The sequence below is a fragment of the Oncorhynchus mykiss genome, chromosome 24 (assembly GCF_013265735.2).
Source record: "Oncorhynchus mykiss isolate Arlee chromosome 24, USDA_OmykA_1.1, whole genome shotgun sequence".
Classification (NCBI taxonomy): Eukaryota; Metazoa; Chordata; class Actinopteri; order Salmoniformes; family Salmonidae; genus Oncorhynchus; species Oncorhynchus mykiss.
In genome coordinates, this window is record NC_048588.1 from 36,169,864 (window position 1) to 36,241,952 (window position 72,089).

General features: G+C 45.6%; 3 protein-coding genes across 8 annotated transcripts in view; 1 reads left to right on the top strand and 2 right to left on the bottom strand.

Annotated features, from left to right (window-relative positions):
• Positions 1 to 5,392, bottom strand: part of LOC110503251 (signal recognition particle receptor subunit beta) — a 6,059-nt gene extending 667 nt beyond the window's left edge. The window contains exons 1-8 of one of the 3 annotated variants that reach the window (XM_036961637.1): positions 5,172 to 5,392; positions 4,696 to 4,790; positions 4,524 to 4,601; positions 4,298 to 4,380; positions 2,056 to 2,192; positions 1,877 to 1,931; positions 375 to 615; positions 1 to 291 (exon numbers count right to left, since the gene is read on the bottom strand). The exon at positions 1 to 291 is cut by the window's left edge and continues 667 nt beyond it. In XM_036961637.1, the coding sequence (XP_036817532.1) occupies positions 405 to 615; positions 1,877 to 1,931; positions 2,056 to 2,192; positions 4,298 to 4,380; positions 4,524 to 4,601; positions 4,696 to 4,790; positions 5,172 to 5,331 (819 nt within the window). In that variant the 5' untranslated portion in view covers positions 5,332 to 5,392 and the 3' untranslated portion in view covers positions 1 to 291; positions 375 to 404. Of the gene's footprint in view, positions 616 to 1,876; positions 1,932 to 2,055; positions 2,193 to 4,297; positions 4,381 to 4,523; positions 4,602 to 4,695; positions 4,791 to 5,171 lie in introns of all 3 variants that reach the window. The other 2 variants (XM_036961638.1, XM_036961636.1) reach the window with 2 other exon arrangements.
• Positions 5,393 to 10,695: 5,303 nt separating this feature from the next.
• Positions 10,696 to 48,467, top strand: LOC110503252 (collagen alpha-1(XXVI) chain). Of its 4 annotated transcripts, none has more exons than XM_036961993.1 (14): positions 10,696 to 11,153; positions 11,476 to 11,598; positions 11,705 to 11,808; positions 33,609 to 33,670; positions 33,832 to 33,958; positions 34,639 to 34,728; positions 34,935 to 35,063; positions 38,704 to 38,781; positions 38,991 to 39,043; positions 42,151 to 42,213; positions 44,422 to 44,457; positions 47,151 to 47,195; positions 47,592 to 47,682; positions 48,155 to 48,467. In XM_036961993.1, the coding sequence occupies exons 1-14, from the start codon at positions 10,981 to 10,983 to the stop codon at positions 48,340 to 48,342; spliced, it is 1,362 nt and encodes a 453-aa protein (XP_036817888.1). In that variant the 5' UTR covers positions 10,696 to 10,980; the 3' UTR covers positions 48,343 to 48,467. The 4 variants fall into 4 exon arrangements, with proteins under 4 accessions (XP_036817888.1, XP_036817890.1, XP_036817891.1 ...); XM_036961995.1 differs by having other exon boundaries at positions 11,012 to 11,153; positions 11,705 to 11,804; XM_036961996.1 differs by lacking the exon at positions 10,696 to 11,153 and adding an exon at positions 11,171 to 11,300 and having other exon boundaries at positions 11,705 to 11,804.
• Positions 48,468 to 69,200: 20,733 nt separating this feature from the next.
• LOC110507285 (alpha-(1,3)-fucosyltransferase 4-like) overlaps positions 69,201 to 72,089 on the bottom strand; it is a 3,435-nt gene continuing 546 nt past the window's right edge. Inside the window, exon 1 of the mRNA XM_021587168.2 lies at positions 69,201 to 72,089. This exon is cut by the window's right edge and continues 546 nt beyond it. Within this exon, the coding sequence (XP_021442843.2) occupies positions 70,596 to 71,735 (1,140 nt within the window). The 5' untranslated portion in view covers positions 71,736 to 72,089 and the 3' untranslated portion in view covers positions 69,201 to 70,595.

Sequence of the window (72,089 nt, forward strand, 5' to 3'; positions counted from 1 at the left end):
GTGAGACTATCCCCTATGAAAAGGACGGGTCGTTTCCTAGACACAGAGTAACACCTGCTAGAGACGAGCAAAGCAACACATTTTTTGTTGTTGTTGAAATGATCAGAATTAGCATTCACTACCATCAAGTACCACTGCTGACCTTGTGATGTCAACACAACTCACTTCCATAGTGCAGTTGTGTCGAGTCTAGAGTTCTGAGGACCGACGAAGATACCTGATATGCTGAGAGACCTTAGACTAATTCCCCATAATGCACCCCACTCAAGAGCTCTTGGCCAAAGTAGTGACCTATGGGAACTAAATGGCTCTTGGCCAAAGTAGTGACCTATGGGAACTAAATGGCTCTTGGCCAAAGTAGTGACCTATGGGAACTACATGGTCAATAATGAGCCCCAGTCATCTCACAGCAGGGCCAGGCTCTTCTCGAGGCTGGCGATGTCCGCCTCCCCGTCCTCCCCCTTGCTGCCTCGGGCGCTGCACTCCAGGAACTCCACCTTCATGGGCAGCTGGCTGAACTCAAAGTCCTTGCCTTTCTTTCCCAGGTGCACGCTGGCCCCCGCTGACCCGTCCTGGGCGCTCAGAGCCGCAGACCGAGTCACTCTCAGTGTGTTCCTGAGGGGAAACGGGAAAGGTTAGGATCAATTCATTCTGTAGAATCACACTTCCATTTAAAAAAAAATTATGTCTGACTTTTAACGATAAGAAAATCTTTTTTATGGCAAAAAAACGAACGATTCGGCCCTTAAACTAGCTGTATGTAAAATATTGTGCTACAGCTTGGAACATAAATACATGTCACTCTGGAGGACAACAGTAATGTTTGTTTCCAACATTAGGACGGTTCTCCTAAAGAAGTTAAATCCGCTTCGTTTTTTGTTTCCTTGCCATGGTACTAACGAGTGTCGTGATACTGGTATCACCCCCGGGTCCTGGTGTTGGCAAAACACTGGTATCACCCCCGGTCCTAGTGTTGGTGTTGGCAGAACACTGGTATCACCCCCGGTCCTGGTGTTGGTGTTGGCAGAACACAGGTATCACCCCCGGTCCTAGTGTTGGTGTTGGCAAAACACTGGTATCACCCCCGGTCCTAGTGTTGGTGTTGGCAGAACACTGGTATCACCCCCGGTCCTGGTGTTGGTGTTGGCAGAACACAGGTATCACCCCCGGTCCTGGTGTTGGTGTTGGCAGAACACAGGTATCACCCCCGGTCCTGGTGTTGGTGTTGGCAGAACACAGGTATCACCCCCGGTTCTGGTGTTGGTGTTGGCAGAACACTGGTATCACCCCCAGGTCCTGGTGTGGATGTTGGCAGAACGCTGGTATCACCCCCGGTCCTGGTGTTGATGTTGGCAGAACTGTGAACCCTGTCCAACTTTTTAAGAGTACCAGACGCACGCGGTAAATTGGAGATTTAAATCGCAAATCTTTTTTAGAAGCAATGCCTCTATAGCTGATACCAGGCACTCATTCATTCTTCATCGGGCAGTCTTCTATACTCCCGACTCCATTTAATGCCAAGATGTTTATATTTATTTTTTTATTATACTTTTGTAATGTGTTTTTTTTTTTGATGTGGATCATAGTTACAGTCTGTCAGGTTGCGTGATCCTCGTAATGTTACGTGAAAAATACAACTAATGGGATGCGGAATTAAATGCAGATCACATAACTCGCACAAAAAAATATGACCAGTTCATTTTTGTTATTTGCATTTCATTTCTATCACGAGTAAAACGCGAGTGAACTGTTGAACACTTTAGAGCCCACTGAATGTCCGTCTTCTGTTCCCCGAACGTTAGCTTTAAACTAAGAAGTGTTTCCCTTTCCACAACACACACGGAGTCGACAAGGGACTCGTAACACGATTCCTTACATCTCTTTCTCCAGCTGCTGACGAATCAGCTTAGCAGATTTTGCCATGGTGATATCTAGAGAGACGGAAAATGTATGAAGTAACACTCTTTTCAAAATCATTAACACACACACACACAATGTCATCCTGGGGAGTTTTTTTTTGTAGAGGGTGGAGGGGGTTGACATGTGATGTGTCACCTTGCTTGTTGCAGGCCACTATCAGAGAGGGGACATTCCTGGACACTACACTGTCAGTCAACAGGAAGTACAGGAACTCAGCCACGTCTCTCACTTCCTTCTGGAAGATGGCACTGTCCACCACAAACACCATGGCTCTGCAGTCAGCGAGAGGAGAGAACAAAAGACAAAGTGAGAGGGCGTCTCTCTGGATCTTCATCTTAGGTCAAGCACTGCATGTTATTCACATTATAGACCTCCCCCGAACACCTGAAATACACCACATTATAGACCTCCCCCGAACACCTGAAATACACCACATTATAGACCTCCCCTGAACACCTGAAATACACCACATTATAGACCTCCCCCGAACACCTGAAATACAAGCACCACATTATAGACCTCCCCCGAACACCTGAAATACACCACATTATAGACCTCCCCCGAACACCTGAAATACACCACATTATAGACCTCCCCTGAACACCTGAAATACAAGCACCACATTATAGACCTCCCCTGAACACCTGAAATACAAGCACCACATTATAGACCTCCCCTGAACACCTGAAATACAAGCACCACATTATAGACCTCCCCCGAACACCTGAAATACAAGCACCACATTATAGACCTCCCCTGAACACCTGAAATACACCACATTATAGACCTCCCCCAAACACCTGAAATACAAGCACCACATTATAGACCTCCCCTGAACACCTGAAATACACCACATTATAGACCTCCCCTGAACACCTGAAATACAAGCACCACATTATAGACCTCCCCTGAACACCTGAAATACAAGCACCACATTATAGACCTCCCGTGAACACCTGAAATACAAGCACCACATTATAGACCTCCCCCGAACACCTGAAATAAACCACATTATAGACCTCCCCTGAACACCTGAAATACAAGCACCACATTCCCTGAACACCTGAAATACAAGCACCACATTATAGACCTCCCCTGAACACCTGAAATACAAGCACCACATTATAGACCTCCCCTGAACACCTGAAATACACCACATTATAGACCTCCCCTGAACACCTGAAATACACCACATTATAGACCTCCCCTGAACACCTGAAATACACCACATTATAGACCTCCCCTGAACACCTGAAATACAAGCACCACATTATAGACCTCCCCCGAACACCTGAAATACAAGCACCACATTATAGACCTCCCCTGAACACCTGAAATACAAGCACCACATTATAGACCTCCCCTGAACACCTCACATCTAAAACACAAACACAGTATTATTTATATTCATTATGGATCCCCATTACGTCGGCCAAACCCAGACGACGCTGGGTCAATTTGTGCGCCGCCCTATGGGACTCCCAATCGCGGCCGGTTGTGGTACAGTCTGGAATTGAACCAGGGTGTCTGTAGTGACACCTCGAGCACTGAGATGTTATTATGTGTGTGTACAGCATCTCTTCACAGTCCCCGCTGTTCCATCAGGTGCATTTCTAGCCATTAGAAGAATTTAAAAAATCTGATTTCATGAGTTACTTGATGTGGAATAGAATTCCATGTAGTCATGGCTCTATGTAGTACTGTGGAATAGAATTCCATGTAGTCATGGCTCTATGTAGTACTGTGGAATAGAGTTCCATGTAGTACTGTGGAATAGAGTTCCATGTAGTCATGGCTCTATGTAGTACTGTGGAATAGAGTTCCATGTAGTCATGGCTCTATGTAGTACTGTGGAATAGAGTTCCATGTAGTCATGGCTCTATGTAGTACTGTGGAATAGAGTTCCATGTAGTCATGGCTCTATGTAGTACTGTGGAATAGAGTTCCATGTAGTCATGGCTCTATGTAGTACAGTGGAATAGAGTTCCATGTAGTCATGGCTCTATGTAGTACTGTGGAATAGAGTTCCATGTGGTCATGGCTCTATGTAGTACTGTGGAATAGAGTTCCATGTAGTCATGGCTCTATGTAGTACTGTGGAATAGAGTTCCATGTAGTCATGGCTCTATGTAGTACTGTGGAATAGAGTTCCATGTAGTCATGGCTCTATGTAGTACTGTGGAATAGAGTTCCATGTAGTCATGGCTCTATGTACTGCACACCTCCCATAATATGTTCTGGACTTGGAGACTGTAAAGAGACCTCTGGTGGCATGTCTTAGATAAGGTATTCATTGGAGGTTTATAACTTACACCTGAAATACAAGCACCATTTTATAAATCTCCCCTGAATAGAAACACCTTTCATCTTTACTGACCTGGCAGCGGACTTGAATTTCTCCACATACTGAGGCCGAAGACTGTCATGTCCAGGTAGGTCGATCAGGATCCAGCTGCTGCCCTGCCACACCGTAGTACAGGGAACGGTCAAGCCAGTGTGTGACACATTTTGACAAAATGCATTTATCTTTATCATGCAAAGTTCTAGATCAATTTCTTAACCTTCCAACTCACACCCCTCACCACAGCCCGTTTCCTCCTTACCCTCTCGTTCTTGGCTTTGTAAGGGGCACTGCTGTCCGTGATGGAGGTCTGGGTTTTCTTGAACTTTCCTGACAACAACTGCAAACAACGACCATCCATCAGTGTCATACAACTTCTGCCGTCTGTAAATAGTTGGATTGGACATGCTCATATGTTGCACGGATATACTCACTCGACTAAAGAGGAGGGTCTTTCCAGAATCGCAGAGACCGACCAGCAACACAGCACTTTGGACAGTTTTTCTGCTTAGTAAGTACTTCAAAAACACTGAAATGTAAACCAAAATCATAGCAGGTTCGGTTTTAGCTGCCATCATAGCAGACGAGCGCCTGACAAATCAGACAGATCGCTAGTGACCACTACTAGCAAGTTAACTAGCGAACCTTTGATAGTAGACTTGATAAAAGACAACAAAAAAAGTTTGTTTGAAAATCGTATAGCATAGAAAGCCAACAGGCTGATGCTAGGCTAACTAGCTAACACAGTGGTTCCAAACTCCGGTCCTCCCCCACACTACACGTGTTTATTGTAGCCCCGGAAAAGCACACCGGATTCAACTTGTCAACTAATCATCAGGCCCCCAATGAGTTGAATGAGGTCTGTTTGTCCGGGGCCTAGAACAAAACGGGGTGCTTAACCTAAACTTACCAACAGTGATGACAACAACAGCCAAAGAAACAACAATTCCGATCATAAATATGGGGTCTTGGTCTTCTAACACCTTCTTTAAAGCGTCTAAATAAGGTTCAAAAGGATTTTCTCTCGCGTCTATTTTCGCCTCCATATTGATGCCGGGCTCTGTAGCCATATCTGCTACTGCCACTTCACTCAGGACACGTCTACATTCTTCTTCTTGCTCTTCTTCTTCTTCTTCGGGATTAGGTTGGCGAATTGCGTCCACCGTCTAAGGTGTATACACTGCCACCTACTGGACTGGAGTGTGAGGCCAGTCACAGCATACCTAAAGTAAATTATCTTCATTAGTCCTGTTCCTTTAAGAAATTGAAATAGAGCCCTAAACACCACATTCACGACACCACCCAAACCCCGTCCAGCCTCTCTCACCCTCTAGAGCTCTAGACACCACTTTCCTCCCACCACTACACCACCCAAACCCCGTCCAGCCTCTCTCATCCTCTAGAGCCCTAGACACCACTTTCCTCCCACCACTACACCACCCAAACCCCGTCCAGCCTCTCTCACCCTCTAGAGCCCTAGACACCACTTTCCTCTACTCTTCTCACTGTCTCTAGAGAGGAGACATGCTGGACAGTCCTTATTCTAACCACCTCCAGAGAGGAGACATGTTGGACAGTCCTTATTCTAACCACCTCCAGAGAAGAGACATGTTGGACAGTCCTTATTCTAACCACCTCCAGAGAAGAGACATGTTGGACAGTCCTTATTCTAACCACCTCCAGAGAGGAGACATGTTGGACAGTCCTTATTCTAACCACCTCCAGAGAGAAGACATGATGGACAGTCCTTATTCTAACCACCTCCAGAGAGGAGACATGCTGGACAGTCCTTATTCTAACGTGAATGTGGTGTTTAGGGCTCTATTTCAATTTCTTAAAGGAACAGGACTAATGAAGATAATTTACTTTAGGTATGCTGTGACTGGCCTCACACTCCAGTCCAGTAGGTGGCAGTGTATACACCTTAGACGGTGGACGCAATTCGCCAACCTAATCCCGAAGAAGACCACCTCCAGAGAGGAGACATGATGGACAGTCCTTATTCTAACCACCTCCAGAGAGAAGACATGATGGACAGTCCTTATTCTAACCACCTCGGTCTCCTTCAGCCTAACAGGACACTTCAGAAATGTACGTGCATGTTCACCACCACCATTTCACCATTTGTGCTCAGCTGGGATACACCTCTTTTTCGGTGGCAATTGACAAAACTTATAACTGCCTAAATAAACCCAGAAAAAAACTAGAAACCAAAATTTATTTTTCATTTCAGTTGACTAAAACAAGACAAAATTATCTCTGTGACTTAAATCTGACTACTATGTGGACTGGACAAGAGTTTTTGGAGAGATTGAGAGCTTTTCAGTGAAAAGCACAATTAATAGGACTCGCCACACACGGCACACACCACACACAGCACACACAGCCTAGCCTAAATCAGCTGGTGAACTGCAGGGGGAGCAGGCAATGGGGTGAGGGCAGACAAGCAGACACATCTCGCTTGGTTAGCTAACCAGTCACCACCAGCCTTCTAGTTAGAAACCCCTTTTGACTGGTTAAGAAACGCAAGCTGTTTTACTAAACTAAAAACAACATTAAGTTTCAATAGTAAAACAACAGTGTAGCTATGGTTTTTTATTACACCCTCACTGTCTCTCAAACCTTGCACTTTTCTCAACTATTTTTCTTAGCCAGGTTCTGTAGCCAACGTAGTAGCCAAGTCTTCCTGTTTTCCTCAGAGAAAACATCTTGATTTTATCCCTAACCATTCAAAAGATATCACCCGTAATATTTTTTTTTACATTTAATTAGTCAAGTCAGTTAAGAACAAATTCTTATTGACAATGATGACCTACCGGGGAACAGTGGGTTTAACTGCCTTGTTCAGGGACAGAGCAACATATTTTTACCTTGTCAGCTTGGGGATTTGATCTAGCAACCTTTGAGAAGTTTAGATAGCTGGCTAGATTAACTAACTATCAAAACATTTCTAGCTGACATGGCTAATTGAGTGACCGACATAAAAAGGAAAAACTGCTGATGCCCAATAATTTTCTTGAAATTTCACCTGGTGTATTCTATTACTCTTACTCTCAATATTAAATTGAGATCTCCCGACTGAGTTCCAAAAATAACTGTCTATGGCTGGAGCCGGCCCTGAGAGGCCAGCAGCCTGGGAGAGAAGAGTGCAACTGCAGCCCGCAATTCGGGGCGTTCCTGCATGTGGGCATTCCTGCATCTGCAGGAACCCCTCTTTATACTTCTATTGGTCAATTATTAAGCTAGAACAGGTGGGAGGCGGGGCCGCTCCGGAACAGGTGGGAGGCGGGGCCGCTCCGGAACAGCTGGGAGGCGGGGCCGCTCCGGAACAGGTGGGAGGCGGGGCCGCTCCGGAACAGGTGGGAGGCGGGGCCGCTCCGGAACAGGTGGGAGGCGGGGCCGCTCCGGAACAGGTGGGAGGCGGGGCCGCTCCGGAACGGTAGGTGACAGCAATGCACCGTGACGTTGGATGCCAACCCACAATTAACCCCACAGATGAAGAAGAGGCGGGGGTACAACGGTAGCTAACTATAGCTAGTACACACCGGTAGAAAAGATTTGTAGAACTAACCCGGAAGTGTCCTTCGCCCCCGCCTGTCAGGCACTGTTTTTCACTGTTTTCCCCAGTTCTGTTAACGATGGTGAGGGCAGGTGCTTGGCAAGCGGGAGCGAAGGACAGTGTCTACCCGGCACATGCTAACTAGCGAAGAGGACTCCGGCACATGCTAACTAGCGAAGAGGACTCCGGCACATGCTAACTAGCGAAGAGGACTCCGGCACATGCTAACTAGCGAAGAGGACTCCGGCACATGCTAACTAGCGAAGAGGACTCCGGCACATGCTAACTAGCGAAGAGGACTCCGGCACATGGGAGGAGGGGGGACGAAACAACTCAGATAATACTTTTATTTCCCATTTTGACCCACATTCATGATGATGTCGCGCTAGAGAGGTGGTGTTCATGAAGGAACCAATGGGATGCTGGAGGGGTGGGGGGGGGGGGGGGGGGGGGGGTTGATGAAGGAATGACGAACTGTGGGCTGCAGTTGCACACTATTGGAGAGTTATTCCTGGGAGGACAGGGGCATGCTATTCCTGGGAGGACGGGGGGGAGTTATTCCTGGGAGGACGGGGGGAGTTATTCCTGGGATTACGGGGGTAGTTATTCCTGGGAGGACAGGGGGAGTTATTCCTGGGAGTACGGGGGGGGGGGGGGGGGAATTATTATTCCTGGGAGGACAGGGGGAGGCATTTCAGGGAGGACGGGGGTAGGCATTTCAGGGAGGACGGGGGGAGGCATTTCAGGGAGGACAGGGGGAGGCATTTCAGGGAGGACAGGGGGAGGCATTTCAGGGAGGACAGGGGGAGGCATTTCAGGGAGGACGGGGGGAGGCATTTCAGGGAGGACAGGGGGAGGCATTTCAGGGAGGACAGGGGGAGGCATTTCAGGGAGGACAGGGGGAGGCATTTCAGGGAGGACAGGGGAGCCATTCCTGCAGGATGGGACCTGTGTACTTTAGATACAACAGACACGGTCGTCGTATAGAGGAGACCAAGGCACAGCGTGATATGAATACATTCTTCTTTTAATAAAGAAAGACCACTAAACAAACGTTCCACTATATAGACCGAGTGCTGACATCCTACTACACATAGACAATAAGCCACAAAACCAAAATGGAAAATGGCAACCTAAATAGGATCCCCAATCAGAGACAACGATAAACAGCTGCCTCTGATTGGGAACCAATTCAGGCCACCATAGACCTACATTACCTAGACATAGAAAAACCCCAAAGATATACAAAAACCCTAGACAGGAGAAAACACACATACCCACCCTCGTCACACCCTGATCTGACCAAAATAACAGATAAAACATAGATCAGGGCGTGACGGACACGCTCGGTAGTAACTGATTTTAGATTATGTCAGTTGGGGGCGATCTAATCAGAACAATAACGATGCACTGTGTCACACCCTGATCTGTTTCACCTGTCCTCGTTATTGTCTCCACCCCCTCCAGGTGTCGCTTGTTTTCCCCAGTGTATTTATCCCTGTGTTTCCTGTCTCTCTGGGCCAGTGTATGTATTCCTGTGTTTCCTGTCTCTCTGTGACAGTGTATTTATCCCTGTGTTTCCTGTCTCTCTGGGCCAGTGTATGTATTCCTGTGTTTCCTGTCTCTCCTGGCCAGTGTATGTATCCCTGTGTTTCCTGTCTCTCTGGGTCAGTGTATGTATCCCTGTGTTTCCTGTCTCTCTGGGTCAGTGTATGTATCCCTGTGTTTCCTGTTTCTCTGTACCAGTGTATGTATCCCTGTGTTTCCTGTCTCTCTGGGCCAGTGTATGTATCCCTGTGTTTCCTGTCTCTCTGTACCAGTGTATTTATCCCTGTGTTTCCTGTCTCTCTGGGCCAGTGTATGTATCCCTGTGTTTCCTGTCTCTCTGTACCAGTATGTATCCCTGTGTTTCCTGTCTCTCTGGGCCAGTGTATGTATCCCTGTGTTTCCTATCTCTCTGTACCAGTGTATTTATCCCTGTGTTTCCTATCTCTCTGGGCCAGTGTATTTATCCCTGTGTTTCCTATCTCTCTGGGCCAGTGTATGTATCCCTGTGTTTCCTATCTCTCTGTACCAGTGTATTTATCCCTGTGTTTCCTATCTCTCTGGGCCAGTGTATTTATCCCTGTGTTTCCTATCTCTCTGGGCCAGTGTATGTATCCCTGTGTTTCCTATCTCTCTGGGCCAGTTTGTCTTGTATGTCCAAGCCTACCAGCGGTTTCCCCGGTTTCCTGCTTTGCCGTTTCTCCTTTTGCAAGTCCTCCCGGTTCTGACCCTTGCTTGTTTTCTGGACTCCATGCCTGCCCTTCGGTACCTCCTGAACTGGTTGGGACCTTTTGCCTGTCCACGACCATTCTCTTGCCTATTCCCTTTGGATCTATTAAACATCTTAAACTCCAACCATCTGCCTCCTGTGTCTGCATCTGGGTCTCGCCTTGTGTCATGATAGCAATGTGTCTATGTCGTCGAGATATTAGCAAAGATACCTCAAATGTTTAGGCAGACATTTTTAATTCCAAAATTCACTGGAATGCATTCTGCTTTAAGCTAGATATTCATACAATTATTTTTTAATGTTTTAAACATAATTAAAGAGTTTTTGCTACCAAATATGATAACTGTTCTGCAAATTTAGGCTAAAAAAGAGCACATAAACCTATTAAAAATGGCCCATGTGGATAAAACAGGCTCTGCAAGCCCTTATAATCCATAGGATTAAGTGGAATTGTTTAAAAATCCTTAAACATAAACATGAGAAGCAGCGGCTTTGCTTCCCAAGCGCTCTCCTCTTGATAGGGAGACGGTGCTCAGTTGTGATGTTCTACCTCACTTCTGCACGCTTTTTACGCGCACGGTGGGAAGCTAATTAAAGTGGATATCGGACTCCTTCATCCTCGCAGGGGGCCACACGTCAGAGTAACGTTTAAAACGCAGATATCTTTCATGTGCATGATGGTGTGATTCATTTCACTTGAGTTGTTGGGTTAATAAAGCACTCTGTCTTGAAGTCACTCTGCACCATGACGAACTCATGAGCGCTTAGTGTACAGTGGATTTTTGGAAAGCAGTCCCCCCCCCCATCTGGAAAAGAAAGGTTTCAAACGCACATTTTCAAAACTCAACGAAAGCCCTTCAACTAGCACTTTTGAACTCTGTCGAGATGGCAATGGCATCGCTCCCGTGCGCTCTCTGCATAATATGGATATTTCTGATCTGTCATTCGACGGGAACGAGATATATATACCAGTTTCCCGGCGTAACTGATCAACGTGTCAGCTCGGAGCGGAGCGCGAGTACCGGTTCACCTCTCAGCGGATCAAACACCCAGCCCAGGTGAGCGCATTACGGACGGATAGGATCTTTTGCGGGGATGGTCAGGGTTAGCCAAGTAACATCATTTATTTACAATGTCACCATAGGAAGAGTGATGTCAAAATGTTTGACTATTGATAATCAGACCGACGCGGAAACGGGCAAGAGGTGACCCTTTCTATTATCGTATGATCGACATCTATAGTGGGTAAAAATACAGATTAATGGGATTAGGGAGAAGGTTTTGGAGTGTTTGAGAACCTTACTAAAAGGGTAGTAGTCAGTGTGACCTGTGATAGATGTTTAAGATAACAAGTCCGATATGATCTGTCTGTAATTACAGGAACTGGTGCCAGTTCACAGTGTCGAGGACGGTGACATGCCAGGTGCGCAATGGGACAGAGACCACAGTGCAGAGAGTGTTCCAAGGCTGCCGCTGGCCAGGACCCTGCTCCAAACTCATCAGGTAGGACTGGATGGACCAGACGACCCCAGAGTCCTGTTTTTGATATAAATACGGTATTTTATACTGTATATAGTAGTACTCGTCCAAATGATGACTTTCCTGTCAGCTACAGGACCGTGGTCAGGCCGTCTTACAAAGTGGCCTATCGGCAGGTCACTGCTCTGGAGTGGAGGTGCTGTCCTGGGTTTGCAGGAGATCAATGTCAAGTAGGTAAGCATCCACACTTATAATCATGCTCTCTATCTTACCTCGTCCTAATGAAAACCCATATAACCCTGTATCTTACCTCACCCGAATGTAAACCTATGTAACCCTGTATCTTACCTCACCCTAATGTTAACCCATGGGGCGGCAGGGTATCCTAGTGGTTAGAGCGTTGGACTAGTAACCAAAAGTTTGCAAGTTCAAACCCCCGAGCTGACAAGGTTTAAATCTGTCGTTCTAGCCCCTGAACAGGCAGTTAACCCACTGTTCCTTGGCCATCATTGAAAATAAGAATTTGTTCTTAACTGACTTGCCTAGTTAAATAAAGGTAAAATTTAAAAAAATAACCCTGTGTCTTTCTTCACCCTAATGTAAACCTATATAACCCTGTATCCTCACCCAAATGTAAACCTATATACCCTGTATCTTCACCCTAATGTAAACCCATATAACCCTGTATCTTCACCCTAATGTAAACCTATATAACCCTGTATCTTCACCCTAATGTAAACCTATATAACCCTGTATCTTCACCCTAATGTAAACCTGTGTGATCAGTGATGTAGTGGTGAAGATGTGGTATAATGTGATCAGTGATGTGGTATAATGTGATCAGTGATGTAGTGGTGAAGATGTGGTATAATGTGATCAGTGATGTAGTGGTGAAGATGTGGTATAAGGTGATCAGTGATGTAGTGGTAAAGATGTAGTATAATGTGATCAGTGATGTAGATGTAAGGATGTGGTATAATGTGATCAGTGATGTGGTATAATGTGATCAGTGATGTAGTGGTGAAGATGTGGTATAATGTGATCAGTGATGTAGTATAATGTGATCAGTGATGTAGTGGTGAAGATGTGGTATAATGTGATCAGTGATGTAGTGGTGAAGATGTGGTATAATGTGATCAGTGATGTAGTGGTGAAGATGTGGTATAATGTGATCAGTGATGTAGTGGTGAAGATGTGGTATAATGTGATCAGTGATGTAGTGGTAAATAGAAAGATGTGGTATAATGTGATCAGTGATGTAGTGGTAAAGATGTGGTATAATGTGATCAGTGATGTAGTGGTGAAGATGTGGTATAATGTGATCAGTGATGTAGTGGTAAAGATGTGGTATAATGTGATCAGTGATGTAGTGGTGAAGATGTGGTATAATGTGATCAGTGATGTAGTGGTGAAGATGTGGTATAATGTGATCAGTGATGTAGTGGTAAGGATGTGGTATAATGTGATCAGTGATGTAGTGGTAAGGATGTGGTATAATGTGATCAGTGATGTAGTATAATGTGATCAGTGATGTAGTGGTGAAGATGTGGTATAATGTGATCAGTGATGTAGTGGTGAAGATGTGGTATAATGTGATCAGTGATGTAGTGGTGAAGATGTGGTATAATGTGATCAGTGATGTAGTGGTGAAGATGTGGTATAATGTGATCAGTGATGTAGTGGTGAAGATGTGGTATAATGTGATCAGTGAAGATGTGGTATAATGTGATCAGTGATGTAGTGGTGAAGATGTGGTATAATGTGATCAGTGATGTAGTGGTGAAGATGTGGTATAATGTGATGTAGTGGTGAAGATGTGGTATAATGTGATCAGTGATGTAGTGGTAAAAAAGTCTCTTTGTGAAAAGTAACGCTCCCTTATACTTTCAATGCATTTTTGGATAAACTGTTTTTACTCGCATCTACCCTCCACGGGTTACAACCCTCTGCCTTAATCCTTTACCTCAGTAATCTCAGTCATCTCAGTCATCTTAGTTCAGCAAAGTACTGTATGTACTCTATGTGATCAGGGTTTTAAAGGTGTTGGCCAGTTGCTGTTGTATGGGACTGTAACAGACTCGACATTAGTATGGCACATCTGAGGTAAAAGTACAGAGTTTGTGAGATAGCCGTTTCCTGGCACACGAGGGAGAAAAGTAATAGTGTGAAGAATTGAAGCTACTGCATGATATACTGCTGGTTGGTATACTGCTACAGTACTGTAGCTGTGATATACTGCTGGTTGGTATACTGCTACAGTACTGTAGTTGTGATATACTGCTGGATGGTATACTGCTAGCTATGATATACTGCTGGTTGGTATACTGCTAGGTATGATATACTGCTGGTTGGTATACTGCTACAGTACTGTAGCTGTGATATGCTGCTGGTTGGTATACTGCTACAGTACTGTAGCTGTGATATACTGCTGGATGGTATACTGCTAGCTATGATATACTGCTGGTTGGTATACTGCTAGGTATGATATACTGCTGGTTGGTATACTGCTACAGTACTGTAGCTGTGATATACTGCTGGTTGGTATACTGCTGCAGTACTGTAGCTGTGATATACTGCTGGTTGGTATACTGCTGCAGTACTGTAGCTATGATATACTGCTGGTTGGTATACTGCTACAGTACTGTAGCTGTGATATACTGCTGGTTGGTATACTGCTACAGTACTGTAGCTGTGATATACTGCTGGTTGGTATACTGCTGGTTGGTATACTGTTGTAGTACTGTAGCTGTGATATACTGCTAGTTGGTATACTGCTACAGTACTGTATCTGTGATATACTGCTGGTTGGTATACTGCTACAGTACTGTAGCTATGATATACTGCTGGTTGGCATACTGCTACAGTACTGTAGCTGTGATATACTGCTGGTTGGTATACTGCTACAGTACTGTAGCTGTGATATACTGCTGGTTGGTATACTGCTACAGTACTGTAGCTGTGATATACTGCTGGTTGGTATACTGCTACAGTACTGTAGCTGTGATATACTGCTGGTTGGTATACTGCTACAGTACTGTAGCTGTGATATACTGCTGGTTGATATACTGCTACAGTACTGTAGCTGTGATATACTGCTGGTTGGTATACTGCTGGTTGGTATACTGCTACAGTACTGTAGCTATGATATACTGCTGGTTGGCATACTGCTGGTTGGTATACTGCTACAGTACTGTAGCTATGATATACTACTGGTTGGTATACTGCTACAGTACTGTAGCTGTGATATACTGCTGGTTGGTATACTGCTACAGTACTGTAGCTGTGATATACTGCTGGTTGGTATACTGCTGCAGTACTGTAGCTGTGATATACTGCTGGTTGGCATACTGCTACATTACTGTAGCTGTGATATACTGCTGGTTGGTATACTGCTACAGTACTGTAGCTGTGACATACTGCTGGTTGGTATACTGCTACAGTACTGTAGCTGTGATATACTGCTGGTTGGCATACTGCTACAGTACTGTAGCTGTGATATACTGCTGGTTGGTATACTGCTACAGTACTGTAGCTGTGATATACTGCTGGTTGGTATACTGCTACAGTACTGTAGCTGTGATATACTGCTGGTTGGTATACTGCTACAGTACTGTAGCTGTGATATACTGCTGGTTGGTATACTGCTACAGTACTGTAGCTGTGATATACTGCTGGTTGGTATACTGCTACAGTACTGTAGCTGTGATATACTGCTGGTTGGTATACTGCTACAGTACTGTAGCTGTGATATACTGCTGGTTGGTATACTGCTACAGTACTGTAGCTGTGATATACTGCTGGTTGGTATACTGCTACAGTACTGTAGCTATTTTAGTTTGGGACATGTGAGCCTTTTTTTTAATTACATTTAGGAACATATTCCACAATAAAAGTAAGATGAAAGGGATGCTGTGGTTAAGTGGTTGTGTACCTGCTCATCAGGCCTTTAATCAACTCTATGAAACAAATAACAGCAGTGTAGAGATTCTTGTAAAGCGGTCGGGAGGCAGCCTAGTAAAGAGAGAGGTTAGACTGGGGGGTGGGGACCACTAGACTCCCAGCCTAGTAAAGAGAGAGGTTAGACTGGGGGGGAGGGCACTAGACTCCCAGCCTAATAAAGAGAGAGGTTAGACTGGGGGGGGGGGCACTAGACTCCCAGCCTAGTAAAGATAGAGATTAGACTGGGGGGGACCACTAGACTCCCAGCCTAGTAAAGAGAGAGGTTAGACTGGGGGGGACCACTAGACTCCCAGCCTAGTAAAGAGAGAGGTTAGACTGGGGGGGACCACTAGACTCCCAGCCTAGTAAAGAGAGAGGTTAGACTGGGGGAGGAACACTAGACTCCCAGCCTAGTAAAGAGAGAGGTTAGACTGGGAGGGACCACTAGACTCCCAGCCTAGTAAAGAGAGAGGTTAGACTGGGGGGGACCACTAGACTCCCAGCCTAGTAAAGAGAGAGGTTAGACTGGGGGGGACCACTAGACTCCCAGCCTAGTAAAGAGAGAGGTTAGACTGGGGGGGGACCACTAGACTCCCAGCCTAGTAAAGAGAGAGGTTAGACTGGGGGGGACCACTAGACTCCCAGCCTAGTAAAGAGAGAGGTTAGACTGGGGGGGGACCACTAGACTCCCAGCCTAGTAAAGAGAGAGGTTAGACTGGGGGGGACCACTAGACTCCCAGCCTAGTAAAGAGAGAGGTTATACTGGGGGGGGGCACTAGACTCCCAGCCTAGTAAAGAGAGAGGTTAGACTGGGGGGGGACCACTAGACTCCCAGCCTAATAAAGAGAGAGGTTAGACTGGGGGGGGGGGACACTAGACTCCCAGCCTAGTAAAGAGAGAGGTTAGACTGGGGGGGAACACTAGACTCCCAGCCTAGTAAAGAGAGAGGTTAGACTGGGGGGGGACCACTAGACTCCCAGCCTAGTAAAGAGAGAGGTTAGACTGGGGGGGGGGGGAACACTAGACTCCCAGCCTAGTAAATAGAGAGGTTAGACTGGGGGGGGGGGGACACTAGACTCCCAGCCTAGTAAAGAGAGAGGTTAGACTGGGGGGGGACCACTAGACTCCCAGCCTAGTAAAGAGAGAGGTTAGACTGGGGGGGGACCACTAGACTCCCAGCCTAGTAAAGAGAGAGGTTAGACTGGGGGGGGGGGGGGGACACTAGACTCCCAGCCTAGTAAAGAGAGAGGTTAGACTGGGGGAGGGGGCACTAGACTCCCAGCCTAGTAAAGAGAGAGGTTAGACTGGGGGGGACCACTAGACTCCCAGCCTAGTAAAGAGAGAGGTTAGACTGGGGGGGAACACTAGACTCCCAGCCTAGTAAAGGGAGAGGTTAGACTGGGGGGGGACCACTAGACTCCCAGCCTAGTAAAGAGAGAGGTTAGACTGGGGGGGGGGGGACACTAGACTCCCAGCCTAGTAAAGAGAGAGGTTAGACTGGGGGAGGGGGCACTAGACTCCCAGCCTAGTAAAGAGAGAGGTTAGACTGGGGGGGACCACTAGACTCCCAGCCTAGTAAAGAGAGAGGTTAGACTGGGGGGGGGCACTAGACTCCCAGCCTAGTAAAGAGAGAGGTTAGACTGGGGGGGGACCACTAGACTCCCAGCCTAATAAAGAGAGAGGTTAGACTGGGGGGGGGGGGCACTAGACTCCCAGCCTAGTAAAGAGAGAGGTTAGACTGGGGGGGAACACTAGACTCCCAGCCTAGTAAAGAGAGAGGTTAGACTGGGGGGGGACCACTAGACTCCCAGCCTAGTAAAGAGAGAGGTTAGACTGGGGGGGGGGAACACTAGACTCCCAGCCTAGTAAATAGAGAGGTTAGACTGGGGGGGGGGGACACTAGACTCCCAGCCTAGTAAAGAGAGAGGTTAGACTGGGGGGGGGACCACTAGACTCCCAGCCTAGTAAAGAGAGAGGTTAGACTGGGGGGGGACCACTAGACTCCCAGCCTAGTAAAGAGAGAGGTTAGACTGGGGGGGGGGGGGGGGGGAACACTAGACTCCCAGCCTAGTAAAGAGAGAGGTTAGACTGGGGGGGAGGGCACTAGACTCCCAGCCTAGTAAAGAGAGAGGTTAGACTGGGGGGGGACCACTAGACTCCCAGCCTTGTAAAGAGAGAGGTTAGACTGGGGGAGGGGCACTAGACTCCCAGCCTAGTAAAGAGAGAGGTTAGACTGGGGGAGGGGGCACTAGACTCCCAGCCTAGTAAAGAGAGAGGTTAGACTGGGGGGGACCACTAGACTCCCAGCCTAGTAAAGAGAGAGGTTAGACTGGGGGGGAACACTAGACTCCCAGCCTAGTAAAGAGAGAGGTTAGACTGGGGGGGGGGGACACTAGACTCCCAGCCTAGTAAAGAGAGAGGTTAGACTGGGGGAGGGGGCACTAGACTCCCAGCCTAGTAAAGAGAGAGGTTAGACTGGGGGGGACCACTAGACTCCCAGCCTAGTAAAGAGAGAGGTTAGACTGGGGGGGAGGGGCACTAGACTCCCAGCCTAGTAAAGAGAGAGGTTAGACTGGGGGGGGAGGGGCACTAGACTCCCAGCCTAGTAAAGAGAGAGGTTAGACTGGGGGGGGGGGCACTAGACTCCCAGCCTAGTAAAGAGAGAGGTTAGACTGGGGGGGGGGCACTAGACTCACAGCCTAGTATAGAGAGAGGTTAGACTGGGGGAGGGGGCACTAGACTCCCAGCCTAGTAAAGAGAGAGGTTAGACTGGGGGGGGGCACTAGACTCACAGCCTAGTAAAGAGAGAGGTTAGACTGGGGGGGGACCACTAGACTCCCAGCCTAGTAAAGAGAGAGGTTAGACTGAGGGGGGGGGACCACTAGACTCCCAGCCTAGTAAAGAGAGAGGTTAGACTGGGGGGGACCACTAGACTCCCAGCCTAGTAAAGAGAGAGGTTAGACTGGGGGGGACCACTAGACTCCCAGCCTAGTAAAGAGAGAGGTTAGACTGGGGGGGGGCACTAGACTCACAGCCTAGTATAGAGAGAGGTTAGACTGGGGGGGGCACTAGACTCACAGCCTAGTAAAGAGCGAGGTTAGACTGGGGGGGGGGGGCACTAGACTCTCAGCCTAATAAAGAGAGATGTTAGACTGGGGGGGCCACTAGTCTCCCAGCCCAGTAAAGAGAGAGGTTAGACTGGGGGGGCCACTAGACTCACAGCCTAGTAAAGAGCGAGGTTAGACTGGGGGGGACAACTAGACTCCCAGCCTAGTAAAGAGAGATGTTAGACTGGGGGGGCTACTAGACTCCCAGCCTAGTAAAGAGAGAGGTTAGACTGGGGGGGCCACTAGTCTCCCAGCCTAGTAAAGATAGAGGTTAGACTGGGGGGGGGCACTAGTCTCCCAGCCCAGTAAAGAGAGAGGTTAGACTGGGGGGGCCACTAGACTCCCAGCCTAGTAAAGAGAGAGGTTAGACTGGGGGGGCCACTAGTCTCCCAGCCTAGTAAAGATAGAGGTTAGACTGGGGGGGGCCACTAGTCTCCCAGCCCAGTAAAGAGAGAGGTTAGACTGGGGGGGCCACTAGACTCCCAGCCTAGTAAAGATAGGGGTTAGACTGGGGGGACCACTAGTCTCTCAGCCCAGTAAAGAGAGAAGTTGGACTGGGGGGAACAGGCCAATAATCTTTGTGAGATGAGGTGTAGACCTGCCAGACTGAGGGAGTGATGTCACTAACAGTCTGCTCCACTTTCAGGAGTGTGGGGTGTGATGGAGAGATGTAGGGAGACTGATTAAAGAGAGAGTTTGAGGAGAGGGTTGATAGAGAAAGACAACGGTGTCAGACAGAGAGAGAGACAGAGAGAGAGAAATATTTGAGAGAAAAGGCAAGAAGGGCCTTCTATGCCATCAATATGAACATACAATTCGACATACCAATTAGGATCTGTCTAAAAAATACTTTAATCAGTCATAGAGCCCATTGCCCTTTATGGTTGTGAGGTCTGGGGTCCAGCTCACCAACCAAGAATTCACAAAATCGGACAAACATGAAATTGAGACTCTGCATGCAGAATTCTGCAAAAATGTGGCTCTTTGGCTCTGTTCACAAACACAAACACACCAAATCATGAGAAAACAAAAGATAATTACTTGACACATTGGAAATAATTAACAAAAAAACAGAGCAAACTAGAATGCTATTTGGCCCTAAACAGAGAGTACACAGCGGCAGAATACCTGACTACTGTGACTGACCCAAACTTAAGGAAAGCTTTGACTATGTACAGACTCAGTGAGCATAGCCTTGCTATTGAGAAAGGCCGCCGTAGGCAGACCTGGCTCTCAAGAGAAGACAGGCTATGTGCACACTGCCCACAAAATGAGGTGGAAACTGAGCTGCACTTCCTAACCTCCGGCCAAATGTATGACCATATTAGAGACACATATTTCCCTCAGATTACACAGATCCACAAATAATTCCAAAACAAACCCAATTTTGATAAACTCCCATATCTACTGGGTGAAATACCACAGTGTGCCATCACAGCAGCAAGATGTGTGACCTGTTGCCACAAGAAAAGGGCAACCAGTGAAGAACAAACACCATTGTTAATACAGCCATTTTTATTGTTTACTTCACTTTTGTAGATCTTCTACTGCACTTGCTTTGGCAATGTTAACATATGTTTCCCATGCCAATAAAGCCCCTTGAATTGAATTGAGAGAGAGAACGAGGGAGAGAGAGAGATGCCAGTCCTGCCCCTTACATACTGTATATCCCAGAGGGCTCCATGGTGTTGCCCCAAGCTGCCCAAGCAACACTCGTTTTGTGGGAAAGTGACCCTACTGGAGCTGATAAGTGTGACGTGCTGTAGCCGGGCCTCAATAACGAACTGACTATCCATGGTATCAACATGATAGTTTTGAGGACTGACTATTCATGATATCAACATTATAGTTTTGAGGACTGACTATCCATGATATCAACATGATAGTTTTGAGGACTGACTATCCATGGTATCAACATGATAGTTTTGAGGACTGACTATCCATGGTATCAACATGATAGTTTTGAGGACTGACTATCCATGGTATCAACATGATAGTTTTGAGGACTGACTATCCATGATATCAACATGATAGTTTTGAGGACTGACTATCCATGATATCAACATTATAGTTTTGAGGACTGACTATCCATGGTATCAACATGATAGTTTTGAGGACTGACTATCCATGATATCAACATGATAGTTTTGAGGACTGACTATCCATGATATCAACATTATAGTTTTGAGGACTGACTATCCATGATATCAACATGATAGTTTTGAGGACTGACTCTCCATGATATCAACATGATAGTTTTGAGGACTGACTATCCATGATATCAACATGATAGTTTTGAGGACTGACTCTCCATGATATCAACATGATAGTTTTAACCATGTTTTTACATATACTTGTTAACAAACATTGGCTTAAAACAAGCTTCCCACTGGGCACAGATGGCAATTTTTAATTGAAATGACTAGGAAACAATGTTGATTCAACCAATATGTGCCCATTGTGTCTATTCTTCAAGAATTAAGGAGTACATATCATGAATTTATACGTCCAAAATTAGAGTCAATCTTCCATATCTCCCCTCTAATGGTCATGGGAAGGTTTTGGGAAGGTAAGGTGATCTTAGATCCAAAATTAGAGTCAATCTTCCATATCTCCCCTCTAATGGTCATGGGAAGGTTTTGGGAAGGTAAGGTGATCTTAGATCCAAAATTAGAGTCAATCTTCCATATCTCCCCTCTAATGGTCATGGGAAGGTTTTGGGAAGGTAAGGTGATCTTAGATCACTGCCATCGGTGAGACACCTTCTGTTTATGCCCACTAATCAACTTTGAAGGCCAAAGTCCCATAGGGCGGCTCACAATCGGCCCAATGTCGTCCGGGGTTTGGCAGGTGTAGGCCGTCATTGTAAATAAGAATTTGTTCTTAACTGACTTGCCTAGGTAAATAAAGGTTCAATTTTTAATACATTTTTTTTAAATACGTTGTTTTCTCAGCCCTGTCTGTGTGTCCTCTGGCAGCTGGGTCATGTTGGATATTTCAGAAGACTGGCTGATACATCAATCAAACTGCTCGCTTGTTGTCCTCTCTCCTCTTCTTCTCCTCTTCTCCTCCTCTTCTCCTCCTCTCTCCTCTTCTCTTCTCTCCTCTTCTCCTCTTCTCTCTTCTCTCCTCTTCTCTCCTCCTCTCCTCCTCTCTCCTCTTCCCCTCTCCTCCTCTCTCCTCTTCACTCCTCCTCTCATCCTCTCTCCTCTTCTCTCCTCCTCTCTCCTCTTCTCCTCCTCTTCTCCTCCTCTCTCCTCTTCTCTTCTCTCCTCTTCTCTCTTCTCTCTTCTCTCCTCTTCTCTCCTCCTCTCCTCCTCTCTCCTCTTCTCCTCTCCTCCTCTCTCCTCTTCACTCCTCTTCTCCTCTCCTCCTCTCTCCTCTTCTCTCCTCTTCTCCTCTTCTCTCCTCTTCTCCTCTTCTCCTCTTCACTCCTCTTCTCCTCTCCTCTTCTCTCCTCTCCTCTTCTCTCCTCTTCTCTCCTCTTCTCTCCTCTTCCCTTCTGTTCTCTTCTCTCCTCTCCTCCTCTCTCTTCTCTCCTTCCTCTCTTCTTCTCTTATTTTAGCCTTATTTTCTCTACTCTCATCTTCCCTTCTATAAAATACACCACCATTGATCATTTTGTTCTCAATCAATGTTTCCATAATGGATTCTTGCTGAGGCGGGAAAAATGTATGTGTATGCTTCCTGCCCCTGTGTGCTTCCTGCTTGTGCGTACATGGGTCAGTGTGTGTGTAGTGTAGAAATATTATGGCATGGGAAACATTTGGGAGAAATGTGGAAGTAATTTAGCTGCCGTTGGCCCCTGGCCCCTCTCCACTCTTTCTTAGCAGCACCTTGATGCCTATCTCCACACATTAACAAGGTAATGGGGCTGTGTGAGGAGGAAGCTCTTTAGAGGCAATACCAGGACCTTCCCTGGAGTCGCTTTGCTTTACTGGCAAGACAAGACAACTTCCACATAGTGCACTTCACCAACACTTACTGAATAGACAAGCTCTCAACATCCTGCATACATAACCACAACCTTACTGAGTAGATCTTTCTACTCCCAGCGCGATTAGTTAATATATTCCCATGTGCTAACCTGAATCCTTTTAACAGTTGAACGCCCAGGAGGAGCTTCGTGAAAATGAGGGAGGATTTTAAAGAATATTAACATCCATTTAGGAGGAATTATTCAGCTGTCAATCAAGTATTACTTATTACGTTATAGGTTATCCTTGCTAAGAGTTTTGTAGGGTTTAGTATCAACAGTTCCATTATTCAACACCTCTCCTATCTAGCTCTCATCGCCTCTCCTTCCCCCTCAGCTCTCTCTTCCTCTCCTCCTCCCTCAGCTCTCCCTTCCTCCCTCAGCTCTCCCTTCCTCTCTTCCTACCTCAGCTCTCCCTTCCTCTCTTCCTACCTCAGCTCTCCCTTCCTCTCTTCCTACCTCAGCTCTCCCTTCCTCCCTCAGCTCTCCCTTCTTGTCTTCCTCCCTCAGCTCTCCCTTCCTGTCTTCCTCCCTCAGCTCTCCCTTCCTCTCCTCCTCCCTCAGCTCTCCCTTCCTCTCCTCCTCCCTCAGCTCTCCCTTCCTTTCCTCCTCCCTCAGCTCTCCCTTCCTCTCTTCCCACCTCAGCTCTCCCTTCCCCTCCTCCTCCCCCAGCTCTCCCTTCCTCTCCTCCTCCCTCAGCTCTCCCTTCCTCTCCTCCTCCCTCAGCTCTCCCTTCCTCTCCTCCTCCCTAAGCTCTCCCTTCCTCTCCTCCTCCCTCAGCTCTCCCTTCCTCTCCTCCTCCCTCAGCTCTCCCTTCCTCTCCTCCTCTCTAAGCTCTCCCTTCCTCTCCTCCTCTCTAAGCTCTCGCTTTCTCTCCTTCCCTGGGTTCTCCTTTCCATTTCTCTCTCTCTGTCCTTCTCTACCAACCCTCTCTCCCTCTCTCCTCCAATCTGTATTTCCTCTCTTCTCAGTTGAAGTGATAAAACAGCACCATATCCCCCATGTGGTGTAATGTTTGACTCTTACAGTGAGAGGGAACGATGAGTAATGTGACTGCCTATGGCTGTTCTGAGAGCAGACGGAAGCCAGACAGTCACCATTGACCCCTAGGCGGTTCGGGAGATCCGTACCTGATCCTGGACCTGTCAGTTTGTCTGTTTCCTAAGGGCATCTATCTGAACAGTCTGTAGTTGTCGTGTCCTGATGATGTGTGGAACAACAGTCTGTAGTTGTCGTGTCCTGATGATGTGTGGAACAACAGTCTGTAGTTGTCGTGTCCTTGGCCAGATGATGTGTGGATCAACAGTCTGTAGTTGTGTCCTGGTGATGTGTGGAACAACAGTCTGTAGTTGTCGTGTCCTGATGATGTGTGGATCAACAGTCTGTAGTCGTTGTGTCCTGATGATGTGTGGATCAACAGTCTGTAGTTGTCGTGTCCTGATGATGTGTGGATCAACGGTCTGTAGTTGTGTCCTGATGATGTGTGGAACAACAGTCTGTAGTTGTCGTGTCCTGATGATGTGTGGAACAACAGTCTGTAGTTGTGTCCTGATGATGTGTGGAACAACAGTCTGTAGTTGTCGTGTCCTGATGATGTGTGGATCAACAGTCTGTAGTTGTCGTGTCCTGATGATGTGTGGATCAACAGTCTGTAGTTGTCGTGTCCTGATGATGTGTGGATCAACAGTCTGTAGTTGTCGTGTCCTGATGATGTGTGGATCAACAGTCTGTAGTTGTCGTGTCCTGATGATGTGTGGATCAACAGTCTGTAGTTGTTGTGTCCTGATGTGTAGATCAACAGTCTGTAGTTGTCGTGTCCTGATGATGTGTGGATCAACGGTCTGTAGTTGTCGTGTCCTGATGATGTGTGGAACAACAGTCTGTAGTTGTCGTGTCCTGATGATGTGTGGAACAACAGTCTGTAGTTGTCATGTCCTGATGATGTGTGGATCAACAGTCTGTAGTTGTCGTGTCCTGATGATGTGTGGAACAACAGTCTGTAGTTGTGTCCTGGTGATGTGTGGAACAACAGTCTGTAGTTGTTGTGTCCTGATGATGTGTGGAACAACAGTCTGTAGTTGTGTCCTGGTGATGTGTGGAACAACAGTCTGTAGTTGTGTCCTGATGATGTGTGGATCAACAGTCTGTAGTTGTCGTGTCCTGATGATGTGTGGAACAACAGTCTGTAGTTGTGTCCTGGTGATGTGTGGAACAACAGTCTGTAGTTGTTGTGTCCTGATGATGTGTGGAACAACAGTCTGTAGTCGTTGTGTCCTGATGATGTGTGGATCAACAGTCTGTAGTCGTTGTGTCCTGATGATGTGTGGAACAACAGTCTGTAGTTGTCGTGTCCTGATGATGTGTGGAACAACAGTCTGTAGTCGTTGTGTCCTGATGATGTGTAGATCAACAGTCTGTAGTTGTCGTGTCCTGATGATGTGTGGATCAACGGTCTGTAGTTGTGTCCTGATGATGTGTAGATCAACAGTCTGTAGTTGTGTCCTGATGATGTGTGGAACAACAGTCTGTAGTTGTTGTGTCCTGATGATGTGTAGATCAACAGTCTGTAGTTGTCGTGTCCTGATGATGTGTGGAACAACAGTCTGTAGTTGTCGTGTCCTGATGATGTGTGGAACAACAGTCTGTAGTTGTTGTGTCCTGATGATGTGTGGATCAACAGTCTGTAGTTGTCGTGTCCTGATGATGTGTGGATCAACAGTCTGTAGTCGTTGTGTCCTGATGATGTGTGGAACAACAGTCTGTAGTTGTCGTGTCCTGGGCCAGATGATGTGTGGAACAACAGTCTGTAGTTGTTGTGTCCTGATGATGTGTGGAACAACAGTCTGTAGTTGTCGTGTCCTGATGATGTGTGGATCAACAGTCTGTAGTCGTTGTGTCCTGATGATGTGTGGAACAACAGTCTGTAGTTGTCGTGTCCTGATGATGTGTGGATCAACAGTCTGTAGTTGTCGTGTCCTGATGATGTGTGGAACAACAGTCTGTAGTTGTCGTGTCCTGATGATGTGTGGATCAACAGTCTGTAGTTGTCGTGTCCTGATGATGTGTGGATCAACAGTCTGTAGTTGTCGTGTCCTGATGATGTGTGGATCAACAGTCTGTAGTTGTCGTGTCCTGATGATGTGTGGAACAACAGTCTGTAGTTGTCGTGTCCTGATGATGTGTGGATCAACAGTCTGTAGTTGTCGTGTCCTGATGATGTGTGGATGTTTTGTCTGTGAAGCAGTCTGGATTGTAAACTGATGAACCGTTGCATTCTGAGAGTATGAGAGAATGACAGAGTGTGTGTGTGTGTGCGAGCGAGCGAGAGAGAGAGCATGAGAGAAGGAACGTCCAAGTCTCATTGGCCCTGTTATGACAGCCCCTGGCTTGCTGAGCTGGTAATGTCATGTGACTGGATGGGTCCCTTCTAATGACTCCATAGATATTATGATGAAGTCAGTCATCCAGTCAGTCACTACAGAGCCTGCCCACTGGGCACAGACGTCGTTTCAACGTCTAGTTTTGATTTACATTTGGTTGAGTTGTCAACTAGCATGAATTCAACGTAAAATCAACCAAAAATCTCACCAAGTCTTTGGATCTAGGTTAAAAGTGAGGCGAAAAAATACACAAGTCCCTTATGTAGATGACTTTTTGCAAATCCAATAGTTTTCCACGTTGATTCAACGTCATCACATTACATTTATTGGTTGAAATGATATGGCAAACAACGTTGGGTCAACCAGTTTTTGCCCAGCGGGGGTGGCTTTGGTCCTGGGCATGCTTTAGATGCATCCTCTATAATAACATCCTCTATAATATAATACCGTGCTACTAACCTCTAAGTTCTGGGTTCATACGCGTTAAGACGAAGAGATGAGCTCCACCCTCTTTCTTTGCATGTTACGGGCAAGTCTATTGGCCAAACGTCCCCTCCCCTTACGAAATATGAAAGATGCAAAATCGTCATTGGTCCAAATAACCAGTGATGAAAAGCCCAAGCACCAGAACTATTGTCGCTTGTTAGCTATGTTGCCCATAGTATAGATATATATAACCATAGTGTAGATCTATGGTTCTCTGATCTCTGCTCTAGCAACTTTTCGGTTACTGGCCCAACGCTCTAATCACTAGGCTACCTGCCTCCTCTACACTCTAACCACTAGGCTACCTGCCTCCTCTACATTCTAACCACTAGGCTACCTGCCTCCTCTACACTCTAACCACTAGGCTACCTGCCTCCTCTACACTCTAACCACTAGGCTACCTGCCTCCTCTACACTCTAACCACTAGGCTACCTGCCTCCTCTACACTCTAACCACTAGGCTACCTGCCTCCTCTACGCTCTAACCACTAGGCTAACTGCCTCCTCTACACTCTAACCACTAGGCTACCTGCCTCCTCTACACTCTAACCACTAGGCTACCTGCCTCCCCATTTTATGCAGAAATCCAGGTAATTCCAAAGGGTTCACAAACTTTTTCTTGCCGCTATATTATAACCATAGTCCTGATCTATGGTGCCGAATTTCTGCCCGCGAGCGATTACCGTAGTACTAGCACACTTGGAAAACCAATCAAGCACTTGGAGATCAACTGATTCATTGAATTATCTTTGTTAATATTGGGCTGTAACAAAAGCCTGCACATCTTGTGAGACATCAGGACTAGAATTGCAGAACACTGTTTTGGAGTCTAGGTTTGGTTGTGAGTGGTCAGTAGGCTGGCATGTGGATGAGAAATTCCGTATGGTCTCGCTGTGGAGAGCTGGGCATCCTTGGCATCCTGGTTTGGGCACAGAGCGTTCAGCGCCTCCCGCTCCTGTTGCCAGCGATTGCCGACCACATGCTGGTCCTGGGCAGACACAGCACAGACTGCTGGGATACGGCCAGCCCTGGGAGGCTGTCTATGACATGACACCCTACCAGATAGACACGCATAATGTACACTCGCTGACACTGCCCACCCCTCTGTGTATCTTGGGGAAGTGACAGCATTCTCTTTCCTGTGTCTGTCTCTCTTGTGGGCTGCGTGCCTTAGCAAAGAGGATGGTCCAATGCGCGCACACACACACACACGCACGCACGCACGCACACACACTCACACACACGCACACGCACCGCACACTGCGCGTGCTCCATGAACCTCAAGCATCTTCAATAGAGCTCAGCGGCTGCTTTATCCAATAGTATTAATGAATATAGAGCTTGTTGGCTGTTTTATCCAATAGTATTAATGAATGTAGAGCTCGGCGGCTGCTTTATCCAATAGTATTGAATGAATCAATGCATAGATAATACATAGTTGAAACATTAAATTAAAACATGCTGAATTATTCACAACCAGGTCAGCAACAGGAGAAACGTTGTACTATAACACACAGGGGTTTATCTTTACACTACACACATCTTGCCCTCCAGCTAACTCTGCTGTGTATAACACATTGAGATGTTGTACTATAACACACAGGGGTTTATCTTGGAAGAGAGGATGGGAAATTCAATAAGTAATAAAATATGTGATTTATATTTAGTTAAGAGATGGCTGTAGAACTATGTTATAGTGATTTATATTTAGTCAAGAGATGGCTGTATAACTACACTGTAGTGATTTATATTTAGTCAAGAGATGGCTGTATAACTACACTGTAGTGATTTATATTTAGTCAAGAGATGGCTGTAGAACTACACTATAGTGATGTGTATTTAGTCCAGAGATGGCTGTATAACTACACTGTAGTGATTTATATTTAGTCAAGAGATGGCTGTAGAACTACACTATAGTGATTTAAATTTCGTTAAGAGATGGCTGTAGAACTACACTATAGTGATGTGTATTTAGTCCAGAGATGGCTGTAGAACTACACTGTAGTGTATGTTATGATTGTGGATATTACTTAGAGGACCCGTTGTATCTGATAAGTGATGCGGGTGAGGTTATGACGTCATTAGGACATACCTCCTATTGCCACAGCCTGTTTCTCTATTCCTACTTCTATAGTTAGGTATCTGTAATACATGATCTGTAATACATTATCCGTAATACATGATCTGTAATACATTATCTGTAATACATTATCTGTAATACATTATCCGTAAGACACATGATGCACAACAGGAACCTACAGTATTTATGCAACAAGAAATATTAATGGAAAAATACTTTCCACAGCTGTGTGTGTGTGTGTGTGTGTGTGTGTGTGTGTGTGTGTGTGTGTGTGTGTGTGTGTGTGTGTGTGTGTGTGTGTGTGTGTGTGTGTGTGTGTGTGTGTGTGTGTGTGTGTGTGTGAACTTCTATATATTCTCTCTGTTGTTTGACTCAACCGTCTGAGGATCTATGGTGATCAGATTACTGTCTGTCTGTCTGTCTGTCTGTCTGTCTGTGTGAACTTCTATATATTCTCTCTGTTGTTTGACTCAACCGTCTGAGGATCTATGGTGATCAGGTTACAGTCTGTCTTCAGAGACTCATTTACATAATAATTTACATAATCATATAGTGCCTGTTACATCCTGGTTCATATTCAGTAATTATATACAGATGTAGGATTTTAATTTGAGCCTGTTTGCTACAGCAGGAAAATAATCCTGCAGCAACAGTAAATGTGAATTATTATGTGGATTATAAGTAATGGACATTTGTAAGGGTTGAAGACTGAAATGTAAATGTGGAAATGACAAAAAAATCAGAATCCTTTTTTCAAAACCCAAATACAATACAAGTTATGCCGCAACAGGGTGATCAAATTAAGATCCTACATCTGCAGTGGATCATAGTGCAGGATCTTCACATGGTACCAAATTAACGCTCATTCTCTTGATGTTAAACACACAAACCTTGTATAAAATATGTTGAATTTGTACCTTTTTAATAAAACAACGTCAGATCTTCAACATTATAGCCACTATCAGAAGAAGAAAAACAACAGGCTGGGCAGCACCTCCTACTGGAGAATGTATCTATCTACAGATACTCTTTGGTCTCCCATCGAGTGATTTAACCAAGCCCTTGCCCTGCCCTCCTTAGCGATGATATTTGTCACTGACAACTACAAATGTACTATTGTGAGAATGATTGTTGAGAGATCTCCACTTTAAAAAAAAAAACTAAATAGATTTATTGTTGCTGTCAAGGTCATTCTAAAGGGTAGGTTTAACAGAGCAAATGAAATGTCACCATAGTTTTACCAGTTTAGTATCATCACTAATATTATTTATGCCTGTATAACATTTACAAAGTCATCAACAGCCGTTGTTTCAATTCAGCCCAGGGTTCAAGTTTAAGATGGTCTTCAAGGAAGTAGGGTTTCAGATGTTTTCTGAAAGATGGGCAGGGACTTCCGCTGTCCTGACTTTAGGGGGAAGCTTGTTCCCCCGTTGGGGTGCCCGGACAAAGAGCTTTGACTGGGCTGATCGGGAACTGCCCTCCTGTAAGGGTGGGAGGGCCAAGAGACCAAAGGTGGCGGAACAGAGTGCTCGGGTTGGGGTGTAGAGTTTGACCTCAGGCTAGGGTGTAGGGTTTGACCTCAAGCTAGGGTGTAGGGTTTGACCTCAGGCTAGGGTGTAGGGTTTGACCATAACCTGATTTTTTTTCCTTTAACTTAGATTCTTGGTTGAGATGGAGATGTGAATCCATCTCCTTCAAATGTTGATATTTGGTTGCGTTGACAACCAAACACAATTCATCATCCCTTTTGAAATACACTAAATGACCCATTAACTTGTTGACAAAGTATTTGTTGGGATTCACGTCTCCAACTCATCCAAAACTAAAAGTTAAATAATGGGATTTAGCCAGTGGCTCAGATGGAACTATCCAAGCAGTAGATATACATGTCCTTTAAAATGTTGATATCTGGTTGTGGTGTCAACTTAACACATTTCAATATTACTTTAAACACAGTAAATAGCCTAAAGTTAAGGCTGTCTTATTAAACTAATGTCACATTCAACCTTAAAATATGGCCATGTGACTGTTATTCATTGTAAGGTTACTGTAACTATAAAGGTCTACTTATGTAGTAGTGTATGTTCAATATAACATTTCAAAGGTCGTAGGTCAGTGGGAGATGTTCACAATCTGCGCAGAATCTCCAACAGCATTGATCACTGGCTCTATGTACGTTTAATGTACTCTCAACCAGCTGCAATCCAGGTGATTTTGTTCTGCTATTGAATGAAGCACAGTGATAATGCATTCATGCAGTAAATCCTATAACTAAATTAAATCTGACATTTTAACTCTCATTTGAACTTTGTTGTGCTTTTAAATGGTTGAATGTGCAGTGATAACTCATTTAGATGATAACTAAACCCCCCCCAAAAAATCAGACATGGTTATTCCATTGGAATCTGGTTGTGCTTTCAGATGGTTGAAAACATAGTGATAACTCATAGTGATAACTCATAGTGATAACTCATAGTGAAAACATAGTGATAACTCATAGTGATAACTCATAGTGAAAACATAGTGATAACTCATAGTGATAACTCATAGTGAAAACATAGTGATAACTCATTGTATATTCAGCTAACTTTTGGCTGTCTTTTTGAGTGGGTGTATATAGGTTGTAATCTCATTGATCAACGTCTCAACCAAATATTAGCGAATGATCCACGTTGAAATGACGCGTCTCGATTACCCCATTGTGGGAACAAGTAGATTAGTTGATATGACGTGTCTCGATTACCCCATTGTGGGAACAAGTAGATTAGTTGATATGATCTGTGTCCAATGGGCAGGTGTTCTTGTTTTGCCAGTAAAGTGAAGTGTGTCTGTTTGCAGAACTTGACAAAAACATGACTCCTCTGAGAATTTAAACAGGAAAATGTCGTTTGTTTGTTTATTTAGCGCAATACCTTGTTACTGTAATAACTACAGTATTAAGGACTACGTAATTAAATCCAATCCCAAAAACACATTGTTACTGTAATAACTACAGTATAGAGGACTACGTAATTAAATCCTATCCCAAAAACACATTGTTACTGTAATAACTACAGTATAAAGGACTACGTAATTAAATCCTATCCCAAAAACTCAGATCATTCCAAGAAAAATAAATAGAACGAGACTCCATATCTTTGTGTTGCCATGGTGTCATTGTGTTGCCATGGTGTCTTTATGTTGCCGTGGTGTCTTTGTGTTGCCGTGGTGTCATTACGTTGCCATGGTGTCATTACATTGCCATGTTGTCATTACGTTGCCATGGTGTCATTACGTTGCCATGGTGTCATTATGTTGCCATGGTGTCATTATGTTGCCATGGTGTCTTAATGTTGCCATGGTGTCATTATGTTGCCATGGTGTCATTACAGATCCCAACATACTTCCTCTGTAGGTTGTGGTTCCACTATAAGTGCTGCGTTAGCTTTCACACAACAGAACTTTGCCTTTCTCTGCTGTGATGCTTACACTACCTCCACATGTTGGTATAGATTATCTCTGGCTCACGTTCATGACATGAAGACTCGTCTCTGTGGCGCGTGTTTATGACACAGTAATGACTCCAGATCCCAAGGGGGGGGGGGGGTTAAGGGTGCACCCATCCTGCCCCTGGATGAAGGGTAAGAGCTGATATAACCCTGGGTCAGAACAGAGAACAGAGAGAGAGAGAGAGGGTCATTTGACTTCTGTGCCCTAACCAAACCCCCCCTGAACTGAACACTCCATATCGGTCTGTACATATATCACCCCCATACACCCTACTGTACCGATACTCAGTGCAATTGCTCTTATCACAAGGAGCTAATTGGGTTCATTTTGGTCTCACTGAAGTGGCTAGATAAACAGTACTGAGAATGTGGGAAGATTCATTACAAAGGAATGTGTTTGGTTGAGCCCTTGATTGGTGCTTCTGTTTGTGGATGCTTATACCAATGGTAAACCAACACTTTGGACCCCCCCCCCCCCCCCCCCCCCCCCCCGCCCCCCACACACACACCCTCACACCTAAACCCTGCCTGTCCTATTTCAGACCATAAACCTCAACGGCAGCCAGTGGAACCCTGTGTACAGTGGTTAAACCATGATGTAGGGAAGCCAGAACCGTTTCAGCTCCTTTTGTTGTTGCAATGACTAGTTATTTATGACTCCTAGTTGTCCATGGCATTCTACATCATTAGGTTTGTGTGGCCAGATGTGTCTGTGGAATGGGGAACATTCCGGAACACTTCTGTTCTTGACATTCTATAACAGAACATTCTATTTACAGGCTACACTCCTAGACTAACGTTCCTCTGTGCATGTCATGTAGTTTACTCAGAGGTGACCAGATTATTATATAAATGGTGTCCTGAGTACCCCATTGACCAGATTATTATACAAGTGGTGTCCTGAGTACCCCATTGACCAGATTATTATATAAGTGGTGTCCTGAGTACCCCATTGACCAGATTATTATACAAGTGGTGTCCTGAGTACCCCATTGACCAGATTATTATATAAGTGGTGTCCTGAGTACCCCATTGACCAGATTATTATATAAATGGTGTCCTGAGTACCCCATTGACCAGATTATTATATAAGTGGTGTCCTGAGTACCCCATTGACCAGATTATTATATAAGTGGTGTCCTGAGTACCCCATTGACCAGATTATTATACAAATGGTGTCTCGATTACCCCATTGTGGGAACCAGTAGATTAGTTGATATGATCTTGACTTTTCTCTCAAAACAATTAAATGCCAATAAAACCTATTGGATTCATTCATACCCCTCAGAATGTTGCTGTTGAAAGTCTGTGTGTGTGTGTGTGTGTGTGTGTGTGTGTGTTGGAGAGAAAGAGGGAAAGACGATGTTTAGTCTGCCTGAGTGTGATTTAATGAAGAAAATATTTAAGAATAGCTAATAAATTCCTGGATATTGGTTTACGGCTATTGTTCTTTTGTGTGTCTTTTGGCTTCCCAGTAGTGGTGGTATTAACCCACTGCCAGGAGAGGGTGTGTGTGTGTGTGTGTGTGTGTGTGTGTGTCTGTCATCTCCTCTCTCCTCTCTCTCTCTCTCGTTGCAGAGTACATGAACTGCACCGGCTTCACTGACATGAACAGCAGACTGAACTACATCGAGTCCAAGGTAAGAAGGCATGACATGGGGAAAAGAGAACAGAGGACATGGAAGAAAGATGGCTGGTTGAAGATGATGACGACGATTAAGAAAATTATGATTATGATGGACGGAAGATTACATGTCACATCAGTATATTTAATCTGACCCTGGCTCTTTTGTTATTCCAGATTAAACTGCTAGACGGGGCAGGTTCACCATCACCATCCTTCAACAACTCAACGGAGGGTTCCAGTGATAACGAGGTGTACACCCCTAACCCCACCCCCATAGGCCCTCCATCCTACCTGGAGCCAGGTAATACCCCTAACCCCTCCCCCATAGGCCCTCCATCCTACCTGGAGCCAGGTAACACCCCTAACCCCTCCCCCATATAGGCCCTCCATCCTACCTGGAGCCAGGTAACACCCCTAACCCCTCCCCCATATAGGCCCTCCATCCTACCTGGAGCCAGGTAACACCCCTAACCCCACCCCCATAGGCCCTCCATCCTACCTGGAGCCAGGTAACACCCCTAACCCCTCCCCCATAGGCCCTCCATCCTACCTGGAGCCAGGTAACACCCCTAACCCCTCCCCAATAGGCCCTCCATCCTACCTGGAGCCAGGTAACACCCCTAACCCCACCCCCATAGGCCCTCCATCCTACCTGGAGCCAGGTAACACCCCTAACCCCACCCCCATAGGCCCTCCATCCTACCTGGAGCCAGGTAACACCCCTAACCCCACCCCCATAGGCCCTCCATCCTACCTGGAGCCAGGTAACACCCCTAACCCCACCCCCATAGGCCCTCCATCCTACCTGCAGTAAGGTAACACCCCTAACCCCTCCCCCATAGGCCCTCCATCCTATCTGCAGTAAGGTAACACCCCTAACCCCTCCCCCATAGGCCCTCCATCCTACCTGCAGTCATACATCACCTCTGGGGAGGTTACCTCTCAACATGGTAAACACATTGTTCTGGTTCCTGTCCATAGGAGGAAGAGGACCACCGGGGCCAATCGGATCACCAGGTATTCCAGGCCCAGCTGGCGAGGCAGGGGTTCCAGGACAGACCGGACCGACAGGTGATCCATCCTAATATTCCTCAGATGGGAATGCATGACATTTGTTCTGGTTTTTCAACATTGTGTCTTGAGTCAGAAGATTCCGCCTGCGAGCGTTGCATAGGAGTGACGGCGCCTGACGTAAGACCATGCATGTTCAGGTCATTTATCTTCAATGTCGGAATGCCTATTGTTGTGAGATGATATGTCCCCTCTCTGATTCCCAGGGCCAATGGGAGAGCGAGGAAGACCAGGAGAGATCGGTTTTCCAGGCCTCCCCGGACCTCCAGGCCCTCCAAGGCCACGTCACTCCCCTACCCAGCCGAGGGGTGACATGTTCGGGTTCGACGAGCAGGGTGAGTGGACCCCCCCCCCCCCCACACACACACACACACACACACAACCACCATCATCACCATCTCAGCCTCAGTAGATGGTATTGTTTTCTATGAGCTCTTCCTGTCAACTACGATTGGAACACTGGCCAAGGACCAATGAAAGCAGAACAAGGGCAGAATATATGTTCATATCCAAGAAGGAGAAGCAATTAATTAGAACCACTGAGAGGGCCTCAGAGTATATGTCCTCCTCAAAATAGCCGTGTTTGCTTCAGTCTGTAACAAAGACATCACATTAGTAGTTAAAATGCATCAGGTGGTTATTCACCAGGGTCAAAATGTCTCATGTACAGAATTCCTACAACAGGAAATACTGGGTTGAATGAAGTTGATTGTTTCCTTGTGTGTCCACATTCATACTGCAGCTGCTAACAGCTACCATGGGTCTCTATGGCCACGCAGCTGCTAACAGCTACCATGGGTCTCTATGGCCACGCAGCTGCTAACAGCTACCATGGGTCTCTATGACCACGCAGCTGCTAACAGCTACCATGGGTCTCTATGTCCACATAGCTGTTAACAGGTACCATGGGTCTCTATGGCCACGCAGCTGCTAACCGCTACCATGGGTCTCTATGGCCACGCAGCTGCTAACAGCTACCATGTGTCTCTATGGCCATGCAGCTGCTAACCGCTACCTTGTGTCTCTATGGCCACGCAGCTGTTAACCGCTACCATGGGTCTCATTGGCCACGCAGCTGCTAACAGCTACCATGGGTCTCTATGACCACGCAGCTGCTAACAGCCACCATGGGTCTCTATGGCCACGCAGCTGCTAACAGCTACCTTGTGTCTCTATGGCCACGCAGCTGCTAACAGCTACCATGGGTCTCTATGGCCACGCAGCTGCTAACAGCTACCATGGGTCTCTATGGCCACGCAGCTGCTAACAGCTACCATGGGTCTCTATGGCCACGCAGCTGCTAACAGCTACCATGTGTCTCTATGGCCACGCAGCTGCTAACAACTACCATGTGTCTCTATGGCCACGCAGCTGCTAACAGGTACCATGTGTCTCTATGGCCACGCAGCTGCTAACCTCTACCATGTGTCTCTATGGCCACGCAGCTGCTAACAGCTACCATGTGTCTCTATGGCCACGCAGCTGCTAACAGCTACCATGTGTCTCTATGGCCACGCAGCTGCTAACAACTACCATGTGTCTCTATGGCCACGCAGCTGCTAACAGCTACCATGGGTCTCTATGGCCACGCAGCTGCTAACAGCTACCATGTGTCTCTATGGCCACGCAGCTGCTAACAGCTACCATGTGTCTCTATGGCCACGCAGCTGCTAACAGCTACCATGTGTCTCTATGGCCACGCAGCTGCTAACAGGTATCTCTATTTCACAGAAAATACCTATTCTAGACTTTAAACTGAAATATTATGTGATTAATTCATACCAGGGCCGGTATCTAAATACAAACTGTTTTCCATGGATGAGTTTGTGATGGTGACTAGAATGGGTCAGACAAGGCAAACACAGGTTAATGTGCCATAGTTCAACACTGGGGGGCAGTGCAGGCTGACTGGGGTTACCAGTATTTGGCCAAACTGCAAAATCAAAAGTTTAATTTTAGGGTTAGGCATAAGGTTAGCAGTGTGGTTAAGATTGGGGTTAAGATTAGGGTTAAGATTAGGGTTAAGATTGGGGTTAAGATTGGGGTTTAGATTGGGGTTTAAGTTTAGTGTGGGTCTTGGTCTAGATCTGGGTCTGTTGAGAGGAGAGGAGAGGAGAGGAGAAGAGAAGAGAAGAGAAGAGAGGAGAAGAGAGGAGAAGAGAGGAGAAGAGAGGAGAAGAGAGGAGAGGAGAGGAGAGGAGAAGAGAAGAGAAGAGAAGAGAAGAGAAGAGAAGAGAAGAGGAGAGGAGAGGAGAGGAGAGGAGAGGAGAGGAGAGGAGAGGAGAGGAGAGGAGAGGCTGTGTTAGCTGCTTGAGCCAGCTGGCTGTAAATCACAGCTCATTTGTAAACTGTCAGCACAGCAGTCTGGAAACTCAGAACCAGCCAGGAGCCAAATCCCAGGCCCGTATAGAGAGGGGATGGAGGCAAGGCTCTGCCACTCATAGGCCCTCCTGATGTGGCTAGAGGGAAACTGCAGCAGCAGCTGGAATTAGTTCCAGACGGACGGATGATTCCACCAGTGCACTTTACCTTAGTTTTAGTTAAGTGTGCTGGCCGGGGTTGGGGATGTTTGGGTTAACGCTTACAGTTAGGGTGAAGAGGAAGTGATTCGGGTTTATGACAACACATACTAGACAGGACAACACATACTAGACAGGACAACACATACTAGACAGGACAACACATACACACAGGACAACACATACTAGACAGGGCAACACATACACACAGGACAACACATACTAGACAGGACAACACATATACACAGGACAACACATACTAGACAGGGCAACACATACTAGACAGGACAACACATACTAGACAGGACAACACATACTAGACAGGACAACACATACACACAGGACAACACATACTAGACAGGACAACACATACTAGACAGGACAACACATACACACAGGACAACACATACTAGACAGGACAACACATACACACAGGACAACACATACTAGACAGGACAACACATACTAGACAGGACAGCACATACTAGACAGGACAACACATACTAGACAGGACAACACATACTAGACAGGACAACACATACTAGACAGGACAGCACATACTAGACAGGACAGCACATACTAGACAGGACAACACATACTAGACAGGACAACACATACTAGACAGGACAACACCTACTAGACAGGACAACACATACTAGACAGGACAACACCTACTAGACAGGACAACACATACTAGACAGGACAACACATACTAGACAGGACAACACATACTAGACAGGACAACACATACTAGACAGGACAGCACATACTAGACAGATGCATATATGAATAGAAATGTACTTTAAAAGTACTTTACCCTAGCAGTTTGCCCAAGCAGTTTGCCCTAGCAGTTTGCCCTAGCAACACACACACACACACACACACACACACACACACACACACACACACACACAGACAAACACACAGACAAACACACACACACTACAAGGGGGAAGTGTTGGGTCAGAGGTCCTACAAACTTTAATGAAACACCATTGAGATTTTACAGCAAAGTGGTACAACAGTGGAGGCTTCTCAGAGGAGGAAAGGGAGGACCATCTTCCTCAGTGAATTTCATAGAAATAAAAATTGTAAACATTTAAAAAGTTATTCCTTTTTAGATAAAACTATACTAAATATATTCACGTCACCAAATAATTGATTTAAAACACACTGTTTTGCAATTAAACTCTACAGTAGACTCAACAGCACCCTCTAGGGTAGCACCATGGTGTAGCTGGAGGACAGCTTGCTTCCGTCCTCCTCTGGGTACATTGATTTCAAATTAGAGTGTATCATGTAGTAGCCTAAACCTACCGCTGTTACATCGAACTGGGTGAATGGAATATGAATGACAGTCATCCAATATGCTGTAATGCTGTAAATTTAACATCACTGACCGCCTCTGTGGTACAACTTCGGTAAATACTGTATTTCTTGTCTGTGTTTTAATCAGAGGAAACACCTCTTCCTCCAGCTCTTCCTGAGTTCGTAGCCGGCCCTCCCGGTCCACCTGGTCCCCTTGGACCCCCAGGTACAACTTCATTTCTGTGTGTATCTGTGTCCCTGCAGGTATGTGTCCCTGCAGGTTTGTGTCCCTGCAAGTGTGTGTCCCTGCAGGTGTGTGTCCCTGCAGGTGGGTGTCCCCCTGCAGGTGTGTGTTTGTATCAGTGTTTTTCTCTCTAAGAACTACAAGTACCATCAACACGAATATGTTCTGGAACTGTTTCTGTGACATCACAGGTCCCCCTGGACCAATCGGACCAGCAGGAGTTCCAGGTCTCCCAGGGCGAGATGTGAGTACCAAATAGTCTAGTATAATGTCAGAGATGTTACTATGGTCACAGTCAGGTCAACATTACATAGCAGAGATGTTACTATGTTTACGGTCAGGTCAACATTACATAGCAGAGATGTTACTATGGTTACGGTCAGGTCAACATTACATAGCAGAAATGTTACTATGGTCACGGTCAGGTCAACAATACATAGCAGAGATGTTACTATGGTCACGGTCAGGTCAACATTACATAGCAGAGATGTTACTATGGTTACGATCAGGTCAACATTACATAGTAGAGATGTTACTATGGTCAAGGTCAACGTTACATAGCAGAGATGTTACTATGGTCAAGGTCAACATTACATAGCAGAGATGTTACTATGGTCAAGGTCAACATTACATAGCAGAAATGTTACTATGGTCACGGTCAGGTCAACATTACATAGTAGAGATGTTACTATGGTCACGGTCAACATTACATAGCAGAGATGTTACTATGGTCAAGGTCAACATTACATAGCAGAGATGTTACTATGGTTAAGGTCAACATTACATAGCAGAGATGTTACTATGGTCAAGGTCAACATTACATAGCAGAGATGTTACTATGGTCAAGGTCAACATTACATAGCAGAGATGTTACTATGGTCACGGTCAGGTCAACATTACATAGCAGAGATGTTACTATGGTTACGGTCAGGTCAACATTACATAGCAGAGATGTTACTATGGTCACGGTCAACATTACATAGCAGAAATGTTACTATGGTCAAGGTCAGGTCAACATTACATAGCAGAAATGTTACTATTGTCAAGGTCAACATTACATAGCAGAGATGTTACTATGGTCAAGGTCAGGTCAACAATACATAGCAGAGATGTTACTATGGTCAAGGTCAGGTCAACATTACATAGCAGAAATGTTACTATTGTCAAGGTCAACATTACATAGCAGAGATGTTACTATGGTCAAGGTCAACATTACATAGCAGAGATGTTACTATGGTCAAGGTCAACATTACATAGCATAGATGTTACTATGGTTACGGTCAGATCAACATTACATAGCAGAGATGTTACTATGGTCAAGGTCAACATTACATAGCATAGATGTTACTATGGTTACGGTCAGATCAACATTACATAGCAGAGATGTTACTATGGTCACGGTCAACATTACATAGCAGAAATGTTACTATGGTCAAGGTCAACATTACATAGCAGAGATGTTACTATGGTCAAGGTCAACATTACATAGCAGAGATGTTACTATGGTCACGGTCAACATTACATAGCAGAGATGTTACTATGGTCAAGGTCAACATTACATAGCAGAGATGTTACTATGGTCAAGGTCAGGTCAACATTACATAGCAGAGATGTTACTATGGTCACGGTCAACATTACATAGCAGAGATGTTACTATTGTCAAGGTCAACATTACATAGCAGAGATGTTACTATGGTCAAGGTCAGGTCAACATTACATAGCAGAGATGTTACTATGGTCACGGTCAACATTACATAGCAGAGATGTTACTATTGTCAAGGTCAACATTACATAGCAGAGATGTTACTATGGTCAAGGTCAACATTACATAGCAGAGATGTTACTATGGTCACGGTCAGGTCAACATTACATAGCAGAGATGTTACTATGGTTACGGTCAGGTCAACATTACATAGTAGAGATGTTACTATGGTCACGGTCAGGTCAACATTACATAGCAGAGATGTTACTATGGTCACGGTCAGGTCAACATTACATAGCAGAGATGTTACTATGGTTACGGTCAGGTCAACATTACATAGTAGAGATGTTACTATGGTCAAGGTCAACATTACATAGCAGAGATGTTACTATGGTCACGGTCAACATTACATAGCAGAGATGTTACTATGGTCACAGTCAACATTACATAGCAGAGATGTTACTATGGTCACGGTCAACATTACATAGCAGAGATGTTACTATGGTCAAGGTCAACATTACATAGCAGAGATGTTACTATGGTCACAGTCAACATTACATAGCAGAGATGTTACTATGGTCACGGTCAACATTACATAGCAGAGATGTTACTATGGTCACGGTCAACATTACATAGCAGAGATGTTACTATGGTCAAGGTCAACATTACATAGCAGAGATGTTACTATGGTCAAGGTCAACATTACATAGTAGAGATGTTACTATGGTCAAGGTCAACATTACATAGCAGAGATGTTACTATGGTTACGATCAGGTCAACATTACATAGCAGAGATGTTACTATGGTCACGGTCAACATTACATAGCAGAGATGTTACTATGGTCACGGTCAACATTACATAGCAGAGATGTTACTATGGTCAAGGTCAACATTACATAGCAGAGATGTTACTATGGTCAAGGTCAGGTCAACATTACATAGCAGAGATGTTACTATGGTCACGGTCAACATTACATAGCAGAGATGTTACTATGGTCAAGGTCAGGTCAACATTACATAGCAGAGATGTTACTATGGTCAAGGTCAACATTACATAGCAGAGATGTTACTATGGTCAAGGTCAGGTCAACATTACATAGCAGAGATGTTACTATGGTCAATGTCAACATTACATAGCAGAGATGTTACTATGGTCACGGTCAACATTACATAGCAGAGATGTTACTATGGTCACGGTCAACATTACATAGCAGAGATGTTACTATGGCCAAGGTCAACATTACATAGTAGAGATGTTACTATGGTAAAGGTCAGGTCAACATTACATAGCAGAGATGTTACTATGGTCACGGTCAACATTACATAGCAGAGATGTTACTATTGTCAAGGTCAACATTACATAGCAGAGATGTTACTATGGTCAAGGTCAACATTACATAGCAGAGATGTTACTATGGTCACGGTCAGGTCAACATTACATAGCAGAGATGTTACTATGGTCAAGGTCAGGTCAACATTACATAGCAGAGATGTTACTATGGTCAAGGTCAACATTACATAGCAGAGATGTTACTATGGTCAAGGTCAACATTACATAGTAGAGATGTTACTATGGTCACGGCCAGGGCAGTGTGAGCCTGGCTGTGTGAGGGAGATGTCTGATACCTCTTCCTGTTTGTGTGTTTCAGGCAGAGGGAGGCCTCCAAGGCACGGCTGGGGACCCAGGGTCTAAAGGAGACACAGGGGAGAGGGTGAGGCATAAATGTTACCCCTAATGTTCTCATTATAAAACACTGGACTGCTTTAGAAGGAATTTGTTATGAACGTGTATTCCAACACGGACATCTGTTTTGATCAGGAGGTAGACAGGATCTCTTTTAAAGAGCTAGTGTTCAAATACTAAGTCTGCCTCCCAAACGGAGTACACTAATTTTGACCAGGGAACATTTGCGAAGCATCCATACGTCAGACTTCACTGATCACAAAAGTAAACTTCTCATTCAGCCATAATGAATCAACGTGTGGCCCTGGTTAGACTTCACTGATCACAAAAGTAAACTTCACATTCAGCCATAATGAATCAACGTGTGGCCCTGGTTAGACCTCACTGATCACAAAAGTAAACTTCTCATTCAGCCATAATGAATCAACGTGTGGCCCTGGTTAGACTTCACTGATCACAAAAGTAAACTTCACATTCAGCCATAATGAATCAACGTGTGGCCCTGGTTAGACTTCACTGATCACAAAAGTAAACTTCACATTCAGCCATAATGAATCAACGTGTGGCCCTGGTTAGACTTCACTGATCACAAAAGTAAACTTCTCATTCAGCCATAATTAATCAACGTGTGGCCCTGGTTAGACCTCACTGATCACAACCAGGGGGGAGGTTTCTATGACGACATAGGGATATTGTTTTATGATGTTCATACCAAGAATCATTTATCTATTTTATTTAGATTATTTTTTTTTTAAACCCCTTAAAGGTGTCAACAACAACAACAAAAAAAATGATTGGGTGAAACCTTTGAATTGGTTGTTAATGCTATTAGCCAATAGAAACACATTTGAATAACAGATAGTCCTTACTGCTATTAGCCAATAGAAACACATTGAATAACAGATAGTCCTTACTGCTATTAGCCCATAGAAACACATTGAATAACAGATAGTCCTTACTGCTATTAGCCAATAGAAACACATTTGAATAACAGATAGTCCTTACTGCTATTAGCCAATAGAAACACATTGAATAACAGATAGTCCTTACTGCTATTAGCCAATAGAAACACATTTGAATAACAGATAGTCCTTACTGCTATTAGCCAATAGAAACACATTGAATAACAGATAGTCCTTACTGCTATTAGCCAATATAAACACATTTGAATAACAGATAGTCCTTACTGCTATTAGCCAATATAAACACATTTGAATAACAGATAGTCCTTACTGCTATTAGCCAATATAAACACATTTGAATAACAGATAGTCCTTACTGCTATTAGCCAATAGAAACACATTTGAATAACAGATTGGAACAAATGGAACAATATATAGTCCAAAACAAAATCAAAAGGAAGTTTTTTTCTGACGTGTCTGTCCTATATCGGATATAAGACATTTATTTATCCCCTTATTGTAGACATTATACTATCTCCGTATATTGTATACTTCCTTTCTTTTTTTTAAACTGGTACTTAAGGTCCCTTTAAGATTATTTTTGTGAGTATTGTGGGCATCCTAGCAAAATAGAGAACACCATGGTGTTCGTGAGACTCTCATCTTTCAATAGATTGGTCACAATAGTTTTTTTTAGGCCAAACCGACCGGACAATGCAGATGTTTTCGTGAGAAGACAACAACAACAAAAAATCCTATCATTTTGTGTCTCATGGTCTGACAAACACCGCTCTAGCTCTGTCACCATTCAGAGGACGTGGTGGATTGAGATGGAGCCCACAGAGGGGGAAAAAAAAACAACAGATATCTCTAGCTTAAACAGATGGATTTTGATGAATTAGATTTCCCCAGGGTCGCAGAAATTGTAGGCCAACGGTTAATCAGCATATGGCCCTGGTCCGACCTCACAAATCACAACAGTAAAGTTCCCATTCAGACATAATTAATCAGCCCGTGGCCCTGATCAGACCTCGCTGATCACAACAATAAAGTTCCAATTTGACCATGATGTTAAACCTAATCCCGTTCATCTGCTGTTATTAAAGAACAGAGGGTTTAACCCGTACGTGACCAGGTAGACCCGTCGGTGAGAACATCAAACAGACCAGTCATTGCGGCCAACCTCAGTGGTGTGCTGGTTCTTCCTGTGACACCGCCCTGATGAGCGATTAGACCGGGATGTTATGAATCTAAAGATGGGTTTTTTTTTTTGGGGGGGGGGGGGGGGGGGGGAGTAGGTCCTCTGATCTGTGTTCCTCTCTCTCTCTCACCAGGGACCTCCAGGATTAACAGGGGAGCATGGCCAGCCTGTGAGTACGGAAAGGCTGTTCACACAGGCACGCAAAGCAAAACGCCAGGGTTTTCATGTTAGCTTTTGGCTGATAAAAAAAAAATATATATAATAATGAAAAGTTGATAAATAAAACTGTTGCCGGCCAAAATGACCGGGATTTAAAAAATCCCATTGCAAAATAATGCTTTTTAGTCATTGATGGGAATACCAGTCTATGGAAATACGTTTTCCCATCATGCCTTATCAGTCTATAGGTTCATTCGCATAAAATTAGTGGAATTAAATTGGCCTGTGTGTAGTCATCATATATCTTATTTATTCCAACACAACTATCGCAGCACACAGAGCCTGTTCTGAGAGGGGTTTCTCCTGCTGCTCCACGGGCAGGTTGCTGCTGGAGGAAAACATGGTATTTTAGAACCCCATTCACTGTGTAACAATTCTAAATGCAAATCGGGTGTTAAAAAAACACAGTTTTTGTTGCACGATTAAAAATAGCTGCTATTGTTTTTTTTCTCTCAACTGGTAATTGAAACGGGCAACAGGCTATCAGCCAGGCAACAGGCTATCAGCCAGGCAACAGGCTATCAGCCAGGCAACAGGCTATCAGCCAGGCAACAGGCTATCAGCCAGGCAACAGGCTATCAGCCAGGCAACAGGCTATCAGCCAGGCAACAGGCTATCAGCCAGGCAACAGGCTATCAGCCAGGCAACAGGCTATCAGCCAGGCAACAGGCTATCAGCCAGGCAACAGGCTATCAGCCAGGCAATAGGCTATCAGCCAGGCAATAGGCTATCAGCCAGGCAACAGGCTATCAGCCAGGCAACAGGCTATCAGCCAGGCAACAGGCTATCAGCCAGGCAACAGGCTATCAGCCAGGCAACAGGCTATCAGCCAGGCAACAGGCTATCAGCCAGGCAACAGGCTATCAGCCAGGCAACAGGCTATCAGCCAGGCAATAGGCTATCAGCCAGGCAACAGGCTATCAGCCAGGCAACAGGCTATCAGCCAGGCAACAGGCTATCAGCCAGGCAACAGGCTATCAGCCAGGCAACAGGCTATCAGCCAGGCAACAGGCTATCAGCCAGGCAATAGGCTATCAGCCAGGCAATAGGCTATCAGCCAGGCAACAGGCTATCAGCCAGGCAATAGGCTATCAGCCAGGCAACAGGCTATCAGCCAGGCAACAGGCTATCAGCCAGGCAACAGGCTATCAGCCAGGCAACAGGCTATCAGCCAGGCAACAGGCTATCAGCCAGGCAACAGGCTATCAGCCAGGCAACAGGCTATCAGCCAGGCAATAGGCTATCAGCCAGGCAACAGGCTATCAGCCAGGCAACAGGCTATCAGCCAGGCAACAGGCTATCAGCCAGGCAACAGGCTATCAGCCAGGCAACAGGCTATCAGCCAGGCAACAGGCTATCAGCCAGGCAATAGGCTATCAGCCAGGCAACAGGCTATCAGCCAGGCAACAGGCTATCAGCCAGGCAACAGGCTATCAGCCAGGCAACAGGCTATCAGCCAGGCAATAGGCTATCAGCCAGGCAATAGGCTATCAGCCAGGCAACAGGCTATCAGCCAGGCAACAGGCTATCAGCCAGGCAACAGGCTATCAGCCAGGCAACAGGCTATCAGCCAGGCAACAGGCTATCAGCCAGGCAATAGGCTATCAGCCAGGCAACAGGCTATCAGCCAGGCAACAGGCTATCAGCCAGGCAACAGGCTATCAGCCAGGCAACAGGCTATCAGCCAGGCAATAGGCTATCAGCCAGGCAACAGGCTATCAGCCAGGCAACAGGCTATCAGCCAGGCAATAGGCTATCAGCCAGGCAATAGGCTATCAGCCAGGCAACAGGCAACAGGCTATCAGCCAGGCAACAGGCTATCAGCCAGGCAACAGGCTATCAGCCAGGCAACAGGCTATCAGCCAGGCAACAGGCTATCAGCCAGGCAACAGGCTATCAGCCAGGCAACCCACCACTTTACAATGCGAGCTGGAGGCAGTATGCAATTTGAAAACATACTGAATTGTTTTAAACGTGAATGTTTTATTTCATATTACGAGGCACGTCTTACCTTGCTTCAAAGTAGCCTACAGGCAAAACCCAACCATGTAAAACGTGGAGGTAATTATTTCATAAAGACTCCAAAGGCAGCGTTTGAGTTTCAAGTTTGGGGAAACAATTTATCCTATCATTTCTACCGTTCTGCGTGCTCGTTATGATTTTCACATGCGCATTTTCGTGGAACAGTTGCATTTCAATACATGAGACATGGAAGCCGAAGATAACGGCCTCCCGCAAAGCCGGCATAGTAGGATTCAATCTTCGTCCTGTATTGACACTTTTCCTGTTTGATGGGTTCGTCTGAGGGCATAGCGGGATTGCTTATAAGCGTCCGGATTAGTGTCCTGCTCCTTGAAAGCGGCAGCTCTAGCCTTTAGCTCGGTGCGGATGTTGCCTGTAATCCATGGCTTCTGGTTGGGATACAGTATGTGCAGATGAGGATGTGCAAGTCGAAATACTGGTGTGCAAAAGAGCAGAAAAACAAAAACAAATATGGGGATGAGGTTGGTAGTTGGTTGGATGGGCTATTTACAGATGGGCTGTGTACAGCTGCAGCGATCGGTAAGCTGCTCTGACAACTGATGTTCAGTGATTTTTGCAAGTGGTTTTGTAATGATAATGAATGTGTCAATGTGTTTACAGGGGCAGTCTGGGCAGAAGGGGGAGCCAGGAGAGGGTTTACCTGAGGTATGCACTGCATTGTGTATTTATGGTTATTTGTCTCTGTCTGTCTCTCAGAGGGGGGGAACTGAGGGAGTGTCTCTCTCTGTCTGTCTCTCAGAGGGGGGAACTGAGGGAGTGTCTGTCTGTCTGTCTCTCAGAGGGGAACTGAGGGAGTGTCTGTCTCTGTCTGTCTCTGTCTGTTTCTCAGAGAGGGAACTGAGAGAGTGTCTGTCTCTGTCTGTTTCTCAGGGGGGAACTGAGGGAGTGTCTGTCTCTGTCTGTCTCTCAGGGGGGAACTGAGGGAGTGTCTGTCTCTGTCTGTCTCTGTCTGTTTCTCAGAGAGGGAACTGAGAGAGTGTCTGTCTCTGTCTGTTTCTCAGGGGGGAACTGAGGGAGTGTCTGTCTCTGTCTGTCTCTCAGGGGGGAACTGAGGGAGTGCAGCAGCTAAGGGAAGCTCTCAAGATCCTGGCAGAGAGAGTTCTGATTCTGGAACACATGATTGGCATCCACGGTAAAGAGGGAGGGGTTTCTGATTCTGGAACACATGATTGGCATCCACGGTAAAGAGGGAGGGGTTTCTGATTCTGGAACACATGATTGGCATCCACGGTAAAGAGGGAGGGGTTTTTGATTCTGGAAGACATGATTGGCATCAACGGTAAAGAGAGATGGGTTTCTGATTCTGGAAGACATGATTGGCATCAACGGTAAAGAGGGAGGGGTTTTTGATTCTGGAAGACATGATTGGCATCAACGGTAAAGAGGGAGGGGTTTTTGATTCTGGAAGACATGATTGGCATCAACGGTAAAGGGGAAGGGAGTTCTGATTCTGGAACACATGATTGGTATCCACGGTAAAGGAGGAGGGAGTTCTGATTCTGGAAGACGTGATTTGCATAATAGTATTGATTGGGTCAAGAGGATAGAGTGAGACTCTAATGTTTGTTTTCGTGGTTTCTACCATTGTCCTTTTCTGTATGCAGAGAGTCCAGTGGAGTCCGGCTCTGGACTGGAGAGCCAACCAGATTCCTTCTCATTTCCCGCCATGAGGACCAGGAAGGCCGAGTTCACCATCAAGACAGGACGACTTCAGCCTCTCCAACTCTCCTCCAATCCTCAAGGAAACAATCTGCCTATAGAGGTGGTCAGACAGAGACAAGGTCTTTTTTAGGGGGGTAGATCAGCTTTAATATTGCAGATAGATTGCACCTTCCATGTATTGTTTAAAAAATATATATATATATACAATGCATTTGGAAAGTATTCAGACCACCTGACTTTTTTCCACATTTTGTTACGTTACAGCCTTATTCTGAAATGGATTTTTAAATGTTTCCCCCTCATTAATCTACACACAATATCTCATAATGAAAAAGTGAAAACAGGCTTTTAAAAATGTTTGCAAATGTATTACAAATAAAAAATATCACACAGGAAATAAAACAAATATTATAAATGGTGATATATGGTGATATATATATATAAATGGTGATATAACTGAGTAGAACAATCCTTCTACACCAGACTGACACCATTACCTACATCCTTCATTGATATAACTGAGTAGAACAACCCTTCTACACCAGACTGACACCATTACCTACATCCTTCATTGATATAACTGAGTAGAACAATCCTTCTACACCAGACTGACACCATTACCTACATCCTTCATCCATTTACATAAGTATTCAGACCCTTTACTCAATACCTTCTTGAAGCACCATTGGCAGCGATTACATCCTCGAGTCTTCTTGGGTATGACGCTACAAGCTTGGCACACCTGTATTTGGGGAGTTTCTCCCATTCTTCTCTGAAGATCCTCTCAAGCTCTGTCAGGCTGGATGGGGAGCTTTGCTGCACAGCTATTTTCAGGTCTCTCCAGAGATGTTAGATCAGGCTCAAGTCCGGGCTCTGGCTGGGCCACTCAAGGACATTCAGAGACTTGTCCAGAAGCCAGGTTTGCCTAGTTCGGTTCCCAACGTGAAGCATGGAGGAGGAGGTGTGATGGTGTGTGGGTGCTATGTTGTTGACACAGTCAGTGATTTATTTAGAATTCAAGGAACACTTAACCAGCATGGCTACCACAGCATTCTGCAGCGATACGCCATCCCATCTGGTTTGCGCATAGTGGGATTATCATTAGTTTTTCAACAGGACAATGACCCAACACACCTCCAGGCTGTGTAAGGGCTACTTGACCAAGAAGGAGAGTGATGGAGTGATGCATCAGATGACCTGGCCTCCACAATCCCCTGACCTCAACCCAATTGAGATAGTTTGGGATGAGTTGGATCACAGAGTGAAGGAAAAGCAGCCAACAAATGCTCAGCATATGTTAGGAACTCAACGTCAAAACTGTAGGAAAATCACTCATCTATGGTTGAGAGAATGCCAAGAGTGTGCAAAGCTGTCATCAAGGCAAAGGGCGCCTTCTTTGAAGAATCTAAAATATATTTAGATTTCTTTAACCTTTTTATGGTTACTAAATGTGTTATTTCATAGTTTTGATGTCTTCATCATTTATTCTACAATGTAGAAATAGTAAAAATAAGAAAACCCCTTGAAGGTGTGTCCAAACTTTTGACTGGTACTGTGTATATATTTTCATTTTACCCCCTTCTCTTTCCAATTTCGTGGTATCCAATTGTTAGTAACACAACCCAACCAAGTCGCACTGCTTCTTAACACAGCGCGCATCCAACCCGGAAGCCACCAATGTGCCAGAGGAAACACCGTGCACCTGGCGACCTGGTTAGCGCGCACTGTACCCGGCCCACCACAGGAGTCGTTGGTGCATGACGAGACAAGGATATCCCTACCGGCCAAACCCTCCCTAACCAGGACGACGCTAGGCCAATTGTGCATCGCCCCAGTGACCTCCCGGTTGTTTGCGACAGAGCCTGGGCGCGAACCCAGCGCCCACTCAGCGCCCTAGACCACTGCGCCACCCGGGAGGCCGTATGTATATTTTCCTTCATTATTTTCCCCTAACCTTCCCACCTCTCCCCTAGGAATCTTTTGTTTGTTTATTATCCCATCCTTCATCTACCCTCGGCCTCTCCCATCTAGCTCTGAAGACCATCCAGTCCTATCCTTCATCTACCCTCGGCCTCTCCCATCTAGCTCTGAAGACCATCCAGTCCCATCCTTCATCTACCCTCGGCCTCTCCCATCTAGCTCTGAAGACCATCCAGTCCCATGCTTCATCTACCCTCGGCCTCTCCCATCTAGCTCTGAAGACCATCCAGTCCCATGCTTCACCTAGGCCTCGGCCTCTCCCATCTAGCTCTGAAGACCATCCAGTTCTATTTACCATATATTTTCAACTGTGCTGTTTCACAAATGTTCTGAACCTGCATCCATTTTATAGACACAGTGTATTTTACATGAGTTATCTTGTTGTTTTTAGTCCCACCCTTCAGCTCCACTATATATATATATATATATATACAATTTGCCTGTGCTGTGCAGTGATGTTTCACAAAAGTTCTGAACCTTTGTATTCTACAGATTGTAAATTAAAGATAAAAAAATGTTTCTAAAAGTGTTATTATTGATTGAAGACTGTGACTTTTCAAGTCACCCAGCAGTGTGATTTGCAGAGTTAGCTCCAGGTAAATGTTGCAATTCTTCAGCCATTTCTGGACCTGCGACCAAAAACAAGCTACATTGTATTCAGAAAGCGAAAAGTAATTCAGACCCCTTGACTTTTTCCACATTTTGTTACCTTACAGCCTTATTATAAAATGGATTAAATACATGTTTTCCCTCATCAATCTACACACAATACCCCATAATGACATCACAATACCCCATAATGACATCACAATACCCCATAATGACATCACAATACCCCATAATGACACAGTAAAAAAAGGTTTTTATAAATGTTTTGCTAACCTGGCACCATCCCTACGGTGAAGCACGGTGGTGGCAGCATCATGCAGTGGTGGTGTTTTTCAGCGGCAGGGACTGGGAGACTAATAATCGAAAGTGAGAGGTTGTAATCTGAAAAAAAAGGGAAAAAGTTCATGCTTGAACATGGGGTGAGACACTATTCCTAATCTGATAGAGAACCAGTTCGGATTTAAGTTCAACTTTTGTATGACTGAAGCCTTTAGTGAGACGTCTAATGCATTCATATTTCATCATTTCTGCCTTCCGAATTCATGTACATTATATAAATAGGCCTGTTTAATTTTGTCTGGGTTGCCGTTCCAAATAAAAAGGAATATATTTTGCTCATATAATTTAAAAAACAGGTAGCTAGGTGTAAAGAAGGCCAAAAGGGGATATGACTAAAGAGTTAATCAGGGTAAACGGGAATATGACTAAAGAGTTAATCAGGGTAAACTGGGATATGACTAAAGAGTTAATCAGGGTAAACTGGGATATGACTAAAGAGTTAATCAGGGTGATTTTTCCACAAATAGACAGGTATTTTCCTTTCCAAGATCTTTCCAAGCAAGATCTTATCTATTTTTGCGAACTTTATATAACACTGTATTCTACTGAGATAATTTCTTTCAGGATATGAATACTGAGTATGTGTAAGGGATTTCCTCCTCTTCGTCTGAAGAGGAGAGGCGAGAAGGATCGGAGGACCAATATGCAGCATGGTTAAAGTTCATGGTTCTTTAATCAGAGAAACTATACATGAACAGAATACAAAACAAGAACCGTGAAAACCCGAAAACAGTCGCGTGTGGCACAAACACTGACACAGGCGACAACCACCCACAAAATACCCAAAGAATATGGCTGCCTAAATATGGTTCCCAATCAGAGACAACGATAAACACCTGCCTCTGATTGAGAACCACTCTAGGCAACCATAGACTTACCTAGACAACTACACTGAACACAACCCCATAAATCTAATAAACCCCTAGACAAGACGAAACACAATAAATCACCCATGTCACACCCTGGCCTAACCAAAATAATAAAGAAAACACAGATAAATAAGGCCAGGGCGTGACAATATGTCCACGTCACCGTCAGACCATTTTATTGGTAAACTATACAGTAAGGTAAAATTTTATATATTTTTTCCTGATCCAATACGTAATATAATACACTCATCATAATTTAGTTGTTGAGTTTATTTCATTTTTACAGGGACGGTGCACATTAATCAACATGTCAGTAGTAAAAGTGCCGGTTTTAGTCAGCCTGCTAATTTTCAACCGCAGTCCCTGGGCAGGTTATTAAAAACAATTACAATATAGACAATCATTGAGCAGTGAGCACACGCAGAACAACATAGGACAAGCAAGATGTAGCATACAGACAGAGCAACATAGAACAAGCAAGACGTAGCATACAGACAGAGCAACATAGGACAAGCAAGATGTAGCATACAGACAGAGCAACATAGAACAAGCAAGACGTAGCAACATAGGACAAGCAAGACGTAGCATACAGACAGAGCAACATAGGACAAGCAAGACGTAGCATACAGACAGAGCAACATAGGACAAGCAAGACGTAGCATACAGACAGAGCAACATAGGACAAGCAAGACGTAGCATACAGACAGAGCAACATAGGACAAGCAAGACGTAGCATACAGACAGAGCAACATAGGACAAGCAAGACGTAGCATACAGACAGAGCAACATAGGACAAGCAAGACGTAGCATACAGACAGAGCAACATAGGACAAAAAGCAGCAAGACAAAATTCATAAAAGCAACAAAGTGTTTCCACACCTCACAAGCTACAGACAACAGACAACATGGAAAGAGGCAACACACAGCTAGGGACCATGTTCACAAATCTGATTGACCTTTAGCCATGTCTTCATGCATTTTGTGAAAGTGTGATAGGTGGTGCAGTTATGTGTGTCTGATGGCAGTGTATAAAAATGCTAATAATGTTGCACTGAATACATAAAAAAAAGTTTGGTATCCTTCCACTGGTATGTCATCCAGCCCTGGAGTTTGGTATCCTTCCACTGGTATGCCATCCAGCCCTGGAGTTTGGTATACTACCACTGGTATGCCATCCAGCCCTGGAATTTGGTATCCTTCCACTGGTATGTCATCCAGCCCTGGAGTTTGGTATACTACCACTGGTATGCCATCCAGCCCTGGAGTTTGGTATCCTTCCACTGGTATGTCATCCAGCCCTGGAGTTTGGTATACTACCACTGGTATGTCATCCAGCCCTGGAGTTTGGTATACTACCACTGGTATGCCATCCATCCCAGGAGTTTGGTATACTACCACTGGTATGCCATCCAGCCCTGGAGTTTGGTATCCTTCCACTGGTATGTCATCCAGCCCTGGAGTTTGGTATACTACCACTGGTATGCCATCCATCCCAGGAGTTTGGTATACTACCACTGGTATGCCATCCAGCCCTGGAGTTTGGTATCCTTCCACTGGTATGCCATCCAGCCCTGGAGTTTGGTATCCTTCCACTGGTATGTCATCCAGCCCTGGAGTTTGGTATACTACCACTGGTATGCCATCCAGCCCAGGAGTTTTCCCAGACTTAAAGGCTTTAATTGCATCAAGAAGTTCCTCCTCTGTAATTTGACCTTCACATGAGTCTTTCTGTCCGGCTGTTAATTTTACAATGTTAAAAGGAAACAAATCCGTACAATTAACTTGAGTTACTGGAGATGGAGGAGACTGAAACAAAAACACATGCTTAAAGTCATTGGCTTCCTCTACCAAAATATCGTTTGGTGAATCATGGGTGACTCCGTCATTTGTAGCAAGTTTCAGTAAATCATTTTTGCTATTATTTATATGTTGAAGAATTTTTTAAAATAATTTGGTGCATTTTCCCCCCATATTCCATCCATTTCACTTTATTTTTATAATATATTACACTGGATCTTTCTAGAATAAGTTCCTCCATTTCTTTTTGTTTTTCCTCTAACTTATTCTGCGCCCGTGTGTGTGTGCATGTTGTCAGTATGAATGAACCATATAGCCTGATGGTCAGTATGAAGGAACCATACAGCCTGATGACATGCTGTGGTCAGTATGAATGAACCATACAGCCTGATGTCATGCTGTGGTCAGTATGAATGAACCGTACAGCCTGATGTCATGCTGTGGTCAGTATGAATGAACCATACAGCCTGATGTCATGCTGTGGTCAGTATGAATGAACCGTACAGCCTGATGTCATGCTGTGGTCAGTATGAATGAACCATAGAGCCTGATGACATGCTGTGGTCAGTATGAATGAACCATACAGCCTGATGTCATGCTGTGGTCAGTATGAATGAACCATACAGCCTGATGGTCAGTATGAAGGAACCATACAGCCTGATGTCATGCTGTGGTCAGTATGAATGAACCATAGAGCCTGATGACATGCTGTGGTCAGTATGAATGAACCATACAGCCTGATGTCATGCTGTGGTCAGTATGAATGAACCATACAGCCTGATGTCATGCTGTGGTCAGTATGAATGAACCATACAGCCTGATGTCATGCTGTGGTCAGTATGAATGAACCGTACAGCCTGATGTCATGCTGTGGTTAGTATGAATGAACCACACAGCCTGATGTCATGCTGCGGTCAGTATGAATGAACCATACAGCCTGATGTCATGCTGCGGTCAGTATGAATGAACCACACAGCCTGATGTCATGCTGTGGTCAGTATGAATGAACCTCACAGCCTGATGTCATGCTGTGGTCAGTATGAATGAACCGTACAGCCTGATGTCATGCTGTGGTCAGTATGAATGAACCATACAGCCTGATGTCATGCTGTGGTCAGTATGAATGAACCATAGAGCCTGATGACATGCTGTGGTCAGTATGAATGAACCATACAGCCTGATGGTCAGTATGAATGAACCATACAGCCTGATGGTCAGTATGAAGGAACCATACAGCCTGATGACATGCTGTGGTCAGTATGAATGAACCATACAGCCTGATGTCATGCTGTGGTCAGTATGAATGAACCGTACAGCCTGATGTCATGCTGTGGTTAGTATGAATGAACCACACAGCCTGATGTCATGCTGCGGTCAGTATGAATGAACCATACAGCCTGATGTCATGCTGCGGTCAGTATGAATGAACCACACAGCCTGATGTCATGCTGTGGTCAGTATGAATGAACCTCACAGCCTGATGTCATGCTGTGGTCAGTATGAATGAACCGTACAGCCTGATGTCATGCTGTGGTCAGTATGAATGAACCATACAGCCTGATGGTCAGTATGAATGAACCATACAGCCTGATGGTCAGTATGAATGAACCGTACAGCCTGATGACATGTTGTGGTCAGTATGAATGAACCACACAGCCTGATGTCATGCTGTGGTCAGTATGAAGGAACCATACAGCCTGATGTCATGCTGCGGTCAGTATGAATGAACCATACAGCCTGATGGTCAGTATGAATGAACCACACAGCCTGATGTCATGCTGTGGTCAGTATGAATGAACCGTACAGCCTGATGTCATGCTGTGCTCAGTATGAATGAACCATACCATACAGCCTGATGGTCAGTATGAAGGACTCCCTTCCCTTCCCTACTGTGATAAACACACACACTGCCTGCCTGCCTGTCCGTCTCCCTGTCTGTCTGTCTGTCTGCCTGTCTGCCTTTTTGCTTTCATTCTGTAAAACTCTCAGAGCTGTGGTTTGACTTCTCTGAGAGCTGAAACCAGACTATGCTCTGTGCTGCTCTGCAGGATTTTTGGATAACCTCCCTTCTTACCTCATGTTGACCTGTCAGAGCTACTTTCCCTTCGGCCCTGTTAAAGCTGAGGTGAAACATGACTGCCAAGCAGCGCCGCTAAAAATAACTGAAATGAAATGGATAGCATCTGGCGCACACAAAGAAAATAAGTAAAAAATGGAACAATCTTATTTTGGCTCAGCTGAAACCACCTGGCTCAAACTCTGAGGCTCTGTCAGATGTCCTGCTGCTGTGGCTAGGTTCTGATCTGCTGTGGCTGGATTCTGATTGGCTGTGGCTGGATTCTGATCTGCTGTGGCTGGGTTCTGATCAGCTGTGGCTGGGTTCTGATCGGCTGTGGCTGGGTTCTGATCTGCTGTGGCTGGGTTCTGATCGGCTGTGGCTGGGTTCTGATTGGCTGTGGCTGGGTTCTGATCGGCTGTGGCTGGATTCTGATCTTCTGTGTCTGGGTTCTGATCGGCTGTGGCTGGGTTCTGATCTGCTATGGCTGGGTTCTGATCGGCTGTGGCTGGGTTCTGATCGGCTGTGGCTGGGTTCTGATCGGCTGTGGCTGGGTTCTGATCTGCTGTGGCTGGGTTCTGATCGGCTGTGTCTGGGTTCTGATCGGCTGTGGCTGGGTTCTGATCTGCTGTGTCTGGGTTCTGATTGGCTGTGGCTGGGTTCTGATCGGCTGTGGCTGGGTTCTGATCTGCTGTGGCTGGGTTCTGATCGGCTGTGGCTGGGTTCTGATCTGCTGTGTCTGGGTTCTGATCGGCTGTGGCTGGGTTCTGATCTGCTGTGTCTGGGTTCTGATCGGCTGTGGCTGGGTTCTGATCGGCTGTGGCTGGGTTCTGATCGGCTGTGGCTGGGTTCTGATCTGCTGTGGCTGGGTTCTGATCGGCTGTGGCTGGGTTCTGATCTGCTGTGTCTGGGTTCTGATTGGCTGTGGCTGGGTTCTGATCGGCTGTGGCTGGGTTCTGATCTGCTGTGGCTGGATTCTGATCTGCTGTGGCTGGGTTCTGATCTGCTGTGGCTGGGTTCTGATCGGCTGTGGCTGGGTTCTGATCGGCTGTGGCTGGGTTCTGATCGGCTGTGGCTGGGTTCTGATCGGCTGTGGCTGGGTTCTGATCTGCTGTGTCTGGGTTCTGATCGGCTGTGGCTGGGTTCTGATCTGCTGTGTCTGGGTTCTGATTGGCTGTGGCTGGGTTCTGATCGGCTGTGGCTGGGTTCTGATCTGCTGTGGCTGGGTTCTGATCGGCTGTGGCTGGGTTCTGATCTGCTGTGGCTGGGTTCTGATCGGCTGTGGCTGGGTTCTGATCTGCTGTGTCTGGGTTCTGATCTGCTGTGTCTGGGTTCTGATCGGCTGTGGCTGGGTTCTGATCGGCTGTGGCTGGGTTCTGATCTGCTGTGGCTGGGTTCTGATCTGCTGTGTCTGGGTTCTGATTGGCTGTGTCTGGGTTCTGATCTGCTGTGGCTGGGTTCTGATCTGCTGTGTCTGGGTTCTGATCGGCTGTGGCTGGGTTCTGATCGGCTGTGGCTGGGTTCTGATCGGCTGTGGCTGGGTTCTGATCTGCTGTGTCTGGGTTCTGATCGGCTGTGGCTGGGTTCTGATCGGCTGTGGCTGGGTTCTGATCTGCTGTGGCTGGGTTCTGATCTGCTGTGTCTGGGTTCTGATTGGCTGTGTCTGGGTTCTGATCTGCTGTGGCTGGGTTCTGATCTGCTGTGTCTGGGTTCTGATCTGCTGTGGCTGGGTTCTGATCTGCTGTGTCTGGGTTCTGATCTGCTGTGGCTGGGTTCTGATTGGCTGTGTCTGGGTTCTGATCTGCTGTGGCTGGGTTCTGATCTGCTGTGTCTGGGTTCTGATCTGCTGTGGCTGGGTTCTGATCTGCTGTGTCTGGGTTCTGATCTGCTGTGTCTGGGTTCTGATTGGCTGTGGCTGGGTTCTGATTGGCTGTGTCTGGGTTCTGATCGGCTGTGGCTGGGTTCTGATCGGCTGTGTCTGGGTTCTGATCTGCTGTGGCTGGGTTCTGATTGGCTGTGGCTGGGTTCTGATTGGCTGTGGCTGGGTTCTGATTGGCTGTGGCTGGGTTCTGATCTGCTGTGTCTGGGTTCTGATTGGCTGTGGCTGGGTTCTGATCTGCTGTGGCTGGGTTCTGATTGGCTGTGGCTGGGTTCTGATCTGCTGTGGCTGGGTTCTGATTGGCTGTGGCTGGGTTCTGATCTGCTGTGGCTGGGTTCTGATCTGCTGTGGCTGGGTTCTGATTGGCTGTGGCTGGGTTCTGATTGGCTGTGGCTGGGTTCTGATCGGCTGTGGCTGGGTTCTGATCGGCTGTGGCTGGGTTCTGATCGGCTGTGGCTGGGTTCTGATTGGCTGTGGCTGGGTTCTGATCTGCTGTGGCTGGGTTCTGATTGGCTGTGGCTGGGTTCTGATCGGCTGTGGCGGGTTCTGATCTGTTTTTGTACGTTTTTTTATTTTAAAAATATATATATTTTGAAGGAAGTCCGGCGTAGTCTCCACTTCCTGTTAGTTAGGATAGCATAATACACCAGGTACCATTTAGACATGGTTGGGCATCAGCAGTTTCCTCTTATGTCAGTCACTGACAGTCACTCAATTCGCCATGTCAGCTGACATTTTATAGATTGCTAGGTAAGTTAGTTTGGCCATCTATCTATATCTTGTAGTAATCATGGCAGACCGGGCATGCACGGGGCCCCCTATCGATTTCGTTAGTGACTCTCACCCAGATATCATATGAACATGACATAAGTCATGACAAAATGTTTAGAAATTTCTGGAAATTACAAAAATGATCTCCACCCCATGGTAAAATGAGTAGATTGCATGAAATAAATTTTAAAAATCTCCTACATTTTCTGCACGATTAAAAAAAAAAGTGCTAGATTTGCAGAAAATGTGCTTGAAAACGACAACATCTTCTCTACACCCCATTGCAGGCAAAATGTGTAGAATTGCAGGACATTAACTTTCAAATTGCAGATTTTTCTCTCCTCTGCCATGAGGGGGGGGGGTCACTAAAATGTTTTGCCCGTGAGGTGGGGGCCTCCACAACCAGATCTCAGTTAGGACCCCAAAATTCTAGAAACGGCCCTGGGTCTTCTTCTTCCCACGACCTGGGACGCATCTCAATCGTCGAAAGTGTCTTACTCTCCTTGTCTCCTCCCTTCATAGGACTGATCTAAAAGAACCGGCTTCCATTCGCTTTTCTTGTAATTTTGGATGAGTGGAAATGAAGGAGAGGAGACGAATAGAGGTAGCCACTATAGACTATTTAGATGTGCCCCTGAACTCCTATATACTAACTCTGTTTCTTCCGGTTGAGAATGGCCTTCAGACAGATTCTCCTACCACCCCAGCATCCCCCCTTCTCCCCCCAGGGTCCCATGAGCCTAAAGCGGAACAGGGTTCCTTTTCAAACACTCCGCCACAAGAATAAGGCTGTCAGGATGTTGTTCCACTTCAGCAATTGAAACGATCGTCTGTTGAAGAAGGACCAAAGCGCCGCGTGGAAAATGTTTATGCTTTTATTTCAACTGAACACCAAATAACTAAAATAACAAAAATAACAAAGATAATAAAAATAAACAAACCCCTAGTCACTACCTGTTGTTATAAAGCCCTAGTCACTACCTGTTGTTATAAAGCCCTAGTCACTACCTGTTGGTATAAACCCCTAGTCACTACTTGTTGTTATAAACCCCTAGTCACTACTTGTTGTTATAAACCCCTAGTCACTACTTGTTGTTATAAAGCCCTAGTCACTACCTGCTGTTATAAAGCCCTTGTCACTACCTGCTGTTATAAACCCCTAGTCACTACCTGTTGTTATAAACCCCTAGTCACTACCTGCTGTTATAAACCCCTAGTCACTACCTGCTGTTATAAAGCCCTAGTCACTACCTGTTGTTATAAACCCCTAGTCACTACCTGCTGTTATAAACCCCTAGTCACTACCTGCTGTTATAAACCCCTAGTCACTACCTGTTGTTATAAACCCCTAGTCACTACCTGTTGTTATAAACCCCTAGTCACTACCTGTTGTTATAAACCCCTAGTCACTACCTGTTGTTATAAACCCCTAGTCACTACCTGTTGTTATAAACCCCTAGTCACTACCTGCTGTTATAAACCCCTAGTCACTACCTGTTGTTATAAACCCCTAGTCACTACCTGTTGTTATAAACCCCTAGTCACTACCTGTTGTTATAAACCCCTAGTCACTACCTGCTGTTATAAACCCCTAGTCACTACCTGCTGTTATAAACCCCTAGTCACTACCTGATGTTATAAAGCCCTAGTCACTACCTGCTGTTATAAAGCCCTAGTCACTACCTGCTGTTATAAACCCCTAGTCACTACCTGCTGTTATAAAGCCCTAGTCACTACCTGCTGTTATAAACCCCTAGTCACTACCTGCTGTTATAAACCCCTAGTCACTACCTGCTGTTATAAAGCCCTAGTCACTACCTGTTGTTATAAACCCCTAGTCACTACCTGCTGTTATAAACCCCTAGTCACTGCCTGCTGTTATAAACCCCTAGTCACTACCTGTTGTTATAAACCCCTAGTCACTACCTGTTGTTATAAACCCCTAGTCACTACCTGTTGTTATAAACCCCTAGTCACTACCTGCTGTTATAAACCCCTAGTCACTACTTGTTGTTATAAAGCCCTAGTCACTACCTGTTGTTATAAACCCCTAGTCACTACCTGCTGTTATAAACCCCTAGTCACTACCTGTTGTTATAAACCCCTAGTCACTACTTGTTGTTATAAAGCCCTAGTCACTACCTGTTGTTATAAACCCCTAGTCACTACCTGTTGTTATAAACCCCTAGTCACTACCTGCTGTTATAAACCCCTAGTCACTACCTGCTGTTATAAACCCCTAGTCACTACCTGTTGTTATAAACCCCTAGTCACTACCTGCTGTTATAAAGCCCTAGTCACTACCTGCTGTTATAAACCCCTAGTCACTACTTGTTGTTATAAAGCCCTAGTCACTACCTGCTGTTATAAAGCCCTAGTCACTACCTGCTGTTATAAACCCCTAGTCACTACCTGCTGTTATAAAGCCCTAGTCACTACCTCTGTTGTAGTAGTACAGTAGTCTAGGAAATCCCAGACCTAGTGTTTGTCAGAACTTTATGTAGAATAACTGTCTGCCTAGGGCAGGGAGGGGCAACTGGCCTTTTGTAGGCCCGCGGACTATTTAAAAAAAATCTTTCTACAAAAACTTGGTTGTGCATCTGCTGTCACTCAATTAGCCCATGTCAGATTGATAAGTTATTCTAGTGGCCAGCTATCGAAACTTGTAGTCAGCATGGTTGAATTACCGACTGGCGTTGATCATCTGTTATCACATTTTTTTTTAAAGTTAACCTTTCTCCATACCTTATGGCAAAAGGTGTAGAATTGCAGAAAATGAGCTCTAAAACTTTTGCATAATTGTCACGAGAGGGGCCGCTGGTTATAGGCTGTTTACACAAGTGGGGCTCCATCCGTCATCCCTTGTCTCCTCCGTTCAACTTCCTGCTCCTCTCCTGGCAGTGCGCCCCCATAGAGATAGATAGAGGACTCATCTTGGCTCCACCCTTAATCTCCTCCGTTGAACTTCCTGCTCCTCTCCTGGCAGTGGCTTGATTGAATAAATGTTGATTTGAATTTAAGCTGAATTTGAGCAGTCCATAAAAAGCTAAACATTAGGTTAACTGAACTATCTTCTGGGTCATAAACAGATAAACATTAGGTTAAGTGAGATGTCTGCTGGGTTATAAACAACTAAACATTAGGTTAAGTGAGATGTCTGCTGGGTTATAAACAGATAAACATTAGGTTAAGTGAGATGTCTGCTGGGTCATAAACAGATAAACATTAGGTTAAGTGAGATGTCTGCTGGGTCATAAACAGATAAACATTAGGTTAAGTGAGATGTCTGCTGGGTCATAAACAGATAAATAAACCACTAACGATGACTAACCCCATTCCATACAAATTTGCACAACATCGACATTCAAACCAGACTGCAATGAAAACTAATGGGACTGTAGCGACTGTGTTGACATCAAAAATCTGGGGCGTGAACTAAGTTTCTATTCAAGCGTTGATTGACACGGTAACGGCTCAATAGTATTGGAGAACAGTTTTAAAAAAACAAACCCCTCCTACTCTGTACGTTAAATTGTGATGTATCATGGCGTAACGTACAGCACCCGTGACGCAACTCATTCTGTGTTGTACAGCCGCTCTCCACCAGGTGTAGCACTTCTCTCACCGTTTAAAGACAAGAAAGAGACAGGGAAAGGGGGAGATACCTAGTCATTCTTTGCGTCATCACTGCAGGCCATCATCACTATCAATAGCCGCTGTTTACTTCCGATGTAACGTGGTGCGTACTGGCGGCAGAGAAGTCAGGCGCAGGAGAGAGAAAACTGATTCACAACGGTGTGGTTTAATAAACATATATTTTTTTTAAAACACTGTAAACAGAACAATCAATGAATGGGTCAAACAAAACCCTTTATCCATCAGCAAAATGTTGCACAAGCACTTACAACAAACTATTACGGACAAGGACATGGGGGGGGGGGGGGCAGAGGGTTAAATACACAACATGTCATTGATGGGATTGGAACCAGGTGTGATGGAAGACAAGACAAAACCAATGGAAAATGAAAAGTGGATCGGCGATGGCTAGAAGGCCGGTGACGTCGACCGCCGAACAAGGAGAGGTACCGACTTCGGCGGATGTCGTGACGTCCATAACTTTAGCAGCACCCTAAAAAAAACAGATTCAAATTCGACACAAACCTTCAAATAGGTACGTGATGACACATTATATAAACTCTTTATAGTGTTTTAATTTACATTTTAGAGGTGATAAGTTGGACAGATCGGGTGAAAAAAAGCCATTTCCCCACACGACATATGTATTGTATTGAGTCAATAAGTAATCAATAAGTAATCAATAAGTAATCAATAAGTAATCAATAAGTAATCAATAAGTAATCAATCCGTTTGTTTTGGCAAGCCTGAATAAGTTCAGGAGTAAAAATGGGCTTTACAAATCACTAAGAAAGTTTGCATGGACTCACTCTGAGAACAATAGTAGTAGTGTTGAATGACTTCCTCGTCTCTGTGGCCCACACATACAGATCTGTAAGGTCCCTCAGTCGAGCAGTTCATTTGGAGCAATGATTCAACCACAAAGACCAGGGAGGTTTTCCAATGCCTCACAAAGAATGGCACTTATTGGTAGATGGGTAAAAAACAAACAGATATTGAATATGCCTTTGAGCATGGTGAAGTTATTAATTACACTTTGAATTTCGTCCTTCCTAACTCAGTTGCCGGAGATGAAAGAAACCGCTCAGGGATTTCACCATGAGAACATTGCTGATTTAAAAAAAAGTTTGAGTTTAATGGCTGTGATAGGAGAAGACTGAGGATGGATAAACAATATTGTATTAACTCCACAATACTAACCTAACTGACAAGAAGGAAACCTGTACAGAATTAAAAACATACAAAACACGCATCCGGTTTGCAACAACAAGGCCCTAAAGAAGTAACACTGCAAAAAAATGTGGCAAAGAAATGAACTTTTAGTCCTGAATACAAAGCACTATGTTTGGTGCAAAAGTACCACTCTCAATGTGTTCAAGCATGGTGGTTGGTGGCTGCATCATGTTATGAGTACATTTGAATCCCACTTGGTAACACAACAAAATGTCAAAGGGGTGTGAATAGTAACTGAAGGCACTGCTTCTTCATCTCCCTTCATGTCCCGTCTCTCTTTCCCTCTCTCTCTCACTTTGGTTGTTCCTCTCTAGTGAACTGAGGCACGTTGACAAGAGACTAGTGATCTGAGGCACGTTGACAAGAGACTAGTGAACTGAGACTAGTGAACTGAGACTAGTGAACTGAGGCACGTTGATAAGAGACTAGTGAACTGAGACTAGTGAACTGAGACTAATGAACTGAGGCACGTTGATAAGAGACTAGTGATCTGAGGCACGTTGACAAGAGACTAGTGAACTGAGACTAGTGAACTGAGACTAGTGAACTGAGGCACGTTGATAAGAGACTAGTGAACTGAGACTAGTGAACTGAGGCACGTTGATAAGAGACTAGTGAACTGAGGCACGTTGATAAGAGACTAATGAACTGAGACTAGTGAACTGAGACTAGTGAACTGAGACTAGTGAACTGAGACTGGTGAACTGAGGCACGTTGATAAGAGACTAGTGAACTGAGACTAGTGAACTGAGACTAGTGAACTGAGACTAGTGATCTGAGGCACGTTAACAAGAGACTAGTGAACTGAGACACATTGATATGAGACTAGTGAACTGAGGCACGTCTATAAGAGACTAGCAGGTCACTGGGGGAAACAGCTGCAGTCCCTTTGATCACTAATGAGATCAGACGTGTCGACACCACAGTGACTGAACATGCACTGCACACACACACACACACACACACAGAGCCACACACAGACACAGTGGGCCTGTGGTCCATGTGTTGGCTCAGTACACAGCATGATAGCTTGTTTGGTGGACACATGGGAATGAGGGAGGCAGACAGTGGGTGATATTCTCTTTCTTTCATTTTTTTCTTCTCAAATCTGACAGGAAGACGGATTATTGCAAACACAGGAGCCATCAGAGGTCCGGAGTGGAGGTCCATGGGGCAGCGGGACACAGCCATGAGAAACCAGCCATCAGATTACCTCTCCACGCCCGCTGCCATGGCAACCCAGCTCCGTTTATTTGTCTTGTGGTTCTGTTGTTTCATATATTTTCTCATGCCTTTGATGTATGGAGCATGAACGTTTCCCTATAGAAATGTATGTAGGCATTGTGTTCAACAGAGGAAATTAAGGAGAGAGGGAAACAACTAGAGAAGGAGAGAGGGAGACAACTAGAGAAGGAGAGAGGGAGACAACTAGAGAAGGAGAGAGGGAGACAACTAGAGAAGGAGAGGGAGACAACTAAAGGAGAGCGGGAGACAACTTGAGAAAGAGAGAGGGAGACAACTAAAGGAGAGAGGGAAACAACTAGAGAAGGAGAGAGGGAGAAAACTAAAGGAGAGAGGGAAACAACTAGAGAAGGAGAGAGGGAGAAAACTAAAGGAGAGAGGGAGACAACTAGAGAAGGAGAGAAAGAGAGAGGGAGACAACTAAAGAAGGAGAGAGGGAGACAACTAAAGAAGGAGAGAAAGAGAGAGGGAGACAACTAAAGGAGAGAGGGAAACAACTAAAGAAGGAGAGAGGGAGACAACTAAAGGAGAGCGGGAGACAACTAAAGGAGAGCGGGAGACAACTAAAGGAGAGAGGGAAACAACTAGAGAAGGAGAGAAAGAGAGAGGGAGACAACTAAAGAAGGAGAGAGGGAGACAACTAAAGGAGAGAGGGAAACAACTAGAGAAGGAGAGAGGGAGACAACTAGAGAAGGAGAGAGGGAGACAACTAGAGAAGGAGAGAGGGAGACAACTAAAGGAGAGCGGGAGACAACTAAAGGAGAGCGGGAGACAACTTGAGAAAGAGAGAGGGAGACAACTAAAGGAGAGAGGGAAACAACTAGTGAAGGAGAGAGGGAGAAAACTAAAGGAGAGAGGGAAACAACTAGAGAAGGAGAGAGGGAGAAAACTAAAGGAGAGAGGGAGACAACTAGAGAAGGAGAGAAAGAGAGAGGGAGACAACTAAAGAAGGAGAGAGGGAGACAACTAAAGAAGGAGAGAAAGAGAGAGGGAGACAACTAAAGGAGAGAGGGAAACAACTAAAGAAGGAGAGAGGGAGACAACTAAAGGAGAGCGGGAGACAACTAAAGGAGAGCGGGAGACAACTAAAGGAGAGAGGGAAACAACTAGAGAAGGAGAGAAAGAGAGAGGGAGACAACTAAAGAAGGAGAGAGGGAGACAACTAAAGGAGAGAGGGAAACAACTAGAGAAGGAGAGAGGGAGAAAACTACAGGAGAGAGGGAGACAACTAGAGAAGGAGAGAAAGAGAGAGGGAGACAACTAAAGAAGGAGAGAGGGAGACAACTAAAGAAGGAGAGAAAGAGAGAGGGAGACAACTAAAGAAGGAGAGAGGGAGACAACTAAAGAAGGAGAGAGGGAGACAACTAAAGAAGGTGAGAGGGAGACAACTAAAGAAGGAGAGAGGGAGACAACTAGAGAAGGAGAGAGGTAGACAACTAAAGAAGGAGAGAGGGAGACAACTAAAGAAGGAGAGAAAGAGAGAGGGAGAGAGACTAGTGAAGACACTAGTGAAATCAGCAGTGAGGAAGGGCCCTCTTGCAATGAAAACACTAGTGAAATCAGCAGTGAGGAAGGGCCCTGTTGCAAGGAAAACACTAGTGAAATCAGCAGTGAGGAAGGGCCCTCTTGCAATGAAAACACTAGTGAAATCAGCAGTGAGGAAGGGCCCTGTTGCAAGAACAACACTAGTGAAATCAGCAGTGAGAAATGGCCCTGTTGCAAGAACAACACTAGTGAAATCAGCAGTGAGGAAGGGCCCTGTTGCAAGAACAACACTAGTGAAATCAGCAGTGAGGAAGGGCCCTGTTGCAAGAACAACACTAGTGAAATCAGCAGTGAGGAAGGGCCCTGTTGCAAAAACAACACTAGTGAAATCAGCAGTGAGGAAGGGCCCTGTTGCAAGAACAACACTAGTGAAATCAGCAGTGAGGAAGGGCCCTGTTGCAAGAACAACACTAGTGAAATCAGCAGTGAGGAAGGGCCCTGTTGCAAGAACAACACTAGTGAAATCAGCAGTGAGGAAGGGCCCTGTTGCAAGAACAACACTAGTGAAATCAGCAGTGAGGAAGGGCCCTGTTGCAAGGAAAACACTAGTGAAATCAGCAGAGAGGAAGGGCCCTGTTGCAAGGAAAACACTAGTGAAATGAGCAGAGAGGAAGGGCCCTGTTGCAAGGAAAACACTAGTGAAATCAGCAGTGAGGAAGGGCCCTGTTGCAAGAACAACACTAGTGAAATCAGCAGTGAGGAAGGGCCCTGTTGCAAGGAAAACACTAGTGAAATCAGCAGTGAGGAAGGGCCCTGTTGCAAGGAAAACACTAGTGAAATCAGCAGAGAGGAAGGGCTCTGTTGTAAGGAAAACACTAGTGAAATCAGCAGAGAGGAAGGGCCCTGTTGTAAGGAAAACACTAGTGAAATCAGCAGAGAGGAAGGGCCCTGTTGTAAGGAAAACACTAGTGAAATCAGCAGAGAGGAAGGGCCCTGTTGTAAGGAAAACACTAGTGAAATCAGCAGAGAGGAAGGGCCCTGTTGTAAGGAAAACACTAGTGAAATCAGCAGTGAGGAAGGGCCCTGTTGCAAGAACAACACTAGTGAAATCAGCAGAGAGGAAGGGCCCTGTTGCAAAAACAACACTAGTGAAATCAGCAGAGAGGAAGGGCCCTGTTGTAAGGAAAACACTAGTGAAATCAGCAGTGAGGAAAAGGCTCTGTGGAATACCATCCAATTAGAGCAGTGGCAAACTTTAGAACACTTTACCTGTATTTTATAGTCCCGTACCCCTTCAAAACATTCAATCTCCAGCTGTACCCCCTCTAGCACCAGGGTCAGCTGTACCCCCTCTAGCACCAGGGTCAGCGCACTCTCAAATTGTTGTTTTGTTTTTGCCATCATTGTAAGCCTGCCACACACACACACACACACACAAAATACGATACATTTATTAAACATAAGAATGAGTGTGAGTTTTTGTCACAACCCGGCTTGTGGGAGGTGGCAAAGAGCTCTTATAGGACCAGGGCACAAATAATAATATTATAATAATCAATAATTGTACTTTTTATTTAACTATCTTACATATAAAACCTTATTTGTTCATTGAAAATAGTGAATAACTCACCACAGGTTAATGAGAAGGGTGTGCTTTAAAGGATGCACATAACTCTGCAATGTTGTGTTGTATTGGAGAGAGTCTCAGTCTTAAATCATTTTCCTCACACAGTCTGTGCCTGTATTTAGTTTTCATGCTAGTGAGGGCCGAGAATCCACTCTCACATGGGTACGTGGTTGCAAAGGGCATCAGTGTCTTAACAGCACGATTTGCCAAGGCAGGATACTCTGAGTGCAGCCCTATCCAGAAATCTGGCAGTGGCTTCTGATTAAATAACATTTTCACAGAACCGCTTGTTGCAATTTCGACGAGGCTCTCTTGTTCAGATATCGGTAAGTGGACTGGAGGCAGGGCATGAAAGGGATATCGAATCCAGTTTGTGTCGTCCGTTTCGGGAAAGTGCCTGCGTAATTGCACACCCAACTCACTCAGGTGCTTCGCTATATCACATTTGACATTGTCCGTAAGCTTGAGTTCATTTACACACAAAAAATCATACAATGATGGAAAGACCTGTGTTAATGCAGACAGAGAAGAGCTCCAACTTCTTAATTATAGCCTCAATTTAGTCCCCCACATTGAATATAGTTGGGGAAAGTCCCTGTCATCCTAGATTCAGATCATTCAGGCGAGAGAAAAACATCACCCAGGTAGGCCAGTCATGTGAGAAACTCGTCATCATCAAGCGGTCAGACAAGTGGAAATGATGGTCAGTAAAGAAAACGTTAAGCTCGTCTCTCAATTTAAAAAAACGTGTCAATACTTTGCCCCTTGATAATCAGCGCACTTCTGTATGTTGTAAAAGCGTTATATGGTCGCTGCCCGTATCATTACGTAATGCAGAAAATACAAGAGTTCAGGGGCCTTGCTTTAACAAGGTTTAACAATGCTTTAACCAGTTTCACTGTCGTGTCCAGAATGTATTTCAAGCTGTCAGGCATTCCCTTGGCAGAGAGAGCCTCTCGGTGGATGCTGCAGTTTACCCAAGTGGCGTCGGGAGCAACTGCTTGCACGCACGTTACCACTCCACTATGCATCCCTGTCATTGCTTTTACGCCATCAGCACAGATACCAACACATCTTGACCACCAAAGACCATTTGATGTCACAAAGCTGTCCAGTACTTTAAAAATATCCTCTCCTGTTGTCCTGGTTTCCAGTGGTTTGCAGAAGAAGTCGTCTTTCTTAATTGACCCCCATAAACGTAACGTGACTCATCCAGCTGTAATGCATATAATTCACTGGCTTGTATGTGAAGCAGTAATTGTTTCAAAACACCTCCTGCCATGTCACTGATGCGTCATGAAACAGTGTTGTTTGATGAAGTCACAGTCTGTATAGTTGTTTTGTCCTTTTCCCCCAACATTGTCCCAGTCATATCTACAGCAGCAGGAAGAATTAAGTCCTCCACAATAGTATGGGGCTTGCCTGTCCCAGCCACTCAGTAGCTCACCATATAAGATGTTTCTAGCCCCTTCTTATTAATGGAATCTGTTGCTTTTATACTTGTCTTACTACTCAAAAGTCGTCTTAATTCTCACTCAAAAAACTCCTGTGGCTTATTTTTCAAATTGTAGCCTCCTTCAGACTCTTCCTAGCCTCCTTCAGACTCTTCCTAGCCTCCTCGGGAAACATAAAGACAGATGATTAAAGAGACTCATCACACAGAGGGGATTACCAGAGCCAGTGTTCCACAGTCCAGACCGTGAGACACAGCAGGGTTCAGGAGCCAGCCTTAATCAACTACAGGCCTGTGTTTGAAGACAAGGTACCACCACCATTATGCCTGTCGTTATATAAGAGCGACTGTACTTGTTTAGAGACAAAACTTGCTTCGAGATCAAGTCAAGATCAAGTTTAATTTATTACAATTGTATACATTAGTATTGTCACATGTAGTGAAAAAAATATATATATATTTTTTTTTAAACTCTAAAACTTTTAAAACTGAAATATCTTGGACTGAAACAACTGAATCAAATCAGACACCAGACAAGTAAGGAAAGAAATACATGTAAATATATAGTAGCCTAGACAATATTTATGAGGGGATTATTGTGCTGGAAGTAGCTGCTGGTGTGTTTGTGTCAGGAATCTCCTTTGATTGGCCCATGTCTAGTGGGACGGGAGAAGTAGCAGCTGGTCAGCTGATCATGTCAGGGCAGTATCAAGGCTACTGGGGTTAGCATGGCCATGAGAGTTAGCTGGGGGAGCTTAACCCATCCCACTGCCCCGTCCGTTAGTTTTAGGAATGTCAAACGTCAAACAACACACACACACAGACACACACACACACACACACGAGGCAAAATTTCTATGTTTCTTATACAGTCTGACACAACTGACTTCATAACCCTACTGAACCCTGTCAAATACAAATAACTAACAGACCAAGTGAATCACAGTTCAATGATGTTACAAAACGTTCATTCCCGTGAACCACGGTTTGCTAGATGTCGTTAAAGACAGTTGCTATGGGGTCCCTGCTCATGTTCACATATCAGAAGGTCAGAAACCTGTCAAAGGTCAGGACTCAAACCAGCGCTGAAGGTTGGTGATGGTGTTCGTCCGGAGTCTGTGGTTCCGCACTGAGGTCAGAACTCAAACCAGCGCTGAAGGTTGGTGATGGTGTCAGTCCGGAGTCTGTGGTTCCACACTGAGGTCAGGACTCAAACCAGCGCTGAAGGTTGGTGATGGTGTCCGTCCGGAGTCTGTGGTTCCACACTGAGGTCAGGACTCAAACCAGCGCTGAAGGTTGGTGATGGTGTCAGTCCGGAGTCTGTGGTTCCACACTGAGGTCAGGACTCAAACCAGCGCTAAAGGTTGGTGATGGTGTCAGTCCGGAGTCTGTGGTTCCACACTGAGGTCAGGACTCAAACCAGCGCTGAAGGTTGGTGATGGTGTTCGTCCGGAGTCTGTGGTTCTGCACGGCTCGACACGCTGTGCAGTAATGCTCCGCCCAGAAGGCAGTCAGGTGTACGCTGTAGCTCCTCCTCCAGGCCAGGTGTCTCTGCAGGAGGGCAGGGCTCCGGCGTAGCAGCAACAGGTATTGGGCGAGCAGGCGGGGAGAGGGGAAGTCGTCCACATGGATAAAGGCCTCAGGGGGGAGGAAGCGTTCGTAGTTTTCCCGCGGCGGCCCGAGAACTACAGGAACGGCCCCGGCCAGTAAGGAGTTCCAGAGCTTCTCGGTGATGTAGTCGGGGTGCTGGGAGTTCTCCAACGCCAGATAAAACAGGTAACGCCTCGCCGTGCGCACCACAGTGCTGTCCTCTGGCAGTGGCACGCCTGCGCGCCCGAACACATCCACGTCAACGTAGTTAACCAGCCGACGGAAATACGCCACGCGGGCCTGCGACTCCGACCAGTTACTGATGACCCAGGCCAGTAGGTGGGGCCGTCTGGGTCGTGTGTGTGGGGGGGCGTTGGCGTGAGGGCGAAGGCGGGGCACCAGGTAGCCGTAAGGAAGGAATATGTCTGAATCTGCACGGTAGGTCATGGTAAGATTGAACACGCCCTCGAACCGCCGCAGGCCACGAGTGTGAGACGGGGACTCAAAATTCATCCAGATCCACTTCTGGCCACGGGGTCGTGGGTCAGACGGGAGCGCCGTGGCGTTGGTCGTTATCTCACGGTGGTGCATGATGATGGCGTCAGCCCCAGGGTACATGCGCCGGTCGTCGGTCAGTACGCACCCACGGATTCCAAAGCGCGCCTCACAGTCCGGCAGTCTGCGGTAACGACCGAAGGGGTGCGTCCACAGCAGAAGGGTGACATCTCTGGGTTCACCTTCCGTCAGAGGGAAGGGTTGCTGTCGCGGGTCCGGGAGATTGAGCAAACACACTCCAAGGAGGAAAAAGAGCGCACCGCCGAGAGCAGCGAAACATGACGTTCTCAGAACAGTCACACTACGCGTTTTGCTTCGGCGCAGTCCGGGGCGCTTAGCAGCTCTGGGAGAGGTAGAACAACCCCCTGTTACCCACTGGGTGAGCCACTGAGTTATCTCCATGAAATCCAGTCAAACTTCCAGTCCTTATTTCCATTAAGTTATCCAGCACCCTCTTACATTAACTCCAGAAGTTCTAGAAACGTCACGTCCACCTCCCTGTCACATTCTCCTCTCCATTCACCAGGTGGAGTCTAGAACTCAGAATAACTGATATCTCCATTCACCAGGTGTAGTCTAGAACTCAGAATAACTGATCTCTCCATTCACCTGGTGGAGTCTAGAACTCAGAATAACTGATCTCTCCATTCACCTGGTGGAGTCTAGAACTCAGAATAACTGATCTCTCCATTCACCGGGTGGAGTCTAGAACTCAGAATAACTGATCTCTCCATTCACCGGGTGTAGTCTAGAACT

Bases quoted from the DNA above. Each gene is read 5' to 3' on its own strand.
- LOC110503252 (XM_036961993.1), top strand. From the start codon at position 10,981: ATGGCAATGGCATCGCTCCCGTGCGCTCTCTGCATAATATGGATATTT. The intron at 34,729-34,934 runs GTGATCCATCCT...TCTGATTCCCAG, and splicing joins AGGACAGACCGGACCGACAG to GGCCAATGGGAGAGCGAGGA. The intron at 35,064-38,703 runs GTGAGTGGACCC...TGTTTTAATCAG, and splicing joins GTTCGGGTTCGACGAGCAGG to AGGAAACACCTCTTCCTCCA.